At 37.6% G+C, this 60,948-nt stretch overlaps 2 protein-coding genes across 2 annotated transcripts; both read left to right on the forward strand.

The window, feature by feature from the left end:
• The first annotated feature begins 21,718 nt into the window (after nt 1–21,718).
• On the forward strand, nt 21,719–35,634 carry itga2b (integrin, alpha 2b). Its single transcript, XM_056751817.1, has 30 exons — nt 21,719–21,920; nt 22,610–22,740; nt 22,832–22,929; nt 23,187–23,346; nt 23,529–23,578; nt 23,748–23,793; nt 23,972–24,094; nt 24,174–24,218; nt 24,327–24,370; nt 24,931–24,993; nt 25,168–25,220; nt 25,314–25,525; nt 26,573–26,758; nt 27,622–27,667; nt 28,306–28,413; nt 29,162–29,217; nt 29,576–29,724; nt 30,059–30,163; nt 30,604–30,671; nt 30,750–30,897; nt 31,245–31,337; nt 31,443–31,522; nt 31,667–31,747; nt 32,585–32,690; nt 32,923–33,075; nt 33,371–33,484; nt 34,107–34,223; nt 34,514–34,615; nt 34,697–34,819; nt 34,947–35,634. Exons 1-30 carry the CDS (start codon nt 21,745–21,747, stop codon nt 35,034–35,036), a joined length of 3,126 nt encoding a protein of 1,041 aa, XP_056607795.1. The 5' UTR covers nt 21,719–21,744; the 3' UTR covers nt 35,037–35,634.
• A 146-nt stretch (nt 35,635–35,780) lies between these two features.
• Nucleotides 35,781–60,632, forward strand: fam171a2a (family with sequence similarity 171 member A2a). Its single transcript, XM_056751818.1, has 8 exons — nt 35,781–36,463; nt 44,070–44,297; nt 47,666–47,758; nt 52,719–52,877; nt 53,009–53,188; nt 56,705–56,818; nt 56,931–57,057; nt 57,948–60,632. The coding sequence occupies exons 1-8, from the start codon at nt 36,364–36,366 to the stop codon at nt 59,440–59,442; spliced, it is 2,496 nt and encodes an 831-aa protein (XP_056607796.1). The 5' UTR covers nt 35,781–36,363; the 3' UTR covers nt 59,443–60,632.
• The last annotated feature ends 316 nt before the right edge of the window (nt 60,633–60,948 follow it).

A 60,948-nucleotide genomic window follows, 5' to 3' on the forward strand; every position in this document is an offset into this window, starting at 1 on the left:
ATAAGAACACATTTGATGATCAATTTATGAAGAAATCCAAGTAAGCCCAAAGGGTTCACATACTTTTTCTTTCAACTGTAAGTTTCACTTGCCGGAAGTAGCTTTCTCGAATGAATACCTCATCGAGATTCTGACATTTCAGTTAAAATGTACATTTATTTATCTTAAAACATATCATCATTTTACTTTCATTCTTACCTTAAAACGAAACAGTTGCTTAAACCTTGATGAGTTATGTTGTTGACAAATGCGACCTTCAGAAGACACACACGAAATCCTGTCCAGGACATGTCCAGGAAAGATGACACACATGGTCACCGTAACTTTAACATTTATTTCATGTAACGTACAGTAAAGGAAAATTTGGCCTTAGAAACAAGAGCTACATTTAACTGAGTTTGCATTTTCACTCTTTTAATCTCTGACATACTATTCCTTCAAAATGCAATCCAAAGGATAGCACTGCTTAAAATGATATGCTGTATGGAGTGATTTTCATGAATCATACTCCTCTGACAGGAGGCTTTATTTGGCACAGCTAAGCAAAACAAGTTTGAAGCAGGTGTTTGAATGCATTGATTCTCGAGAGCCACGTCATCCTTGCTGAACACTCACACACGAACTCTGTAGTAAAGAATTATGGATCCACTTCATAACCATCACTACCTTTGACATACTGTTTGACTTACAGAAAAATATCTACTTTAACTATAATTGAATGAGTATCATATTTATTTTGAAAAGCACCTTTGAGCCCTTACGCTCTGTGTATCACCTCCGAAGAGACGAGGGCATACTATGGCACTCAGCTATAAATAAATAGATAGTGGAATGCAAAGAATTGAAAAAAGCCCTATAGCTGCCCTCTGGTGTGCTATACCACTATAGGTACACGACAGTAACCGTGCTTAATTTAGCATCTCTGCATAGGGTCATTGCTAAACATTAAATGGTTCGTGAAAGTCATAACCAATGCTAATACATGTAAATATGTGATAATTATGTGTGCAGTTATGCTAACATGCCCATTAGGCTATGAAAAGGAGAGTCTTATACCCACAGCACATTCATGCTCATGACATGGTGGATTTTTTCGTTTAGCATGTATTGCATAAACTAATCATTTCGAAGCAACTCTGCTTGCATTTTCTTCTGAGCTTTGAAGAGAAGTGAGGAACAGCTATGCACATTATAGTTAAACCCACAGGGCTTCTCAGGATCGCAGTGATGGTTGGGTATAAACAGTGCTTGAAGTGGGGGAATAAAGGTTCCGGTACTCTCTTGTGCACGTTGCCATATGCAAATTACTACTTCAATTGAAATTTCTAGAAGGAAAACAATATTTGGACACTGCTGGCATTATTTACTTAAGGAACCATTTGCCAAGTAACTGATTTAATAATGTTAAAATAGTCATTTTATTACCTGTGACAATAGTTCTGCAGTCTTCTGTTTATTAAATCCATCATATAGACAGTCATATTTCATGCCTTATTTGCTAGAAACTTATATTTGATGTTTTTAGGCATGTCAAACACACATTAGATTATGGAACAAATGTAAGATTTCGTTTAAAACAGCAGAATTCGCGAAAGATAAGTAGTTTGTATGTCTGAAATCTAACCATTTATCATTTTTATTGTCAATAAAAATTGGCTTTGTCATGTTTGCCTTCTCACATCTCACTACACAGTCACAGTCATTAGCGCTCGCATGCAGACTGTCTTCTTCACTTTGACTGGCTGAATGTTCTGTCTTCCTAAATTTTATTGGCTGAACTGTTGCGTGACCTCTTTAATTTGATTTGCTGTAATTCCATAAACTCAGATTGGTCAATCTCTTGAAATAGGCAGCTCCACGACAAAGACAATAGATGGAAAGCCTGCAATCTTTAACCAAAAAAGCGTAACGGGTTATGCTTACGCCGTGGCTCTAGCGAATCACCCATACAATGATGCTTTGACTTGGAGTAGCAATGTGAGAAGTTTTATAAGTTTTATTATGATTTGACTTTGCTCCTGTGACCTTAACGTTTAGGGGCGGGGTTAAGGTCTCTCTTTTGTTGCTTTTTTTATGAACACACACAAAAGTATATATTTCATTTTTGACGTTTTCAAATGATATGACGTTTTCTGAACTTTATCCACAGTTAGTTTTAAATGTCTTATATCAAATTGTTCGTCTTCAGGATAAATCCGTCATAGCAAACAGCAAATCTCAATAATGTGCTCACGTTGAGTGTGTATAGTTGTCAACGAAAATCTGTGAAATTGGTTATGAATGGAGATGAACATTGTTAAATATCTGGACACTAACCAAGTAATACAGACAGCTCTAAAATACATTTACATTAGTATTGTGTAGCAGGCGGGATTAGTCACTGGCTTTTCTAATGCTACATTATTTAATGTTGATGGCGCATTTTGTTGGATTTCTCCACATAGCATCTAATTGAATTTAAAATACTCATCAATCATATATAAACGGGTAGGCTAAGACATCAACATCATTTTAAACTAAAGGGTCTACTTTTATTAGTGTTCCCCTCGTAATAACTACAAAACTGTGCTAAGAAAGGTTAAGTTACAGAGCTGTAGATGCTTCCTCAGCTTCAGCATTGAAGCCTTTGATGTTTTGCACTGGACTGTTATAGTTCCGCTCTTATCAGATTTCTGTATGAAAGTATGTTTTAAATTGCAGTGGAATGCATTTTATCGCTCACCAGGCGGCTGGCAACTTCCAGCAGCAGGACTGATGTGATTGGCAGACGTGGCGCGCTGCAAATTCAAACTAGATCTAATCAAACGCATCAGAATAGCAACGCTTGGGACTAGGAGGCGTACAGAAAATATTCAGATGTAATGATTAACATTTTCGTAAATGACTGTAATTACTTATTTTTCACAGTAACTGTAACAAATTACAGTTACTTTTATTTTGTAAATAAAATACGTTACGCTGTTACATGTAACTAGTTACTCTAAACTGATACCAATCATATAGTGCCTCACTCTGTGTTTACCTCATTCTGTACAGTTGCCGAGACTTCTGCGCTGCCTTTAGTTTTAGTCTGAGGGAAACGGTTTAAAATATTTTCACAGTAGCATTTTCTTAGACAGACATGCAATCACTTCAAGTGTGAAAACATTGTTGCACAACTGAATTTTTTGTGTTGATAAAAGAAAACCAATACAATAATAAAAGACGAATTTATTGAGGTATTGGATCGAAACGCTTTGATGCATGATCATATTTTACAGTTTTAAGCATCTATTACAGTTATTTCCAAAAAATCTGAATTTTGATGATAATTCCCACACGACTGCGGTTAATTTAATCTGTAAATCTGTACGTAGACTAGTCATGTTGGCTAATGTTTGTCATTTTCAAGCTAAATTAGAATAATATCTGGGATACAGTAAAAGCTTTTGTGAAATAGGTTAATGGCTATTCTGCATCAGTAGCTCAGGGTTTAACATGTATTTTTCTGGTATGTGCTGTAATTGCAGCAGGTTGTGCAATGACAAAGTCTATAATTGTCTATAAAAATCTATAAAGATTATAATAGCGGAAAGCTGTTAGTGGAGATACAACAAATTACCTCTTTTGTATTTAATGACATCATTTGAAGCACCATGTCTATTAAAAGACCAGTAGTGAAGGTCTTTGTGGAATGTCTAGCATATTCCTGTGCTTCTGATTGGGTGTTATTGTGCCATGTTGTACAGCATTTTTGCTTTTAGCGTTGAAGACAAATTGTGCCGGAAATATACCACACTTCAACTTCCAGAGTATTGTAAAGGCATGTTAACACTGTCCACAAATTTTAAACAACTTTGAAACTATTTTTAGGTACATTTCTGCTTATGCATTTACATGAAAAGAGGGGAAATGTTTGAGTAACAATAACAAGCTACTTTTATTACTAACATTTAGTAATGTAAAGTGTGTTATGATACATTATAAACTTGACGCATAACAAACTGATTCTGACAGGGAAGTGACGGAAAACAAAACGTCAGCCTATTTGAGTCACTTACTCCTGGATTCATTTTTTTTCAGGGCACGCGGTGCATATTTGATCAATATGAGGTATGAAATGCACCGCCATTAACTATAATGATGGGGGCAAAGTGACCCCTCGTACGCAGCACTTTCTAATTGCCTGTAATTCTCTTCCCTATTAATGTCTGTACATTAACAGCCTATCATTTACAGCCCGGACATTTTAGCTGAAAGGTCATCCGCCAGTCCCGGCAAGTGACGTGCATCTTTAGAGGACAAACGTATGTGGCCTTCTTTATAAATGATGAATTAAACTCATGGCTTTCTGATAAACATCGTGCTACTTCCAGGTTTTTTTAGGTCGCTGCCATTGGAAATTAATTTGTTTTATAATAGATATCAAGATCTTACATTATGTTGACAAAATGTTTAAATGCCCTCCTGCTTGTAAATCGCTTTGGATTAATGCCTCTGCCAAATGAATAAATGTAAAGGTAAGAAAGTGTACCAACTGTATTTCGATACTTTCGATAATTTAAGAGCCATCTTACACTCACCCTCATTGTGCCTCACCGTCACTCTTAACGTCTTTCTTTTTGTGAAACACAAAAGTTGAGGTTTAGCTGAATCTTATAATCAAATAAAGTGAAAGTGAACAGGGGCTGTCAAGGTCTAATACATGCAATAAAGACATAAAAGTCTTTAAAGTATTCAGAATTTACATTTCAGTCTGTTTTTCACACAGTGTTATTGTATGATTTCATACAGATCATTTTTATGTTATTTTTATGATTTCATGATTCAATATTTTGATCCTTAAAGTCGAAGTCCTCATTTATTTCATAGAAGAGCTCTCGGTATATTCAATATAGATATACAGCATATGTTATACTTTTGAAAGAGCCAACCGCCAGATACATCAGTGTAGGTAAGAAACGAGGGAGGAAAACCCCATGAGAACCGCATGCAAATCAAAACAAGATGAGCTGAAAGGAAAGTAGGGCATTAAATAATAACAGCGGCTTCACAGAAGGACTTATGTGGTGTAAATAGTGTCAGCCAAAGAATGGCGCTGAACCACCTCAGTTGTGGCTCCTGTAAGCATTCGACTATTCATTTATATCCAACCAAAAAACACTGAATTTTCATAGTATGTTAACTTTACCTTAAATGAATGATAGGTGAAGGTTACAGGCCTGACACTTACTGGCTGCAGTATACTGACCTGTCAACAGTAGGACTGTGCTATCAATGGCCTCTGAATGACCGATCGCTGGAGGGAATCTGACTCAAAAATTTCTTCAGTGACAATAACAATGCAGTCGTGTATTCTGTTGAGATTCAGAGGAAACTGCATGCTTCATGCAAACATAATGATTCAGTGTATTAAATATACTCAATCCTTACATATATCTCATATACATGTTTGTAACATTGAAGAGGTTCACAAACCACCACAAGCAAGAAGACCAACAAAGAGACTGTAATTACTAAAAGTACATTTTGATTTTATGTAAAATATTGTTTTATCTGCTATCTAAAACAAGACAAGATACACAACCTATTTAATTCAATTATATAACATTAAAGGGACAGTTCACCCAAAATATAAAAATTCAGTCATCATTCACTTACCCTCAAGTTGTTCCAAATCTGTAACCATAAAGGGTCAGTTCTTGGCCACCATTGACTACCATAAATTGCATTTGTGGTCAATAGTGCTCCAGAACTGTTTTCCTACATTCTTTAAAATAAATCTTCTTTTGTGTCAACAGAACAAATTATTTTTTCCTACTATGGTAGTCAATCGTGGCCAAGAATTGTTTGGTTACAATCATTCTTCCAAATATCTTTCATCAGAACAGATTTAGACAGATTTGGAACAACTCAAGGGTGAGTAAATGAAGACTGAATTTTCATTTTGGTCTGAACTGTTCCTTTAAGAACTAAGAATAAGACCTAAAATAACTTCATAAAGTGCAAGTGCACACCTGTGCAAACAGCATAAGACAGTGACGAAAGGTATCATAAGGTTAAAATCCTTCAAAATTAAATTACCATTTAGGAACAGATTTCAACCTTTTACCTTATTAATTCCTAGAACTAATGGACATTTGAATTCTCATATAATGGATTAAATTTACCAGCTGCTGACCTGAATTCACCTGCTAAATCTGAATTCAGTTACAGCACCTTTGTACTGAAGTTCAGGCAGATTAGTGAGGGAGATGCTTATAGTCAGAGCTTTTAAAAGATGCCATAATCTGTCATGGAAAAGACAGCGGGGGTGGAAGTGAACGTGCGTAAGCGAGAGAGCAGATGAGACCCTCAAATATGATTTCACTGTTGGGTGATGCAGCGTGTGAATTTGGATCGTGTAGGTGTGTGAGAGTGAATGAGCCAGAGCAGGTTGTGTGCCGTTGTATCGCTGTACGCCTCTGCGATCTGCCATTGAATTTATTTCAGTGGGATAAAGTATATAATGTATATGTCTAGATCTAGATCGATTACACAACTTTAAGGGTGACCTGTGTCATATCTGTCACCACATAACAAATTGTGAAAAATCATACACAATATTTGTATGCCTCACACGTTTAAAGGGGTACTTCACCCAAAAAAGAAAATTCTGTCATCATTTACTCAAACGTGTATAAATGTATTTGTTTTGATGAACACAGAAAGATATTTGGAAGAATTTTCAGTTCCGGGACATCATCCACTACAATAGAAGGAAAATAATTTTGTTTTATGTTTTATTTAACGCAATATGAGATATTTAAAGAATTTTTGAAAAAAAATGTTTTGGGGCAACCATTTAGTTTTTTCAACTATGGTGGCCAATGATGTCCGGGAACTGAAAATTACAAAACTTCTTCCAAATATCTTTGTGTTTATCAGAACAAAACAATTTATACAGGAATGAAATTAGATGAGGGCGAGTAAATGATAAAAGAATTTTCATTTTTAGGTGAACTATCCCTTTGACACTTTTTAGGTACATTTTTAGGCGACTAGACACGACACACAGCTTGTTCGAATGGGATTGTCGAATTAGTAATTATAATGGGTTCTAATGCGTTTTATTGTCTTTTGTCGCATTGCACCTGTTGTCTAGTTGTTTTCCATCTCTATTTGGGGACACTAATAGTCCACAAATCACACATTTGATTTCTGCAGTCTGTTTTCTCCAAAACAAAGTATTCCAACTTTTTCTCATTAAAACTTTATTGAACGAAGGAAAATTACATCCAGAAATGTTATGTTTTGTATGTTTTTGGTAATTCATGTCAGTTTTATATTTAAGCGTTCCACCAGGAATCCCAACCGAGTATAAAGCATCTGCCTTCCACGTTGTTTATCTTCTGCAATAAATCGATCTCTAAACCGAGTTCAAGGTCTGTACACAGATAAAAAACACATGCCTGTGATATATTACTCCTTGGGTTACCCTCAGTAAATCAGAAGGGGTTTTGAATGTGTCCAAAAACGTGGTAGTACATACAGTACTGTGATTAAATAATCATCATTGATTTACATAAGTTGTATATCTTATTTTTCACTTACAAATCTTGAAAAATGTGAAACTGACACGTAAATCTTTTTAACGCTAGTGCAGTTGTTTTACCTCAGCCATTAACCTTTTTCACCATGTGTGAAAGTCAATGTTTTAATCTTGTTTTGCAGTAATACCAGTGTGGATCTTTCTTAAACGTGAAATGTAAACACCAGAAGCAAACATACCTGCTGCTTTAAGCCGGGTTCCAAATGCAATAAATGGATTTGAAACAGGATTCCTCCTTGGGTAGGAGGCAACAGTGTTTCTCATCATGCCTACTCTTCTCCTGTAAAAGTATTTCAAAGGCTTTGGCTTAACCTGGAGGTATGCAGATTTGTGAACTTACTTACACAACATGTGCTTTCAACATCAGAGTCTCCTTTCCAACTAGCATTATCTTTCCTGTTCCTGTGGAGAGTTCTGGCAAGCAATATAGGAGATGCAACACAATACAAATCTACAGTTAAATAAATTTTAATGAAAATAAAAGGAATCTAAATGTCAAAATTAAAGCTATAAAAAACTTCTAATTGTCATCAAAAATAAGTTTGTTGTCCAATCAGTCCTTCTCCAACCTTCATTGGCAGCCTCTCTCTCCTCCAGCAGACACTATAGGCCTATAACACACACAAGGCATCCCATTGTTGTTGCTGTACTGGATGCTCCCGTCACCAAAACAATATCCTTGTATGTGCAAACATACTTGGCAATAAAGCTCTTTCTTTCTGATTTTACCTTGCCATTTTTGTAAACTGTATGTCACCATAAATTATTTGGAATTAGATAGATCTTTTTGGAGAGTACAACTGTTTGAAATCGTTCTGTTTCTAGCTGTTATCCATTTCTTTAGAAATATTTAAAATCAAATTTTATTGACATTTATATCAAATCGATATAATCTTTTTTTAATGCATTATTGTTAGGAAACTGCTCAAATCGATATAATCTAACAGGTTCATTTATTTACGCTTATTGCAGATGCTTTTATCCAAAGCGACTTTGCATTGTATTACACATTTGTTTCTGGCTATGTGTAATCCCCTGGCATCAAAACCATGACCTTGGCATTGTTAGTGCTATGCTCTAACCACTGAACCACAGGAAAGCAATTATTATTATTATGGTCTATCATTTATTTAAATGATTTCATTATGTTTTTATTTATAATGTTTCATTAAATGATATAATATTGCATCATGAGTATCAGTGGTGATATCATCACATTACGGTGGGTCAGTATTAACTGACCTCTAGTTAAGCATCAAGGCTTCGCCTACTAGTTAGCCTGCCTTGGACCAGGCTAGTCTCCCAATATAAGTTGCCATAGTAACTGTGTTCAAACTATTTTAAGTTTGCTTTATGAAACCAAATCGACCGACAATAAGTCTGATTTACCAAATCAAGCCTGGTTTTTTTCGTAATCTGGTTTTATGGAACAGCCCTCTGGTCGTTGTTTAGGTATGTTAAACCTTGTTTAGCATTTCAAAAAGAAGTCCGTCTCGGCTCATCCCAACCGCAGATTCTGATTTATAAACCACTTTATTCTCAGTCAATACTCGAATACTTCATAAACATCAACTTTTGCTACATAATAAAAACACCTTTCATGGTTTGATCCTTTTGAAAGTCATAAACGATGCAAAACACAGGTATTTTGAGATTGTTATAGTGAATTCTTATTGGGAATATCACTTGCTGCCCCCTATCAGCACTTCGCGCAGTGCCGTGACGTCATGGGAAAAAACAACCTGTACTTATTGATTTACCATCAGATAGAGTATTATTTAGGGGCCTACCTTGACATACTGAGTGTGATTAGTTAAAAAAGAAAATAGCTTCATACGCCAAATTTATCACGCACACATGGTGGTCTTGAATGTGATGTTTGTGTTAAATGTTTTTTCTGTAATATACGTAGACTCCTGACAAATTACACATTTTATTTTTTGTGCAGTGTCTCAGAAAATAATAACATTTTAGATATGTATATGATTAATAGGGCATGAAAACTAGTGACTCATGAGATGCGTCTCATGTCAACCTGTTCTACCTTCAGACTGTCAGTAAGTCTCTATCTTCTCTGATTAGGGGGATATTTCCCTCTAATCTATCACGGCATTTATTAAATTGTCTCACCAGAGATACCAAAAGGGGTAATGCGCATCACATCTTCTGAAATATAAGCAATTACATATATTTTCAGTGTATTATGAAATAAGAAACCTCTCAAAGGAAAAATGCTGAGCTCTAAACAGAGCTTTAGTTCTGATCTTTAGTTAATTTTTTACATCTTACAGCATAAATCATTGTTCACTATAATACCACAGCCTGTGACCGGAATTTTTATCGTCTGTTATGCGTGCAATGTGCAGAAACCATATAGACAGTGTCCTCAGAAATAATTTTCGCCACGCACGCTGAGCTATTTTTGAAATATTTGGACTAATTTGATTATGCTGCAAGGTACCAATAAGTGTGATGTACCCTCGGCTCACATTTTGCCAAATTTAAATCTGTTACATGGAGTTGAAAAGATCTTCCCTTGCAATATGTTTAGAAAATGTGAAAATTAACATATCAATGTTTCTTTGAATCAATAATGTACATAATTTTTCTGATTTTAGGGAATTTCATTGTTTGCTTGTTTATTAATTTACAATTTATTTATACCCATATATAATATTTATTTATATAAAATGTATACTATTTTGTTTAACTAACAAACTAACAAAGTTGTTTTTTTACTTAAAGGTGCTGTGTGTCATTTTTTGGAGGATCTATTGACAGAAACTCAATATAATATACATAACTTTGTCTTCAGAGGTGTTTAAAGACCTTACATAATGAAGCGTTATGTTTTATGACCTTAGAATGAGCTATTTATATCTGTATACACCGCGGGTTCCATTGCATGCAATTCGCCATGTTGTTTCTACAGTAGCCTTAAACAGACAAATTTCTACACAGAGTGCGCTTCAGAAATACATTACCTTCTTCAGGAAAAATGTGAAAAGTGGAGTGAGCCGTTGGTTGCAATTCATGACCTCACAGCTAGATGCCGGTAAATTTCAATCACCTATAACACTGAGGTTGCTCAATCAAAGCACAGAAAAAACGTTGTGTTGAGAGACTGTTGACAGACTGGGGTTTGATCTTGAGAAGCTGTCATCTCTGAGAGGAATTTAAAAACGACAATGAACCTGGCGAATGGCACTCAAACGTATAGGCTGCGTGTCGGATGCGTAGCGCAGCCTTTTTGCTGCTTGTTGATTTTCCTTTGTTAACAGATTAAAAAGCAGCCACACTGGACACGGCGTCCGTCAAAAATAGACTAGGCACCCATCTTTAGCGAAGTGTCTCGGTGAACCACTTCTGGTACACTGTTGTAACGTGCCACGACGCGTCTGGTGTAAAACATAGACTAGAATGACGTTAAATCGTTCATCGTTAAGTGAGGAAGACTGGCATCTCTCAGGGGCTTGGACAGGGCCATAGAAAGGCCCTGTAGGACCACATTAAGGTCTCAAGAGGATATGGTGTGTGGTCGAGGTGGATTCTTCCTCCTCGCGCCAGTGAGGAATCTGGTGACCAGGTTGTGTTGCTTTGGAGAAAAACCCTCCACGAGATTGTCATGAGCGGCAATAGCGGCTAGATACACTTTCAAAGTGAACGGGTAGAGGCTGCTCTCGAGTCTTTCTCAGGAAGGACAACATTAATCCAATCCGGTATCTCTGTGGGTCTTCACCTCGGGAAGACCACCAGGACGAGAGGAGCCACCTGCACGCGTCTTAAGTCCAGCAGTGTAGTATTTTTCTCGAAGAGAATAGTTGCCTGAGATCCATTCACGCAGGTTCCGAAGAACAAAAAGATGAATGAATGGGCGCCGACATCACCTTTTATACCCGTAGGCAGGGGATGGAGACTGGCGTGCACGTGCCATTCGCCAAGTTCATTGGCGTTTTTAAATTCATCTTGGAGATGATAGGTTCTCAAGATCAAACCCCAGTCTGTCTCTCATCACAACAAAAATAATTTATAGTGAGGGTTTAAAGCGGATTAGCTAAAACTCGAAGCAAAGCATGATGGATAGTCTGAACGCGGAAATGATCACAGGAAAAATGAGTTTCCTTGGTGAACCACTTGGTGAATTTACGTTTCTAAAGAATCAGGTCATAGCAGAAAATTAGCAGATTATCAGATATCTCTGAAGCATCCCTCATAGTTTTTTGTGCTGTTTTAGGAGATTTTTGGACATCTGGAAGGGAAGGGAACTTTTTCAACTTTTATGCTAATGAATTTCACAGTGGAATGACACGGTTTGTTTAAACTCTACATTTCCTTGTTATAAATGGACTGTCAAATTGTCCAACTTCCGAGTTCTTTGGTTCAGCATTGTCAGGTGCTGCATATAAAACTGAGATGAAATCTCAACATATTTTTCAACATCAAAGATGTGAATTATCTGTGCCGTTGACAGAATTGCTGACTGCATGAATCAGAGAGGCAAACCTTTAAAAGATTGCAGGAATTGTGGTAAAGCAGAAACTGTACAATCATCATTTCAGTGGCATGTGCTTCACCAAAAAAACACTCTAAAAAAAGGTACAAAATCTGTAATTGGGATGGTACCCTTTGAAAAGGTCCTAATACCACTCAGGTACAGATATGTGTACATTTGGTGCATGCCAATATGTTCCTTTGAGTAACTAATATGCACTCTTTAGTTGCAAAAACCTTCAGTGACAGCTAGGGATGCAGCGATTACTGAATTTTACAGTTAGCCGCGCTTAAAAACAATTAATCATATATTCTGATTCCATCAGATATTCACCTCAAAAGATTACAAGGTCCTGCAAAACTTACATTAGCTCCTGCCTATACCCAACACACCAAAACCTTCTTCATCCACAATCACCTATTTTAATACTACGTATTATACATGCAGTATGAAAATCAATATGCAAAATTATTTAAATTACAATCAAGTAGGTTTCATTCATTTGGGTTAGAGCTAAGTTCTGTAGTGAGTTTTGAGGGGACAGGAATGGACATCTATGACATGGACAGAATCCCTAACTCACAAAGTTGCTGCATGTCAACTCAGATCCTTGAGAGTTTTGTTGTGTGACTAATAAAGCACAGCTGAACATCATTGTGTTGGATTAGGATTGGAGCTAGATTATGTGGGACACCTGCCCTCCAGGAGCAGAGCTGAATAGCCTTATTATATGTATTGGCCAAAGCATTTTCAGGTTTTCCATTAAATATCAAATATTCTTCATGACTCAAAGCACAGGAGCCTGTCACATTGCATGTGACATAAAACAGTTAAGAGGCCTTTAGAGTGCTGTTTATTTTATATCTTAACTTGGAATACTGAGTCATTCCATTAGGTCAGCAAGTAATGCAATGTGTTGTGGCTTGTTTGTGTGTGCGTGTGTGTGTGTGTGTGTGTGCTTGTGTGTGTGTGTCTGTCTGTCTGTGTGTGTGCATGTGTGTAGGTGCATGTGCATGTGCGTGTGTGCATGTGTGTAGGTCATGTGCGTGTGTGTGTCTGTGTTTGTGCAAGCGTGCATGTGTGCGTTTGTGTGTGTGTGTCTGATTCTTTGGCAAAAAGATGATATGGTCAGTCAGGAAGTGCAATCTCTTGTTTTTATTTTTCATTTTGGACTGTGGCCCAGGGGAAGTCACTGACGAGAAGGGCAAATCCGCTGCACCACGTCGTAAGATTCCAGCAATTTGTAGAGCAGACATCATCAGATGAACAAAAGATGAAAAAATGCAGCAGCATCTTCCTTTTATACCCGGATGTCCGGGGCGGAGACCGGCATTGAAAATTTCATTCGCCAATTTAATTTGCCTTCTCAAAGTCAGTCAGAGATGGTAGGTACTCAAGTCAAACACCATTCCGTCTACGCAACTTCGAGAGACCGACAGAAAGGGAACTGAATGTTTCACATAAGATGAAGAACATATAATGTTTATGTATTAAAGACAGTAAGTACCAGTAACAAAAGGGTAATGCTAAAAAAAAACTAAAATTTTCATAATTTGCGCTGTGCGTAATGGAATTAAACGAAACACTTTAGAAACACAGGTGGTAAATGACATTCTTTCAAATCAAACCATTTAATACATTGTATTATTATTGCATCACATCTCACTGTTTTTAATATAGACATTTTTCCCACAGCGCCATATGGGATCGGATGAAAAATACTTTGGGACCTCCCGTGTGACAAGTCTGCTGAAATAAGTGTCCAGTATAAACCCACTCTCTCTTCACCGCACACCACATAACAACACATTCTTCAGCACCGACACAAGCTCCTTGTTGACGGATCGAAGATTCTGATGAATTTTGTGGATATAGGGGTGACTAAAACAAATGCACATAAATTTGAAGGGAAGGCATAGCAGGGCATCTTTACACATAGCTCACATAACATAAATAATCAAATCCATATTGATGTTTGAACAAAGTATTCTTTAACTGTGTGTGTTTCTTACATTACTTTTTCTGTTCTCTTTAAAGCACAGAATGAATATTATGTAACTAATTCAACATAAATCACTATGTTTCTGGTGACATTTTCATGGAATTCATTTAGAAAAGCCTGTAAAACAGTTTCAGTTCTGAATTTGTCATAAATTTATTCATGTGAAGACAGATATATCTCACATACCACAATCCTTACAAGAAGCCATCCAAGGGATACAATTTTAACATTTGTTATCATTACTATAATTACAAGTCATTTTTTATCATACATAATAATATAAGCTGTAAATCTACAATTTAGTTGTCCTTACGTCTTTTTCCAATGTATATTTTAAGAAAGTTGGAGTTCATTTATTCATTTTTGTTTATTTATTTTAAATAATGTTGTGCAGCAGTATCACACAGCATATGGAACGTAACAGAAGGCGAGACAGATACGGGTGTGATTCAGTGACGGTCCCGTTCTCTGCGTGTGGCATTTTTGTTTAGCGTTTGCACTAAAAGGCTGATGAATCCTATGTTAGCACAGGCTGGCTATTTTCTGCTCTCAGCAAAAACTCTTAACGAAATAAGTCATTTTCAGCTCTTATCATCATACCCAAACAAGGGCAGGTGCTTGGCAATCTGCTAGAGAAATAACATAGAATACTGTGTCATTATTCAAAAGCAGTCACTGTTAAATTGCCACATAGCACTGACCACAGGGTCTTGGTTTGTGAGCTAGGGTCAGTACAGTGCTGTTCATGCCTGACAGATACTCACGACTGGCGCACTGGATGCTCGGCCACTGGAAAACACTCAGCTTGTAAGAAGTGTCAAAATCTGTATGATATCCATCGCCGGTTAGCCTTCCCATGACTAGCGCGTGTGTTGCTTTAACCTCAAGGCTGTTTTTGGCCAAAAGAAAATGGATGGGCGTTTGGGAGGTTTTAACGTTGGCATACATTTATCCCTTAAGGTAATGTTATTTTAGGGTGGTAAAAAATCTCAACCTTCAAAACTCTGTAGTTGTAATTTGTTATGAATCACTAATTTAAAGGCTTTACTATGAGAGCCTATACCTAATAGTCCCTATTTCTTGGGATAAAATGACACAACAGAATCTCACACTGTATCATAGCAACTGGCAAGAAGATATGCAAAGAATACTTTGAATCCTTATGCATTCCAAAGTCACACAGGGTGGTGGTCATTGCAGACTGTGATGTCCCTGTTGAAGAAAACAACTCTGAAACCTTGGAAAACCTGGAAATTCAACAGAAACCTTCACAGAAATTAAAATGTTTTCTATTTAAAAAAACTTTATTATACAGGTATATTAGCTTTCTCCATAAAAACATTTCAAAAGTCACAGTTATTGTCAATGTGATACCATTTTATTTACAGGTCAAGTGACAATCAAAAGTAAAATCAAACTAAGTGAAAACCAAGAAATGTAAGAAATATCCTCTTATCTGTCTAACTTTGCCAGAATAACAACTTTGTTGTTGTTTGTTTACAAGTCAAACTTTATAAAAGTTACAATATGTTATGAAAATAAGCGGGGGGGAAACGTGATCTGATGTTGGCAAAAAGCTCCCCGGCAAAGTGTAGACTAAATAAGAGTGTGGAATGGGAGTGAGTGAGAAGTGTTGCAGTGTGAGGTACCCGCTTTAGTTCTGTCCTTTTAAATGAACATCATTCTGTTTGTGCCATTCCCAAATATATTAAATGAAGATTTTAAAAGCAGATGTTATCTTGGTTGTTTTGGTAAAGATATGCAGCTTTGCTAGCATTCATGTGTGTTAAATTGTGGTTCTTAAACTGGGGGCTCCAATAGGGATCCAAGGGGGCACATATCATTTGTGGCATTTTATGAAATATAGAAATGTATCTTAGTGTTTGAAAATCAAACATCAAAAATGTAAGACCATCAACCAAAAGAATGGATTTTCCAGATTTGCATAACTGAATATGTTTTAGGATTAATTAAAATTCTGAATTTAAGATTATAAATCTTTATTTTGGGGGGCACAAAGCGATGCGCTCTACACCAGTGCTCCGGCCCTCCAGGGTAAGATTTGAGGAACCCTGCTCTACACAAAGGGGGCCATGAAAAAGTTTGAGAACCATGGTATTAAATTAAATGATGGTTTGTAACTATTAAATCTGAGTGATTACTGTGTGTTACATGCTAATGTTGCCATCTAGTGGTTGGTGTAAATGCACAGTGACGCATATTCAATGTCATTTGTATGACCGCAGTATACTGTGGAAAGTGTCTTTGTTGATGTTTTAATCTATTTTAAATCAATCGTTTTTTTTCTTCGTCTCCTTTTCTGCTTGTCTACTGAATAGTGTAAAAAGTATAATGCACTAAACATTAATTGCTCAAAGTTAAATCGATCCCTTGCTAGAAGTGATGCCAAAGTTAGAAACTCCACTTAACATATTTTCGTAAACCACTTGGAGTTTACTGATGTTGAAACTTTATACATTTCTTATTTGTTTGGAAGATGTTTTAACATGATAATGTAAAATTCCTTGGTCGTTATGGAAGTTGGTGTGGCTTGTGACACAAATGAACAAACAAACAAAACTAAATTTAAAAAATCAGTTAACTGTTTGTGTGTATGTGTGTGTTCCCTTGCCTTGGTCTTCACTGTCTGCCATTTTAGGTTTGAATGAATCTATTTTTGGTTCAAATGAAAAGCCATCACAGCTGCAGCCGATGAAGCAACAAAGACTTGTTTGAAGTTGAAATGTCACTGGCAGGGTGTTAAAATGACTCAAGGTCAACTAGCAGTCAAAGTCTCGCTCTGCTGAGAAGCAGGCTGGAGGACAAGGCGTGAAAATGGATGTGTCATCGCATGTGACTTTGAGGAGCTAAGCGTGGGGGAAGATCCTTCTTCAGTGTTACTCGACTTCTGAAGGTGCTGATGATGAACGAAACTCTCGTGTGAAGGACAGGTCATGTGTAGGTTGTGCAGTCTTTGAGTGTGCTGGTTATTCAAGTGGTCATTTTAACAATTGTATATTTTGTAATTGGTTACACAGCATGCATTATGCCATATAACAATGGCCATGATACTTTATATCTGAAAATTAAGGATTTTGGGGTGTGCTCTTGGAGTCTAAACTGTGTAGTCATTAGTTGTCTGCATGCTTGGCATTTGTTGTGTTGCAATGAAAATGTAGGACTGGGTTACTGACCGTGTTGCTTCCATTGTTACCTTCCATTGTTGTTATGTCTTGAACAAATAATTAATCCTGTTTTTTCTCTCATGTTTATTAGTTCGTTTGTGTGTTGAACTGTTGTGTAAAGTAAAGATATGGCCGTATATCAGCACCTGCAGCCCAATCATGCTATATATGACCATAATGACACTATTGCTCATTTAAACATTTTTATGCATTCAGCATTATGATTTTATCCAAAGTGATTTACGATGCATTTAGAGTCTACATTATATCAGTTCACAGTTTGTGTTGACCCTGGCTTTGTTAGTGCCATGTTCCACCAAGAACAAATTAAGTTTACACACACGTGCATGTATATATTTAAGAAATATACTATATATGCATTTACATATACATTTTATATTTATATAGAATTTACATTATATATATAAATATTTAATCTATATATTTCTTCTTAAAATGATGCATGCATGTGTGTGTATTTACATATAATTGTTATACACAGTACACACCTGTGTATAATGTGTAACTGTTCAGTTCATTTCAGTTCATTTAACTAGTCCTTGCTGAAAGGGTGTTCTCACAACTTCTGAAACCTGAGGACTTTATCAAAAACTTCACTTTTTTTATTCTTATCAGACATGTCATTAATAATACATACAGAAGTTTCAGGCAGTTTTATTGAAAGTTATTTGCAGTCAAACCTGGCTGGGGGTAGTCCCAATTGCCACAATTGCCTGAAACCTTAAACTCTCTAAAAGTCTGATTTGACTTTTTGTATAAATTGAATAGCAACACTTGACGCGATAGACCTGAAATGTGAATCGTTTGATTTTTCCTCCCAGAGAAATGTCACTTTAGTAAAAAGCTGGTGGAAAGCAATGAAAAAAATCCACAAGTGACAATTTTTTTTTTCTAACCCTTTTCCATTTCTTATTTGAAATCCCTCTTGCTGGTGTGGTGACCACATTTTATCTTCAAATGCAGGAGGGGTGACAGATTGGATTCAATACATAGTTCTGAAGCCCTGTAGAGGCTCAGAAAATGAATTGGAGATTTCAGCATGACCACAGGTTGAGCTGAGCAACATGAACATAAATCTGAGACCCGGCTTAAATCAGAGACTCTGGTCATATAATAAGACACAATCAACTCACTGAAATGGGAATGCTCAACAGAAATTAATATTTTCTAAAGTTTGTTACTGGTTTACTTATTTTTCTATTTTAAAAACAAAAAAAAATGCATTATGCTAAATGCTTTGCAGTGCGTGTTAAAAAATAAAATAATGCTTTTTGTTTTCACAGAAATGTAAGGATCTTTTTAGTGCAAGGAAATGAATAAAGCAGGTTGACTTTTGTCACTGTATTTTTACTGAATTTTAATCTTCTATTTGTACTGTCACATTTTTTTATAATGTTTGTAATTTTAGCAAGTTTGTTGCTGACCTCTTTGCCATGAGATGAACGAGGCACACGGACAGGCGGATGACAGCAGGGGCCATGGGGTTACATGTTGATTTGTGATGAGTGGCAGTCTGAACACACAGCACTAGCTGGAATGTAGAAGTCATATCCACTAACAGAGCCTGAATGATACACCCCAGAGCCCACCTGAAGGAGGGGAAGAGCAGTTTTATCTGTTATTGCTGGACACTATCTGTCTTTTCAGACTGCCACTATTTCCTTTTCTCATTCACTCCAATTACCTGGCAAACCACGTTCTCTTTCTCTCTCTTGCTCTCTATCTCCTCCAATCCATCAATTCCCTTTTTACTTTTGCTTCACTTTCTCTGACAAAAACCTGTTTACTTAGCTATCCCTAAGACTTTGCTGGTTTTTATAGAGCTGAGTTTGATTAATCTATAAACTATTCCTAATGAGAAACCTTTTTGCTTTGAATTAAAAGATGAAACATGTTTATGTTTTTTTTATGCATAAAATGTCCTTCTAAGTAGATCTATGTTAGATCTAACCCAAAAATCTGCCAATAGGGTAAGAAAAAAAAACTTGAATTTAGTTTTACATTTTTCTTAAGTACCATATTCAAGTTTATGTTTCTAACCTCATTCGCAGATTTTTTTGCTTGTTTTAAACCTCTTATATCTTCCTCCATAAAACTGGATTACACATCTTAGGTCACTTTTCTTAGGTAAATGTATTTAAAATGTAAGGATGTGCACTGTAATGTCATACCGTACAGATGAGGAAAACAATATCATGCTGTTTTTACAGTTTGTTAATTATCACCTATTAATCAAAATTAACATCAAAATTAGCTAGAATTGAAGTATAACCTTGCATTTCAGGATGAAATTAAGAACAATTTGCAAGAGATCATTAGATTAGATAGTGGAATGAAAAAGCTTTAACTGCCTGGCAATTATCCTGTGTTAACTTAATGAAGAATTAAAACCTTGGTTGTATTGAGCAAGTACATTCGTTATGGTGTAGAATGAATTTGAATAATTGAAAATAGTCTGTTTTGGATGAGATTTTCATCAGAAGTAATATAATCAACCCATTATATGATCTTAAACAGCTCTCGAGGGATGTATTCAGTTTACTATGTTGCTTGTAAAGGCTATTGATTAAACTATATTTGTCAAGCATCCTATAAAGTGGGACTTAGTAATTGGATCATGATACAGAAATAATAAGAAAAATATAAATTATTCAGAAAAAACATTTTACATTTATGGAAACCTGTATTTCCCGGGACTCTGACAAGCACTAAAACTTATTTTGCATTTATTTCTCAGACCATTACAAACAATCTTGTAAAATCGCTTCAAACTAGGGCCTCCCCTTCCTTATTTATAGCTAGCCATCATCTCGGCATGCCTGTGATGTCATCAGGATGTCATTACAACTCTTGCTCCGTCTTCTTGTTTCCAATTGTCAGATCTTTCCAAGGCTTCAAAGTTTGGGTGCTAGTGTTGGCTCGTAGACACAGATTCTCTCAGTATGCTACATGTGCTTCATGTCTCCCCTTTTCAAAACCCAGCAATCCCCAGCATTGGATTTCACCTGCCTGACAGCTACGCTTGAGGGTCGGTCTGGATTTCGTTTCTTTATCAAAAAGACTCTCATGTGTTACCCTGAAATCAGAGACTGAGGGAGATTAAGATGTGTCAAATTTCAAACGTTTCACTAAGTACCCAGCAAGTGCTAAGATCTCTGCAGGATCATAGAGGAGGCAAGATTTTTAGTCTGATGGCATATTTAGAAGAGACATGCTCTAGAGTACTGTTCAACTTCATTGTCAAAGTGCAAAGATAATTTAGGGAATTCGCAGGATTTGCATTTGAAGGACATTTGAAGGCCTGAAGGAAAGGATCCTTTATGGTGTGATGGTAAGTTTTGTGTAGAGTATGTTACAGATATGTGAAAGAAACTATACTGTAAAAGAAACCAGAAATTTTCTGGCAGCTGGAGCACCAGATGCATACCATAAAATAATGCGAGTTTTTGACTGTAATTCAAAAATACAGAAAATACGTAAGCACGTAATCATTATCTTTTAACCGTCCTTCGTTGTCGTCAGGAGCGGACTGGCCATCTGGCGTACCGAGCATTTTCCCAGTGGGCAGCTAATGTATGGGGCCGGAATGGATGCTTTGGACGCTCAAACGGACATATTATAAAAGCGAATGCAAAAATCACATCTGCATGCGATCCCCTCCTGGTCAACAGGCTTAGCCATGCACCATGCGCACACCCTAAGATTTGTTGTTAGATGTAAGATGCGTTATATGTTCTGTTTTAAATCTACGGCACTTTGGTGCAACTCTCTTATATATTAAAATGTGCTATAGAAATAAGTGATTTGACTTGAAGTGACTACAGTACAGCCAAATTTTGTGATTTCGTTCTAGCAGTAAAAATAATAGTTATTGGAAGACATGTCAAATAGCAAGTCATTGTCGAGTGGGAAGATGGTTCAGGACAGTTCTTTAAAAACAGCATTGAAAATGTGATCAGTTCAGGTGAGACATCCGGAGCCGGACCTCTGCTTACACAAGTCTGACACTTTCATTGTTATCTTCTCAACAAATTGTCTTATTATCTTGATTTTGTGGTAAACTAAAATAATTAGCTGTTCCAGATGAAAAGTGTTATTTCAAAAGCACGTCTGATTGTTTGCCTGAAACGTATCAACATAAATTGTATTTATATAAAACAGCACACAACTGAACCTTCGATTTGCATTTTTTGTATAGTGTGCTTTGCTTAAAAAAGAATTATACTGTCATGTTCGGCTGATAGTATAGGCTCTCTAGTACACATACAAATCTACAACAAGTCTGTTAGTTGATGCCACAAAAATGACTGGGCATTAAGGAAACCGGTGACATGTTTCATCTTATCTAAAGGAAACAAACAGTCACCCACATATGTCAAAAGAACACAAGAAACCACAGACAAGTGTTGTAAATGCTGTATTGTACAGAGAGAACTGTATTGAACAGACTCAAACCAGCAGTCTACTAGAGAAGATGGAGGAGAGGTTGAAAGTAAGCCTGCTGATTTTCTCTGTGCTGTTGTCGGTTCTCATTTATCCACATTACATCAGTGGATTTAACCTGGACCTGAAGAACTACACCGTGTTCTCTGGCCCAGAAGACAGTTACTTTGGTTTCTCTGTGGATTTTTATCAGTCAAGCAACAAAAGGTGAGTGCAACTGACCTCTATAATGCAAATTCTGCATTGATTTTGCAATACTTGACTGTGTATGTGTATTGTAAAACATACGTATTCGAGTCCCACAAAGATAGTAATAGTAGAAATGTTGGCCTTTGTGGCATACCAGGAGAAAAGCGTAATATAGGAAAACCTCAAATATATTTTTTACTAAGGGTTAGAGAATAGAATATACAGATATAAGAGCCATTATGTCAATGGAAAGTTCCTATAAACCATAAAACACTGCAGGGAGGGGTCAACTCAACCATATTTTGGGGACAAATTTCTAGCCAAAAGTGAGAAATACCTGATAAATCTGAACAAACCTTCTTTGAGTCCTGATTTGTAAAAACAAATTTTCTGTATAGTATACAGAAATATAGAGAGTATAGGTAGTATAAAAAACAAGAGAAGTCTGTGGAATGTGTCCATATAGATAGATATGCACAAAAAATATTTATTATGCCATTGCATTTTTTGGATGGAGTCCAAAAACAAAAAAAATCATCTTTGGCTAGGTTTGAATTGGATTTTACTCTTCTGTGATATTCTAGACAAAGATAACATCTCAGAACATATTTCCTACTAAATGCACGTTTTTACCATTGTTGTATGAGTCTTAGTTACATTTTAAACCTTTGTATTACCAACTACAGAAAGTTTATTTTTGCTTGTAGTAAAAGTGTGGTGATCGGAGCACCCAGAGCAAACACGAGTCAGCCTGGGGTCTCTCGTGGTGGCTCTGTGTTTCTTTGTCCTTGGATGTCAACTGGAAAATCATCTCAGACATTAAACTTTGACCAGAAAGGTCAGTAGCATACTGTATATAATAAAATAATGTTATGCATAATATGCAAACAATGTAACCTGTGGTTTAAATGCTGAATTCTGATACAAAGGTGATGAAAAGATCACAAGTGATAACAAAATTCTGATGGCTCATAAGTCGAACCAGTGGCTGGGTGCTTCAGTTCGGACCTACAAAGACTACATCTTGGTGAGTTACTCACACTGCAGTTTACAAAAAATCTTCCCAGATATCTTACACCCGTAAAAACCCAAAAGGTGTTTTTATAAGAGTATTCTAATGACGTGAATGGGGACTGGGGTTGCCAAGCTAAAGACATGAAAACATAATGATGGCAAAATCTCACTATAAATGTAAATCCATGGTCAAATAAAGGCTGATGGACACATAACCACTGGAGACGCACTGTAAATTGCTAATAAAAATAAATTGTTCATGTGAGGCAGGCCTGTGCTCCCATGTTCCACTGGAATGTGATAAAGGATGAAGAGGAAGCAATGAACACGCCTGTTGGGAACTGCCAGCTTCTGAACATGCAAACAGGACAGGTGGTGAATTACTCCCCCTGCAGGGAGCTTCATGTGGATGCAGTTTATATGAGAGGCTGTAAGGACCTAAATCTACTGCAATATTCAATGATGTAAACTATAATACAAACTCTTATTATTTCAAGCACGGCTTATGATGAATGCTGTTGCGTAGTACGTATTTTGTAGACTGCAGAGATCATAAATGAGCCATTGAATAGTTTTCTGACTATAAATGATTCAGTGAATCTGTATGTGCAGATCCTGACAGACGTTACTGTGAAGCTGGATTCACTGCGGACATCACCAAGGTTTCTTCTATGTTCTCTAATGGCAGTAGAAAAAAAAAAAACTTGTGTTTAGATAATTATTCATCTACTTAGTAATCTGAGCACTTTAATTGAGCCAAGTATCATGCAAATATCTTTCACTTTTATTTTCTCTTGCTTTTATGTTTGTACTGATAATGTTGTGAGACAGGATGGCAGAGTGGTACTTGGTGCACCTGGAGGTTATTACTTCCAAGGTGAAGTATTCTCTCTTTCACCACTTACAGTATAGAATACAGAAAGGCTGTTGTCACTCAACTGTGTTTCGTTTAATATAATAAATTTGAATTTGTGCTATCAGTAGCTTATAAGTGACATGAGGTTTGCTATGCTTGTATTACTATTGTAACACTTGGTCATGGCTATGAACCTCAGGTCAGATCATCACTGCACCTCTTCCAAACATCATGAGCAGCCATTCCACCTTCTCTTCAATCCACTTTGTAAGTGGAGAGATCATAACGCCACAAAGACGTGACTACTACGACCTTTACTTGGGTATGATGTGTTGTCGGACATTGGTGTATGTGTGTCTATGTGTACCTTGTTTCATCATACTCATAATGTATTGTTATAGGCTACTCTGTTGCTGCTGGACAATTCGATGAAGACAGTATTACAGGTGATAAGATAAATGGTCAATAGTTCCTTGTGTGTTTTATTGTATTCAATGCCTGGTTTTAAACTCATACGAATATCTTTTTGTATATACTTTTCTGTGCGATTCCAGATTATGTTGTCGGTGTCCCAAATGATCTGCACAACGCCGGCTCTGTAAGATACATGCAATATATGACCCTGGACTACAAAACCAATCACAAGGGCCGACTTTTTATTTTATTTAGATTTATACATCATAATTAAATAAGATTTGCATTTATGTATGGGTTGTTAGGATGGCACAATATTGGCCAAGAGACAACTATTTGAAAAGGCCGTTGTGGAAAGTAGTTGAACTTCTGAAATCCTAAGCTTTACATAGATTCCAAACTAGTTTTTTTTTCAGACCTCAAATACTGCAAAGAAAACATGTTTATATTCACTTTTAAGCAATACAACAATATTTGTACATGTATTTACATAGACACCAAACTTGAGTTCCCAAAGAGCATGAAACAGCAAGCAAAGTCTGTATCCGTGTTTCTGCCGATTTTTGTTTGCACTTTTGCTGCATCCACTCACAAAAAATAAAGTTTTAATATTAACGGTAGGAAATTTACTAAATTGGACTGGTTTTCTGGCCCATGGTCAACTATAACACAGATGATTTAACACTTCAGGTTTGCCCTTGTGTGATTTACGAATGAATATGGAGTGATTGTATGTATTTACAGGTCAAAATAATAAACGGTGCAACAAATCCCATGCAAATCATGAAGAGTCTTGCTGGAACCCAGGTAAACTGTTATCGTGGATAATGTGATGGAAATTCTTTCTTTCTTTCATCTATTAACTTTTGTGTTTAAGCATGTGCAGTGGGGAAAGCGAAATAATCTATAATGCAAAATTTGTTAGCTCTTATGTTGTTGATCTTAAATTCAATCAATCTAACTTTTGTATTTTTTTGGTAGATAGCATCTTACTTTGGCCATTCAGTAACAGTGACAGACATCAACAAAGATGGGCAAGTGACCAATGCAAAGACCAATTTCCCTTCTAATAGTTCATGAGTATTCCATATTGAGATCAAAATGTATGTCCTCTCCCCGATCTTCAGGTGGGATGACATCCTGATTGGAGCTCCACTCTTCATGGAGCGACTGTCCACCCAGAAGTTTCGAGAAGTGGGACAGGTGTATGTTTATCTGCAAGGAGAGGGCTTCTTATTCTCCTCCAAACCCAACCAGGTTTTGACGGGAACATGGTCCTATGGGCGTTTTGGCAGTGCCATAGCAGCTTTAGGTGACATCGATTATGATGGCTTTAATGGTGAGAACTGTGATGGACAGAAAATAACATTGCATTTGATATTTTCAAAAAGCATTTATGCATCACACACAGAAATATAAATGTCCTCTGTATGGATTATTACAGATGATAATGGGTTTTAAATGAGGAACTGGCTGTTGTACATAATCTCATTTTTCCACAAACAAATGAATCTCATGAGTCACTTGATGACAGCAGGTGCTCAAATTTTTCTGAATTTGTCATCCATTTGTCAGGGGAGAATGCCGTTTGTTGTTTCATATTTACTGCAGTGTGCTTTTAAACTATTATGTTGTCATTAAAAAATTACAAAACACCACAAAATCATCTTGAAACAGTATAAAGATAAACAGTTTGAAAGATAAATAACAACATTGCTTGTCCAAGAAATAATTTAATGGGGTATATGCAGAGAGGCGATGACGTACTTACACTAAAATCTGAGCCAGCTAAACCACGTCCGCTCTCATGGGGCTAGGTAACTTTCCACCAAGAATTTCACTGAACCGACAGCACTACAGCTGAGCATGGTGTGTACCACTGCCTCTGTGATCATACCTGTGATCAAGAGCAAAAGTTCACTCAGCTTCTTTTCATATTTGTGGATATGGCTTGAACGGATAGCCTGAAGTGCTTCTCCTTTTTGGTTGTCGATGTATGAAGAGGTGTTTGGATAATTTAATTCATGTTGTTGACGTAATCCTACTGTACATGCATCTTGAAGCGAAAAATGCCATTGTACCCTATGGAGGCTACATGCGCAGGATGCAACCGAGCTTTCTGAGATTTTAATGGAAATACGTGCGCACGTACCCCATTGAATTGTAAATCTTGTGACAACTTGCCCGAACCACCGCTTTGATCTGAGAACACATTTCCAAACCATTCCATTAAAACCTTCATTTCTTCCTTATCTGAATGTATGCTAGTGTCATTTTATTGTACACCTACAACAAAAAATGTATTATTTGAACTTTATTTAGGAGGACATAATTCAGAATCACTGTCTAAAATAAGGTCGGACCGTGTCTTCTTCTTTATTTTTAGATGTGGCTGTGGGGGCACCTGGCGCTGGTGAAGGGGGTAAAGTGTTAATTTTCCTGGGTCGGAGTGACGGTTTGGCCACCCCTTACGCTCAGGTCCTTGAAAGTCCCTTTCAGACCCTCAAAGACCCACCAATGTTTGGCTTCAGCATAAGAGGGGAAACCGATATTGACGATAATGGATACCCAGGTTTGTGATATATTGCACAAATCAAGCAACGCAGTTTTAACTTTGAGTAAATAATGACAGAATTTCTTGATTTTTGCTTTTCTCAATATAATCAGAGTAAAATGGTTATACAACTCTCCGTTGATGACTCCATGTCCCTCCAGTAATCATCTTTTAGTGCTAGACCCTCTGATCATATCGATGAATTAAATTATCCTTAGTCACTTCCCAACAACCTAAAAGAGCCATCAGTCCTACAAAACACAGAAATAAGAGTGTAGTGCAGCCAACCAAAGTCTAAGAGATCTCTCTTAAAGTTCAGAACAATCTCCTTTAACAGGCTTTCCCTTCAATCCCTTGAGAAGATTGAAGAGTTGTCTGGGTATTACAGAAGTGTCACCAGCTGAAGAGAACGCTTTAGTCAGTCTCCCGTCTCTCTTAGTGAAGTTATAAATGGAGGGATCAGACTCTGGGGTTCAGTGTGGACATGGCAAAGCTTTCTGAGACACAACACCTCCAGCTCTTGAGAGAGACTCTTGTTGCTCTTTATCTCAATGCCTCTGTCTATGGTGAAAAGATCTCCTAGGTCATTTCTCAGAGAGACATAGACACACGGTGTACTGTTTTTTCAGGGCAAAGTCAGTTTTTCAAGCCTGGCTCTATTTGATGCTTAAATAAATAGTCATAAAAAGTAGTTCGATGGAGTTATAAAAGCAACACTGTTTGTCCCTTAATTCTCTATTCCTTTAGTGCTGCTTTACTCACATTTTGGGATTTAAGATTTCAATGTTATAATCTTCTTAGTTGGAATTGGTTTTGAAGCCGATCTTCATATTATCGAAAATCAACTTTTTTCTTATCATGATGATTTTATTTCTTTTTAGATCTTATTGTTGGTGCTTGGGGTGTGAGCAAGGTGGCAACCTACAGGTAGAAGTTAAAAATCTACTACTGCAAACAGCCTTAAATGCTCATCTTTTTTCCTTTAATCTTTCCCTTTTCTATACAATATTTAGGTAGAAAACCAGGGGTTATTGATTATTTTTTATCACTTTCAACTTACATGGCATAAACTGTATGTGTTTAGGTTAAATCGTTATTTTTGTTTCTTTCTGTGAACTACTTACAAGATTTCTCCCAAATTTGACATAGAAACAGTGTTTCTATTTGAATTTATTTGCAGAAAATGAAACTGGAGAAACAGGTCAAAATAGTATTAAAGATGCTCTGTATTTTTTCAGACCTCAAATACTGCAAAGATTTATTATCCGCTTTTAAGTATTTAGGAAAAGTTAAAAAAAATCGACATTTATCACAGTTGTCATATGTCATGTCATGTTGTCAGTCTTTCGCAATGTTGTTGGATGTCTTTATGTCACTCCTGAGGTTTAATTTTGTTGAAATGCATTTAGCATTGTTTCGCCCTGTTGTTGGGTCTCAGCACATCAATAAAGAACCCTTGTTGTAAAACTAAGATTCATCATGCTTGATAAAAAACAAACTTAGGTGTTCTGCATAATTGTGTGTCTATTTCTATATACATATACAACCTGTCTTTGTTTGGCCAGGGCACAAGCTGTGGTGAGGACGCAAGCACGACTTTCTTTCTTCCCTGATCTCCTGAACTCTGAAGACAAATTTTGTCAGCTCCCCCAGAGCAGCACCTTCGTTACTTGGTAATGCTTCTGAACTTATTAAAGACACGGCTTTTGTATATCATCGAGATTCAAGTAGCCGGCATTTAAAATGCTCCTTTAGTCAGCTGTTAAAAACTTTTTAAGAATGCTCGTATACACGTATACAATGCAGATTCAGAGGCATTTTGACTTCATTGACAAAATCATCACTTATGTGCATACAATTAATTTTATTACTTACTTTCATTTGTCCCACTAGTGTTTTTTCATAAAATTGCCAATTTTTATCCGTTTACATCATTTCATGGCCCCCAGAATATTTTTTTCCATGAACATACATCACTCTACCCCACCGTTTTTTAGCATTCGTAGCTGACACAGGAGCACGATTTTGTCACGTTTTCGCTTCATGCGGAAGGAGATAACGTATTTACGAAACACACTCTTGTAGAGCAGTCTGTCTGTTTAGGGCTACTGTAGAAACAACATGGCGACATACATTTAAGGGGACCCGCGGTATATGTAAATAGAAATAACACATTCTAAGGTTACTAAAACACAACGCTTCATTAAGTAAGTTCTTTATACACCTCTGAACACATCATTTATATTATATTGCATTTATGTCAATAGATCCTCCAAAAAAATTGACACTGGACCTTTAAGTCTTTAGTGTGCTATAAACTGTTGTGTTATAAATGACAGAAAATCTTAAAAGAGTAAAAGCAAAAATAATAGCATCTATTAATTCTTCATTAAAAACCTATATTTTCTTTTTGTATTACAGCTTTATAATTATGGCATGCATTAGAGTATCTGGCCACAGAATTCCGGAGGAGATTGGTAAGTGATCCATACACTATTAATTAAAAGCGAAAAAAATGAAAAAGATGTAATATTTCAAAAAAATACTCAAAACGTACACTTATCTTGAGAAAATACATGACAATATTAAGAATAACTTTGAATAAAAAATGTCATGAGATTGTGTTGTACAAACATGGTATACCTCATAAGACTGGATTTAAAAGCATCCAATAGGGGAAATGGAGTCGGTATAGATATCCATTAAAAATATATGTTTAATTTCAACATTCACATTGGCCAAACAAACATAAACAATAAGCTACAGGTTATAGGTTAGCTCAATTAGATGCAGGATTTTCAACAGCTGTTTATAAATGTATATAACTCCCTCTAGTGCTGAACACCGAGCTGCAGTTGGACAAGATGAAACAGAGTATGGCCAGACGAAGCCTCCTGCTGCAGTCCAACCAGCCGTTCGCTCTTTTACAGCTCTCTGCAGCGAGAAACTCAGAAGTCTGCACGAATTTTACTGCCTATCTACTGGTGTGCTTTCTCATAACTTACAGATTTTATTGATATGCAGCAAAATAGGGCAATTTAAGGCCTTCATGTTTCTGAACATCACTGAATGCTTCTGAGAGGACTATTAAAAAACCTTGCACTTTGCGTAAATGACTAGTTATTTTCCTATATTGACAAGCGGCACAACAGCTCTTTGCTGGACCTTCTGTTCAGTATGTTTTAAAAGCTAGAAGACTTCAGCTGCTCACTATTAGTGTAATGTATTTGAGTCATTACATGCTTTTTTGTCAAGTCATACCAAAATATATTCGATATTTGAGTAAAAATTTATCTTGTATCTGTTCTTTTCTTTCAGCCTGAGTTCAGGGACAAGCTTAGTCCAATATACATCTCATTCAACTACAGCTTGGCCGACTCCCAAGATGCAGTGCTGCACGGACATAGTGTCGCTGTCGGACAGGTGAAGACATACAGTACAGTTCACATATGTGACCCATGGATCACAAAACCAGTCTTAAGTCGCACGGGGACATTTTGAGTAAAAGACAAAAACACATTGAATTGGTCAAAATTATCTACTTTTCTTTTATTTCTTTTAAAAAGTCATTAGAATATTAAGTGAAGATGGTGTTCCATGAAGATATTTTCTTAATTTCCTACCATAAATATATAAAAACTTTATTTTTGTGAGTGGATGGCCAGCCACAGTGCCTATGATTAACAACTTCAAAGGCAATTTTCTCAATATTTGGATTTTTTGCACTCTCAGATTCCTGAGTTTAAAACGGTTTGAATCTCAGCCAAATATTGTCCTATTCTAACAACTTTTTGTTGTCCAGGGTCACATACGGTTTTGTCTCTATAACGGCATATATTCATGTTACCTTTTTATGGATCTAGACACGTATAATACTAGACTGTGGTCCTGATAACATCTGTATCCCGGATCTGAGGTTGATGGCGAGGGCGTAAGTGTCTTTATTATCCATGACCATGACTGATCTAAATGCTGCTGATCTAAATCTTAGCAAGTGTGTTCTTCACAGGTCAACAGATCCAATCCTGATTGGAGATGAGAATCCGGCGCTGCTGATTGTGGAGGCAGAGAATCGAGGGGAGGGAGCTTACGAGACCGAGCTTTATATCACCCTGCCGCCACACACACACTATCAGGGTGTTGTGAGCAACCGGGAGGTGAGGGTTTAGTCATTTCCTGTTTGTTTCAGACAGACAGGCGAGCTAAAGAACATCAAGCTCGTCCGTTCTGTTGTGTGAAAGTCCTCACCCTGTGGAAATCGATGTCAATTTGATTGAAAACACTAAAGGCGACAGTGTTTATTGGCTGAAATCGAAAAAGACAGACAAACAAGCTCTCCAAAAGGATCACGGTTTGGATAAATTATCATGCATTGGCCAGACAACTTGTTCGAGTCAAACAAATGTTATCTGACTGTTCTCTTTATGTCGCTATGTTTGTTTATGGTTTTCGGAATAGCAGCATCTCTGCCAGGTTGTGTCACACAATGTAAAATGTGTCACAGGACTTCGGTCACTTGGTGTGCAGTCAGAGAAAACAGAACGGGTCAGTGGTCGTGGTGTGCGATTTGGGCAACCCCATGGAGGCTGGACATCAGGTCAGAATAACAATCAACATAATGACCCATTATAGACAATCTCCCTTGGTTTCGACCTTCGTGTTCAGCCCATTGTATAAAATGATCTTGTGTTCTCTCGTTTAGCTGAAAGCTGGTCTTTACTTCAGCATGGGTGGACTGGAACAGGTGGAGAACCACATTACGTTCCAAATGCAAATAAAAAGGTAACCCATTTAAGAAAGGCTTTAGAAATGTCTATTTTGCTGGCATGTGGGCATTATAATAATCTGTAACTGTTTTGGTGTTTTGCAATATCACAATGATCATTATTATTATCTCTGTCTCATGATCTTCCCTGTTATTTGCAGTAAGAACAGCCAGAACCCAGACAGTTACCTGTTCCAATTGCATGTTAATGTAAAAGCTGCAGCTTCCCTGGAGATGCGTGGGTTGGTGCCGCTGTCATCTTCTCTCATCATTTTTATTTCCAACCTGAATGAAGCTGAAAGCTGAAACATATTTGTTTTGTCAAATACAGTGTAGAATACGAATGCACCAATGAGAAAGAATCAGAGATGAAAGACTTTAGCCTTGGGTTTTGCTCGAACATAGTTACAGTATATTTCTGCTAAATGAGTTCTAGTCTGCTACGGTCATATCTCTTTAACTGGACAAGAATAAGTCGTCAGTATTTTAGGGGGAATTTTAAGACTGTGCGTTTTAAATGTGTATATCTTTTAAAGTAAGAATAAACCAAATTGATTAGCATTTACCCAAGCATAGATACCAACAAATCTTTCATTTCGTTCTTAATTTTCAATTGTTTTGTGGTGTTAAAGGAATAGTTCCCCCAAAAATGGTTTTGACACCCAAATTCTGTCATTATTTATTGTTCCAAATCTGTAAAAATGTCTTTGTTCTGATGAAAACAGACAAATATATTTGGTAAAATGTTTGTAACCAAATGTGCCTTGGCCACCACTGACTACCAAAGAAGGAAAAATTTCAGTGGTAATCAAAAAGTGTCCCATAACTCTTTGCTTACCTACATTCTTCAAAATATCTTCTTTTGTGTTCTACAATAGAAATGTATGAAGCGATTTCCCCTACTATAGTAGTCAATGGTGGTCAAGAGCTGTTTGGTTACAAAAAATTTCTCCGGGTTCATAAGAACAAAGAAATGTATACATATTCCCAACAACATCAGGGTAAGTTAATCATGACAGAATCTGTATTTTGGGAAAAACTGTTTCTTTAACACTGAATCTAATATTATTCATAAACAGAGTATCTTCTCCCATTGACTGTGTCCTGCCCATTGCTAAATGGGAGGAAAAAGATTATCCAGAAGACTTGGATGAAGTCGGGCCGCTTGTAGAGCATGTATATGAGGTAATACACAGAACTGATGATCAACTTTTTCTCTACATTATACATAAAAAATCATTGCAGGACCTCTGACCCATTCACAGATACAATGTATGTATCTTTCGAGGCTAACCTTTTTTTCATGATGAAAAAATGAATCCAATCACTCTAGGGTTTGTAAACTCCTGTTAAAGTAAGTTCAGTGTCACGTCAAGTTTTTGGAAAACTTGAGCACGTGTTCTTTCTCTTGCTTCAGTTAAGGAATATGGGTCCTAGTTCTGTCAACGTTAATCTTAAACTGGAGTTTCCAGTTGTACAAAACGGCTCCTATCTGCTGTATGTGTTTGCTAATGCCTCTGAAGATCTCCTCTCCTGTCAAACAGACTACACCAACGTCGACCCACGTGGGGTAAGAGCATCCCCTGCTGATCAATGCTAAAACTACACCTTAAATACCATTTTATATTTTTTTATATTATAAATACCCCTTGTACTATTGAATTTTCCACAGCAACATTTTCAAAAGTTAATTTCTGTGCAAAAATATGTGATACCATGATGGTACAAGATGGGAACAGCATGCTGTATATTATGATATTAAATAATTGACATTTTAATTATATTCTATTGTACATGTTTATATGTGCTTTTTTCTCATCTATCGCAATAAGATTACCCTGTTCTTTATTGAATTCCGTCCACAGTTAGTAAAGAAGGAGTCCAACAACCTCACTGTAGCCCAAGTTCATCATTTCAACAAACGTGACCTGTCACAAAAACCAGAACATGAACAGCTGTGGCAACAAACTGTCCATGTGGTAAAGAATTTTCACTTCTATCTGTGTGATGGCAGTAAGTTTTGGTGTGGCCCTTTTTAAAAAACATTATCACCATATCGACCAAACCTTGAGTTGTTATTTTTTGTAATAAGTTTCACCAAAAGAGGGGGATGTTGCTTAACATACAGGACCAACACACCAACTCCTATTATAAAGGCTTTTAAAGGTCCAGTGTGTAGCTTTTGGATGGTCTATCGGCAGAAATGCAATATAATACAAATAACTATGACGTTTAAAGGTGATAAAAGGACCTTGCATAAGGAAGTGTTTTGTTTTTATCACCTTAGAATTAGCTATTTCTATCTACTCTACAAACACCATGGGATCCCTTGCATGAAATCCAGCGTGTCGTTTCTAAAGTAGATGTAAATTCTCAAACTTCTCCACAGACACGATCCGTAAAAACGTAATCTCCTTTGGCAAATAAGTGAAAACCTAACGACATCCGTGTCAGCCACCGAAAGGGAGGGGGAGCGGTGGAATGAGCCGTTGGTTGCAATTCGCAACTTCGCCACTAGATGCCGCTTAAAACATCCACATTGCTCCTTTAAGTATATATAATTTTTTTAAATAATATTTATATTTTTCTCACACTCTGCAGAACTGCTCGAATGCTGACGAGTGTCTTCTGTTCGATTGCAAGACTGTCGGACTGCAGAGAGATGAAAGAGCTATAATAAGAGTGATGAGCAGACTATGGGTGCAGACCTTTCTACAAGTAAGCTAAAGTAAACTTCATTTTAATCTTAAAAAATAATAATAAAAAGAAACATTCAATTTTATATTTAGACACATATTGAATTTGACGAAAAAAATTATCGTATTTCCTAATTCCTAATAAATAATAAATCCACATTTAGTTAAATTACTGGGTGCTCACACTATAACTTTAATTTGATGCGCCTTAAATGTTGTAGACACATATTAGAAAAAGCGTTACAGAAATAAAACCTAATTGAAAGTTCACTTATTTTCTCTCCCTGTTTCTTGCTTCCTGTGTCTGCTCAGAGACCGTACGTAAACTACGTTCTTCACTCTATTGCTCACTTTGAGGTGGTAGATGTGCCCTCAAAGATCCAACCTGCTCTGCTGCCCAAAGGAAACGCAGAGGTGAGGTTTCATTAGTTTGTGGTTGTAGTATTCACCATATGCAACTCTTAAGAAACACTGAGGTGTGTGCTGCCGTTCTAGACACATACAAATATAGTGTGGAGACGACCAGATGGACAAGAGGAGGTGCCTGTGTGGTGGATTGTGGTGTCAATCATTGCTGGACTGCTTCTTCTGGCTGCATTGAACATCATTTTCTGGAAGGTATTTCCTGTCTTCAGCAACAGAGGGCGATGTGTCCCTTTAAAAGTCATTTGGGACGAAGAGCAGTACATGCTCAGCATGTAAATCTCCATTTATGTTAACATGCATCACTGCACTGTGTTTTAAGGTGGGGTTTTTCAAGCGAAACCGTCCTCCTTCTGATGAAGATGGTGCTGACACGCAGCCGCTGAGTGGAGAGCAGACTGAAACAACTTGAGTTTTATAATGCTTTGAAGCTCTAAGTAGTTTTGGGCTTTTTAGTGTTGACCTTGGGTCATCACATAAGCCTTATAATTGCCAGTTATTGTTTTTTATCTATGAATTCATACACACAATCTCTAATAAAGCTCATACTTTTGCCTTGTGCAACATAAAAATCAAATATAATTATTGATGAGTGCCATTATTGCAAAATGACACCGTGTACTCTGTAGTTGAAATAAACATATATGCATTGGGTGACCTGCCTATCAGAAGATGTGGGTCGTATAGGTTTACATACTGTATACAGAAATAGAATTCAGTGGAAAACTGATGCACTACTCATTGATCTCACATTTAAATGTAATGAACAGCAATGTCGATAAATCCTAAGGGCATTCCCTCATTAACCTTCGTACAAATGGGGAAGAATCATTGAATTGTAGAAATATCAGTTCACTTGTACATGAAACATGAGCAGAATAGACATCTGTGTATCATTCTAAATAACCAATAGCATTTAATTCTGTGTTACAATTTACAAAAGCACAAATTTATAAGCGATATGCATGCATGTTTTATGTATGAGGTAAATAAATAAATATATTAATAAAGATGTTTTATTACATGTTCAATTATGAAATCTTTTAGATGTGTTAAAAGTGTAATCACATAGGAATTGTTTATAAAATATGAGCAATACAAACTTCAATGTAAATCTTGATTAAATTGTATGTTATTGAATAGCAACAATTTGTGTTCGACCCCCATTGACTTCCATTGTGGACCAAAACCACTAAGACTTTTCTTCTTTTGTGTTTGACAGAAGAAAGGGTCAAATACACGTTTTGAACACCATAAGGATGACTACGAGAATAAATGTTTTTGTGGTTTTGGTCCACAATGGAAGTCAATGGGGGACAAACACAAATTGACTATATGAAGACTATTTGGTTCCAAAATGAGATCCTGTTTTATATTATGTTATCATGTTTATAACGGGTTTTATTGTGTTAGTTAGCTGTATTATTTGAATTTATTATGCTGCAGTTTGACTGATAATAATTGGGATGCACAATAAAAAACATGTTTTTTTTCATCTGTGAACTATGCCTTTAAATGTAAAATGTAAACACGCGTTTAAGTGCAGAGTAGCCACTGTCACCAGAGGGCGCAAAGGAGCATTACACCCCAAGCTCACCCCCTCCCATCCGGGCCAGCAGGACAGAGAAGCGGCGCACTGCTCTTTCTGAAGGGACCCGGGAGCAGCGAGACTCGTCCATCCCGCGACCGAACATGGATGAACTGCTACTGAGGGAGGATCAGACGATGTAGCTGTAAGAATGCGTCCACCGCGCGCATCCCGCTCTTTTCTCCTGTTTCTGTTCCTCTGTGACGCATGGAGGACACTGGCAAAATCACTGCCGACCCAAACAGCAGTCGGTGAGTTTGTCGATTCTCTTGACTTGAGATTGTAGCATCCGCGTTTGGCTGTGATGTTTCTCTGGAGCGCGCCGCTATACGCGCCATCGATTCACGGCTTTATTATGTAATGCCTTTTGCTTTTTCGCGCTTTGCTACAATGTGTCACACAGCGTTGGATTTACCGCACTAACTTTAAAGCCTTATGGGAGTTTCAGTTTGAAAACAAAGGATATTAAACTCTTAAGTTGACCCCGGTGCGTATCTGTTAAGAAGTTCGTTTGACGGGCCCTGGACGTCATAATCACGGGCGTATGTCGTACTTACTATAGTTTTAGTCGTACTATAGTATTTTCCTATATTTAGTCTATAGTTTAGCTAAGTACTGCCACTGAAGCATATGACGTTTTGTATTATAAAGACCACCCACACGTTGGCAAGATGCGTACTAATCATTTTAACGAGCGCCAAGTTGAAGTCAACAATTGTTACCTCACTCACATCTCGTTTGTATGAATATGTACTTAAGTAATAATTTAATGTTATTTGTCTGAAACAAAATAAAAAAACTGTTTTTGTTTAGAAATAGCATGACAGCAAAACATGTAAATAACAAATCATCAGATTTTTGGCCAACATAGTCTCAGACCAGCAAATGTAGTGATATCTTGCCCTAAATTTTGTCTTATTGGTTGACATAGTTTGTCACCATAAGACCAAGCGGATCTTGTTTATGCAAACTCTTTTGTGAACACGCTTTTCTTCCTCTGCAACTTCCGATGAATATTAATGTGGATTTATTTGTTTCTCAGTCAGTGCTCATGTGCTCCATTCGTGTTTGCTCTGAGCAGCATACAAACTCTAAAAACTCAGCCACTGACTTTAAGGATGATATTTTCTCCCTTAAGTTTGGTGAGTCAGAAAAAGTTATACAAAGTTACAAACTACAACGGAAAGAGTTTCTTTGAGGTTAGTTATTTGTTTCTTTAAAAGCCATTGTGCCTCACTAAGCATGTCTCGCTGTTGTGGTGAAAGAAATTTCTGTCAGAACGTTCAAGGTCCTCCAATGTTATCAACATAAGAATTACTTAAATAAGCAAGGAAGGAGTCAAGACACATACACTAGATGTTATTACCATACTGTCAAGTTTGATACACAGTCTCTTTATGCACTTATTAAACACGTCATACATATTAATGTGTTTTTGAAAATTAATTTAGGAAAATAAGGCTGTAAGATTTTCCTTGGTTGTGAGATATAATGTTATTCACCACATTGGTTTATATGTGAACTTACATTTGACGATAGTTTTGTTTGCCTTGCAGCCTTCACTGTAAGAAAATCTCTTTTGGGATTTAAGGATTGTTCTCAGGTTTCAGAGATGTTATGGTGAATGTCATGATTCTGGAAGTAATAATTGATTTTATCTGACATTTAACATTCACTGAAAAAGAGTCAATTGCATTTTGTTAAACTTGCAGATGGACTTTGTCTTTAATACATTTCTCCCAGACTTTCGAGACCGTGTTTAAAGTATTTGTGCAGATCTTGCATAATTATTGAAATAGTCCGTGCCAGTGTTGTTAGTCAACCGTGGTCAAGTCTCTTAACACAATAGCAGGATGGCTGGGTAGCTTCCTGACACTTTTCCGCTTTAGTTGTTATGTTCCATGAAACGTGGTGATGCTGATTTTGCAATACGTATTTAGCTGAATTTTGGGGGTAAATTTATATCTGGTGTGCTTTCCGTATTCTTATTACAGATATCCATAAGGGACTGGTTTTATGAATGCTCCTTCATATTTTTAGGCTGCTTCACTTTACAGTGGTGGCGAACTAAAGGATCGATGCTCGGTTGTCTGAATCACATTGATGCATCAGATGTTCTTAGCGAAGCATCAACTAAAGCATAACATTTGGTAATCCTCATGAGTTTGTGTTGTGGCACAGCATGCACATCACCATTCAAATCAAGCTGACAACGAAAGCCTCAACCTCTGATTCAGGACAAAGGCCTGGCGAGGACAAACCAACCAAGATACTAATTCACACTGACTGCTGGAGATTTTAGTGAATCTGTCTGTGCCTCCAGGCAGGTGTTGACCCTACCCATTTCACACGGTTCTAAAAACAGCTGTACAGTTTCTTGTCAGATGGTTTTGGGCAGAGAGATTCATAAAGGCTGATTTCAGAACAGTTTGAGAGCTAAAGGTTTTGTAGGGAAGGTTTTATTGAAAACCAGGTGTCTGTTTTGCTCTAGTCTTTTGTGTTGTGTTGACAGAGCTGCAGAATACTTTCCAGGTGCCACCTATTGAGTCATTGTGTTGTCAACTTATAGTGGATTTCATGAGGTTCAGTATTAAATCCTCCTCATGCAAAGACAAGTGTTTCTATGGTAGCGCTTGTTTGAGTGCTGTCCCTGCTTGCGGCTGTGTGCTTTTATTTCCGAAACAATCACTGCATTGTACTGCATGTTGCTTTGATCGGATGTCATTGAAATTCAGAACCTGTCTGACTCGGTGGAGTTAAAGTGATATCAAATCGGCCATGTGTAGATATAAATGATAAGTTGTTTAAAATAAATGTAATCGTGCTGAGGATTGAAGATGAAGTGTTTTTCGGTGTGTAAGAATACACACAATGAGGGATGACAATAAGATAAAATCGCAATATTTAGACCAACATAAATAGCAAAAATAAATGTACATTTTCAGATAAATTAAAAAAGTTAAGAACTAGGAAAGCGTAATCTTAACAGTCCACCCAAAATTGAAAATTCTGTCATCATTTACTCACCCTCAAGTTCATCCAAATCTGTATAAATGTCTTTGTTCTGATGAACACAGGGAAAGATTTATTTGTTTTGTTGACGACAAAAGAAGATATTTTGAAGAAAAGCAAAAATGTTCTGGGGTATTTTTGACCGCCGATGTTATTTTTCTGTTTCGTTACAAGATTTGGAACAACAGGATGGTCAAGGGTCAGTAAATGACGACAGAATTTTTATTTTTGGGTGAACTCTTCCTTTAAAAGAAAACTAAAAGCACAACTTTTATGCAATATAAATGCAATATGTTGACCCAGATGACTTGTTGAAGGTTCAACCAATAGGATTAACAACAAGAATATGAAATGAATTGAGTTGTGTTTCTAGTCTGAATCGGAGCAGCAGTTTGTGCTTCTGTGAGTCATTGAATGTTCTTTCTAAGATGTAGATGATGTCATCTGCTTTGACATGTCTTATATTTATAGCTTTTTATAACTTTTTTTGGTCGGAAGGGTACAGAAAGGAATTTCTGGTCACACGGCCGTCACATCTTTAGGGAGTGCGCGTCTGGGCACCGGCCCACCTCGAACTCCCCGGGCAGCTGTTCAAAGATAGGAATTTCTTTGTTGACACCAGACACCCTAACACTCAGAGGAAACGGCAGATTTATCATCGACAAAACCCCTGTAAACCCGACCTCTGCAGAGATCCTGCTTTACATCATCATGGTGTGCCTGTCTTTAGATTTCTGATTGGTGGGTGTAAAAAAAGCTTTAGGAGAAACTCATGGAAATTTGGAGATTACATCATCGACATTTAAACTAATCCTCGGTTTTGTAAAAAGGCCAAGTGCTTGTAAAACACAATCCAGCAGGATGTCTTGTAGTGTGGTATGACAAATACTGTGTGTTTAATAAGAGTTTAGTTTTAAAAACTGTAATCTGGATTAGACTTCAGAGAGGTTCCTTGTAATCCTTTTACAATCCTTATACAGTTTTCTTTTTATTAGGGAAAAAGCAGAGTTTGGCAGATGTTTTTATTTACACACGATTTACGACACATTTATTTACAGTGTTTGTTAACAGTGATGCATAAATAGAGGGAAAGACCTTTTAATCTGACTACAAATTTTTCATAAAGGAGTTTTATACTGAATACTAAATTATCTAAATCTCTTCCTCTCTTTTTTAGAGAGGCAGTCCGTCACTTACATGCAGCACACGATGAACAAATAGAAGTGATAATCTTGTGGATATTAGGCTAGGCATTTCAGACATTTCCTCTCATCAGGCCTTGCAGAAACTCTTCCCTGAGCAACAATGGCTTCATTAGCGCTGACTCCACAGATTTTTGCTGCGCTCTTCCTCTCTAGGGATGCTTTAACACCTTCAGAGCCTTTAGTAGATATTTGTCCCCCTCCAGCAAAATCTTACGCTCTGCTTGACTGGGTTGTTTGTGCGGATCTTAAAATCTGATCCTGCTTTTCTCTGCCCTTAGCAACGTTCTTCCCACACTTGTTTTTATCTCATGCAGCATTATGTGTCTTAATATGCAGTGCAGAAGAACTAATAACGTCTAGTAAAAAACAAACAAAAGGATGTTGTTCATACACCCTTTATGAAAATGAATAGGCATTTTAAAATGCATTTAGCATTTGTGAATATTGCTTGATTTTCAAAATCAAGGCATATGCGATGGCGTCCTTCCGCTAAAATCTCTCCTGAGCTCTGTTACATCCGGCGCCATAGGGAACAATGCACATAGGATTACAATCAACAAAGTGTGTCTAATTATTCAAACACTTAGACAAGCATAAAGGAGAAGGACTTCAGGCTATCCTTTTTAAGGTACATCAATAAATATGAAAAAAGCAATGTTAACTTAAGGCACAGAGGCACTTAACAATGCTGTCGGTTCGCCGAAATTCAAACGTTTTCTCACTAAACACATCGTCATCACTTGGTGATAAAGTCATCGTCTCATGTGGATATACCCTGTATATCGCTTACTCCCATTTTTAACATGAGCAGATTTTTTTGATATTATTAGCACAGGAATAAATAGGAGTAGTTTTCTATTAAACATTTTCTTTGTTAAGCTTTAGGGACGGATCACCCAAAAATAAAAATTCTGCCGTCATTTACTCATACTCGAGTTGCTCCAAATCTGTATACATGTTTTGTTCTGATGAACGTAGAGAAAGACATTTGAAAGAATCCTTGTAACCAAACAGTTCTTGGACACCATCGACTGCCAAAGTAGGAAAAATGACAATGGTAGTCAAAAGTGGCCAATAACTGTTGTCGAGGGTGAGTAAATTAAGATAGAATTTTCATTTTTGGATGACCTTTTCCAGTAAGGTACTAAGGTTTATGTTTCCTCAATAAAATGATTGGCTTGCAGGCGAGTACCGAGAGCATTTGGCACAGTCAGTGTTTATCTTGGACCACGTATACATTTATCTCTGTGATTTAGCTCTGAAATGTGTTGGGTTTATTCAGCCCTCACAGTTTCACTATTGCTAATCTTCCATTATGTCACAGACGTTAGGTATCCCAGAGAAACACTGTGGTTTGGGCAAATGGGATTCCAGACCGGCAGACACTCCTGCAGGCCTGTTAACACTTCAGACGCCCGTCTGAAAAAACAACAGGGTGGTCCATCGGTGACAACTGTCAAAGAGAGAAAAGAATTCATAACACCTCTGGGCCTAGTAGAAACCACATATAATGCCACTCTTAAACATCTATGCCTGTAGTTGTTGAATTGATGACCATCTGTATGTAGTTTAACATTGATATAAAGAAAATGATCATATCTGGACTTAAACATGCTGATCTTGAGACCGGCGGCCCAGATAATATTCTAGATGTTTAGGTGACTGCTATGTGGACACTTCTGACTCTGAGCTATAAGTGAGACAGAAGACCAATACGATTTCAACAGGCTTGGAAGTGTTTGTTTTTCTCTAAAGTGTTTGTTATCATAAAACAAGACTTTGTTGGTTGATATCCTCAGCACTTGACTAGAAGTGCTTTGGACTGTCACTGGATGCAATCTCATCGGTTGCTTATAACAAACCATAAGAGACATGGCCTGCGGGGACAAGGTAATTGTTACAGCCTCTGTGTTCTTCAGAAGAGTGAGAGGAAGAGATTTACCTCCGTAACGTAAGCGAATAATGAGGTGTCATTTGTTTTAAAGAGACTGTCTTGGTGGACAGAAATAATCGGTGCTATGATCTGAGAGGTTGGGATTCATTGTCACCATTCTCACATGCAGACCAATAGTTTTGTTTGGAGACTATATTTGTCTTTAGTCTAAATTAGACTTATTTTTTTATTTTAATTAACATTGAAATACAGAGAACTTTTAACGTTGGGGAAATGATTCCTGTATGATTTGAGAGATTCGCTTGCGCTCAAACAATAGACAGGAAGTGGAATTGTATACAGGAAACCTAGCCTGTTGAGTGGAAGCAAGCGATTGTTTGAAAAAGGTACCGTGTTTTTATTGACTTACTATCAAGACAATCTACATTTTAGATATTTTTTATTATTATTCTTTGTTGGTTTGTTTGTAATTTTAACTGCAGTAATTGAAGTGCAAGTATTTTCTCATTTGGTCCTCTTCAGGTGCGTGGTGTTCTGAAATATCTAAATATTTATCCAAAAGCACATGATCATTTCTGTTCATGCAGCGGGTGGATTATGGTTTTATGCTCCTTAACACAGATTGTTTGAATTTTATCAATGGTGTGAGATCCGGAGTGCTTGACTGAGTCTGAACGAAACTTGTGTCCCCTCGCCAAGAAATGCAGGGACCCTTTTTTTCCCACAGTTAGCCTGCTGACATCTTGTAACCATGGTAACATGCATCAATTGACCCATTTAGAATCAAGGGAAGGAGAGGTTCTGAAGAACTTGAGGTGTGAGAGCATGGACTCGATATTGAGGGAATGGAGCAGGTAGAGGTTTTGAAAAGATGAGCTTAAACGGATAGTTTACTTAAAATAGTTACTTAGTTTACTTATATCTGATTGGAACACCATGAAGATGAATCATTTACAGAGTTTTTATTTTTTGATGAACTTGTCTCTTTAAATGTTCCTAAACAACAGTTGAATAACTAAAAGCATACTTGCAGTATTAGAAGGTGTTTACAAGGAAATGTAAAGAGCTTATTGATACATATCTCACGTATACAGACCCCTAAAACCAGCTATTTAATGTCTCCGACCGTGCCCTTGCAAAAGTTGTGTGGTGATAAATCAGGTCGTCCATTACAAACAGTGAGCAGATGTCCAGGATCTAAACCAGACAGTTTGACCGCATCTGCCTAGCGACAATCGAACATGATGGCAGACAGACCGGCTCAATAGCACTCAATGCGTTCTGGTCTTCATTGTAAACAAACCAAAGTAAGTTGGAGCAGGATCTAAATATTTCGATCTATCGGTTAAATGTAGACCGCTAGGCTAGTTGACTAACGTAAACCATCAAAGCAAAGATGGGTTTTAGACTAGAACTAAATAGTTGCTTGTTACATGAATTTAGCCTTGGAACACAAAGTCTGGTCCACTTGCCAGTTCTTCAGGCCTTAAAGAAACAGTTCACCAAAAAAATGAAAATTCTGTCATAATTTACTCACCCTCATGTCATCCCCAAACCTGTATGATTTTCTTCTGTAGAACACAAAAGAAGATATTTTGAAGAATGTCGGTAGCGCAACAACATTGGCCCCCATTGACTTCCTTTATATCCACACAAAACCACTGACACAAAATATCTTTTCTGTGTTCCACAGACGAAAGATTCACATACACTTTATCGTTAACATTGTTTTTTTTGTGTCGACAGAGGTGCTGGTTAGAGTGCAGGTCTTCGACAACAGTGACCTGTCACCGTTAAAAGACACCACAGTTCAGGTGTATGGAAACCAGACAATCTTAGCATCGAGCCTGGCAGGAGAGGATGGCATCGTCACACTTAACTTCCTGTATCGACCAGGAACGTGGGTCATCGTCACGGCAACAAAGCATGGATTTGTCACAAACTCCGCACCCTGGCATGCCAGTCGCATTCCCTGTAAGTATGTCCTCGGTTTTTCAGTTTACTACTGAACTTTTTTCAAACAGCAACAAGTAAACTCTGCTGTAAAGCATACGGTATTCTATTCAATTCTGAAATGATTGTGAATCTTTCGCCATGACTTCCTGTTTTAACCGCTGCTGAAAGACAGCAGTTGGTGTTTAAGGGCTTTATTTTGTGGGGTTTTACTGGAAGCATGTTGGTCTCTAATTGAAAATGTGGGGTGTAGCTTAGCGATTGAATGCTGATTTAAAGGGATTGTTCGCCCAAAATTCAAATTTAATTTCAAATCTGTATGAATTTCCATCTTCCACAGAACACAAAAGAAAATATTTTTAAGAATGTTGGTATGCAAACAACAGCGGTGAATGGGTACCTCCATTGTTCGGTTACCAACATTTCTTTAAAAAAAAAAGAAATATTTTGTGTTCTGCGGAAGAAAGAAAGTCAGACATGTTTGAAATGACAAGTGGGTGAGTAATTCTAGTTCCACCATTGAATTTGCTGCTTTAGATTCATTTACTTTCCAAAATGAATACAAAACACATTTCTATGCTTTATTAACCTCTCTTATCATCTCTTGTTAGACAAACAATCAACTAGTTGAATTGTTGACACTGTAAACCGCCTCCTTGAACTTTCTAGTCCCACCGTCGATTTGCGATCTGTTCGCTACATTCTTTAATTTAGATGTCAGGTCGACCAGTCAGATCTGTACTCCAGATGGAGCTTTGCACACAAACGGACTGGAATGTTAAACAACACTCGCCGGGGTGTGGAGCACGCCGGCCTGCGCGGTGATACCCGGCAGCTGTTCGCACAAACCCCAGATTGCCATGTCCTCTTCTGACTCTCTAGCTGTCTGATTGGTGTAGTTCTGTTTGTACAACACCGAGTTCCCTGACACCCCTCTCCACCCAAACCACACCCGGTTATGCGGTCAGACCTCTGGGGAGGGGGTCAGTAGAATCATGATTATAAAACTGTCTGCAGTAGCAGCTGGAAGCCACTTAACCAGTGGGGTTACGGATATGAAGGCAGCCGGCAAATGGGATATCGTGCCGTGCAGGTCCAGCCTGGCTGGTACAAGAAGGCATGTTTAGTATGACATGAGACTCTTGGGAGGGCATTACACATTCCCACAAAGTCACACCAAATTGGGAGATGCTATGTGTTTGGAATGTGGTCGAGGAAATCGAGGAAAAAGGAAGTAAAGGAATGGATTGGGCTTTTATCTAATATAGTCACTGTGCCAAATGATCTTATAAAGGCAACAGTTATAATAAAAATAAATTGTTCTGCATTAAATGTTAATAACAAGAGTTGTAAAATGGCTGTAATTTTAATGCACTTTTTCTTGGCATCTGCATGATGTCCGTATGCCCATAATGCAAAGCCAGCATGGACCAGATTGGATCGGCATGGAAATGCATTCTGGTCTAAGATAGTCTCCATAGAGTGACTCAGCTTTTTGAAGAACAGCATTTTCTAGTCTCATCTGTTTTGTACCACAGCCATCTGCCCTGTCTCGCTGTCTCCTAGCCATGCTTAAAGAGAGTTTCTAAAAAAAAATACTGTGAGGAGTTTTAACTGTCCCCGCAGCGCTTTAATAATCTGAGCGAGTCACACGAACCCATGGAGTGAGTCATTTTCAAGGAGTGATGAGGCTGTTGCTTGCGGCTCTGAAGAAATCATTGAAGGTCAGAAGCATTTGTTCTTTCCTCCTTTAGCTTATCTCACTTACTCTGTTACGGTTTAGCTGAATCATTCTGTTTTCCTTCTTTTAAAGTCGCCATGAAATCACCATAACTGTTATCTTTCGGCAGGGATCAATGCATTTAAAAACTATTGGTTTAAAAATATAAAGAATGGACTAATCTTTGGATAGGTTCTGAACCAACGTTTTATGAAATAAATGTCAGTTCCGCAAAGAAAACTGTGATGTTTCTTGATCTCTTTGAACTTTTACTAATATTTGTAACATAGTTCCTTACTCACAATTTGTCTTCTGCAATGTCATCTTTTTGCTTTGAAACCTTATGCATTTCTTCTGTTTATATTTACATTTATTGTCAGGTGTATTGTGTTGGCACACTGCTTCAAAAAGGTTACATGTTATGTAAAATGAAACCACAAAATGTTGAAGTACCTTCCCATTCTTCATACACTCTTTCCGTAGAGCTTCTATTTAGGGCAGTATTGCTTGTATCTTTATTTTCTGTGCATACCTACCATGCAGAATATTTAAGTCTAGCAGGTATGCTGGCTGTCCTCCTGTTCAGCGCATCTGTGCTGTCTGAGAATGGCATGAGTGTGAATGTCTGCGAAATGCCTGTGTCACGTCTCCTACAATCCGTTCATAGGCACAAGCGGTCAGGGGTGATGGAAGCTGAACGCACAATGCTCCTGATGTCATCAAGACCTCTGCAATAACTTCATGAATGTAAATTAAAGAATTGTGTATCATGAAATTTATATTTTGAAAGGAATTATGTGAAATTCAATTAATCCGATGACGATTATTGTCCTGAATAATAAGATTCATGAAATAAACAGAGTGGTGCTGTAATGCCGAGGAATGGTTGGTGGGAAGCAGATTGGAAGTGAACGCATAGGATTTCTGCTCCCAGCATGCAACAGTCTTCTAAAGCATTGCCAACGCATTCCCTCCTGTCCATAAAGAAACACTCAGGAGTGATGTACCTCAACTGACAGAGATAAATGTTCTTCGCCTAGGTGTCTTTGTTAAAGCAAATGTTAAAAATAAGGTGAAATGTAATGTTAAAGAAACGTTTTAAATGTGTAAAGTATCTGACTCAGTGGAAACTGAATTGGCCATATGTCTTTGTGTTCACAGAAATGAACCTTGTAATATTTGTCCAGAAGCTTTTAACAGCTTGTAACTGCAGGCATTTGGTTGTTTCCTTGGGTTTCTTTGGATTTGAAAGAGGCTCTTTTGTAGCGAGTTTTGAGATTGATGGTGGTCATCCTGCTGTGAAACCATGAAGATTTAGATGCTGCGTCATGTCTCTCAGCTGTGAGCTAGAGTTTAGTGATCTGCTTTAAATTGCCAATGAAAAATACAACTGCTCTCCATTTTAAGTGATCCTTGAAATTGAGTTTGGAGAGTGTTGAAGACCAATACAAATATTTCAGACATGAGGTGTAAATTCGATCCACTTATAAAAGTTTTGTTATGTAATGCGATTATAAACTGACATAAATGTGTTGCATATTCCTCCTCTGTACATAATATGCATAAAATCTTACTTTGTTGATAATATGAATTCTAAAACATTTACTGTTATAGTATCCCACTCTTTACATATGTTCTTGATTTCTCTCTCATTCTCTCTGTGTTTCAGTATATGCCTCCATAAGTCTGTACCTACTGCCTCAGAGACCGGCCACTCTCCTACTATATGATGATGTGGTGCAGTTACTGCTGGGTTCTCCAGGTGAGTCATTTTTTTTAGGCGCTGTTGAGCTACATTAGTTTCGCACCAGGTAGTTATAGGAACCGGGAGAATTTCCGAGGCCATTTTCTCGATGGAATGGATACAGAGTGTTGATTAATGAAATGTGATTCAAAGAGAATCCTGAAACCAAATTTAGTTTTTAATTACAATTTTTGCACGCCAGAATACTAGCGTCTCTTGCACATTCACACCACACCTCAAGCATTACGGCTGGCAGATTTTGTTTTTATTAGATTGTAGCCAGTTTCTGGTACTCTTCCCTCCGTGGTGGCACAGCCCGTCTGTGTTCCACATGGTTAGTTTAGATTTCCAAATCTGAAAGGCGCTCAATTGTTTCACACACATCTTGTGGCGTTTACATGTGTAGCGTGTGGAGCAGTTGGTCTTCAGGTTCAATAATCAAGGTAATACTACAGACTCGTATCTCAAGTGCTGCCAATAGATATTGAGTGTGAGTCCAGCAAGCTTTTCCAAATCCTTCACTCATTGAATGTTTTCTGGAATTTACACACATCATCAAATGACATGTTCACTTTGGCAGGTGTCCGTTTCACACAGTGTAAAAGATTTATAGAAACTGAGGATTGTGTTGTTGGGGTGGCACATGGGTTGAACAGTTCCTGTCATCCGTTTAATGTTATGGCTTGAATTATGAGTGCACTGCAAAAGAAAACGGGATGCATTTACTTGGCAAGCAAAATGTGTGTATGGTTAGACATTTAAATGAAATTATTGTAACTTAATTGTATGAAGTACAAACCTCGGTAGCTCTGCCTAAAACAGGCGAAATTAAGTAAAAAGTAGTATGCAGTATGTGGGATAGTGCCGGTGTGGTAACTGCTCTCTGAGAAGGAAGTGATTTTACACAATGAACTAACTATAATGTAATGTGCTTTATGAAAGTGTGTGTGTGTTCATGTGTGGATGCACAGTTCCCTGACGCAGCTCTTTTTATCCGAGCCTTATCAACTTAATGAGCCTGATGCTTCTTTGCATGTAGGGGTCCAATAATTGTGTTTGGGGGTCTTTGATGTTCACAATAATTAAATGCACTCTGATAGAGCAGTATCCACCCATCCTCACTTCAGCTGAAAGCCAACAGCTTGCTCTCTTTACACTCTCTCGCCCTACAATATCATCACTGTCCTCAAGCTGTTCCACAGATGAATGGATAGCACAAGAAAAGACCTCATCAACAGATTCAGACATTTCAACTGGGGTGTAAAATATGTTTGTGTTTACCAGTGTTGGGTAAATTACTCTGAAAAAGTAATTCATTATTAGTTACTTATTACATATTCAATTGTGTAATAAGATTACTTCAAATTACTCTCTCCAAAAAGTATTTAATTACTTATCACTTATTACTTTCTATATCCTATCTCAACCTTGATTAGAATTTATTAAAAGCTTATTAAATTAATTACATAACTACATCAATTATTCTTAATAACTGACCAAAGGACACATTAAAGGCGGGGTGTCCAATTAACATATTACTCTTGTTTAGACAAAGTCGGGCTGAGTACCAAAACAACCTTGTAGCCAATCGGCAGTAAGGTGCCCAGTGCACAGGATGGACATTAGTCGAGCCGAGCGCTGACGAAAGATGGGGTAGGGGTGTGTCTGTTTTGGTGATTTGAGGTCAAATCGTTGCATTCCAAACTTATAAAAAGTTATAAAATGATAACTTGGTTAAACTATTTTGATCAGTTAAAGTAATGGAAAAACGTGTTAACATGACTTATTGAGCTCCTCGTTGTTACAGTATGGAGAACTAGTTGTCTGTAACGTGACATGTTACGCTGTCCGGCAAAGTTGTGGTGCAGAAATACTTTGTAGTATTATGCACAGACACCAATCAACGATTTTTTCACCTCTACGTTTTGTGTTTTGTCTGAATCTAATATCATTTTTAGGCTCTGTGGAATATTAATACTAGACAGCTTAACATTGAATCACTTACTATTGAAATGAATACAAGGTGCAATAAGAAAATAAAAGTTTGTTCGGGCATCCATTGCAGTAAACCCTTAATGAATGCCATGAGAGAGATCAGGACTAGCGCTATTTTTTTTTCATGCCTCAAAACCCATTACCATGGCAACTTTGGCAGTGATTTTAGAGCAAGTTATGAAAGAGGAGGGTTTATAATTCAAGTGTTGCAATTCTGCCTCTGTTGCGTGGGAAGAGCGTGCAGTGCAAAACCTGATCTGAGATCTGCTCTTCTATGTATTAGGCTTTGTTGTCTGTTGTTGTACTTACTAGATGACTATTTTCCATAGATTAAACTAACTGAATTTTGTACAATAAACATGGGATTTATTGTATTAATGAAACACGCGCATGAAGTGTTTTTTTTACAGAGTTACCTTGTGTTTGCCAGGAAATGCAAATTGTGTCACTAAAGAGACAGTAGCAGTCCTAAACGCAGAGCTGTAGTGTGGGTGGATGTTTTTGTTCTTTATGTGCCAGCCTGATAAAAGCAATTCAAAGCATTTGGCTTTTGGTTAGAAACATGCAAATGTTTTTTATCTGGATATCATGATATTTAACTTATATTTGGAAATATAAGTTGAAAATACAAAAAAAATTCTTTGTTATTTTAAAGATGTAGATTTAGTCCATAATTATTAGGTATTTTCGAATATTTCCTCTTCAATCTGCATAATAAAAATGGATGCCTCATTGATCCTCATTGCCTCACGTCTTGTGGTGCCACCCCAAAAAGGTTAAAAACCGCTGCCCTCTGCTACAAGGATCAGTTCTGACTTCTATCTCTTTTCTACTCTTTCCATAATGTTAGAATAAACTGGTGAGAATCGAGCAGGAATGTGAGATTAACATAGAGCTCTTGCTGAAATGAACAGCTTAAAGGCACAGGGCCCTTTAAGATATGGAATGCTATTGAATGATTTTGGTATTAATCAAAGCATTGACAAAATAGCTGTCTGCAAATGAAACTGATAGTATAAAAGGTAGTTTGTGATAAATAGCTACTCTCCCAACCAAAAAGATTTGAAGTGTATATTACGTGCTTGTTTGTGAACTGACTCATATTCGTCGCAAATACAGCAGACTCTGAATATTTAGAGAATAGAGCATACCATTGACTGGTTATAAATAGTTTCAGTTGATGAAAGACAATTTTTAGTGTTGGGGAGCAGATGGTATACGTAGATGATACACATACACAAACCTCTTACCCCATACCGACCACACCCACACATAAAGATTCAATCATCATTAACTACATAGCATTCAAACAGCCAAGTGTACAAAAGACCTGCTGATGCCACTAACATCTATGGCTTTGTCATGGAAATGGTGATAATTTGTGTGGTGTGTTTAAGTGAAATGCACTTTAGTATTTTATTGTGAGTGGTGTGTTTGGGTGATGGGCTCGTTCCCTCAGGAGTTGAAATCTCTGACCAACATTAAAACGATGGATTCACTATGACGTCTGAATGTTTACTCTAAATTCAGATTTTTTATAAATATTAATTGCTGTTATGATTAAAGTGGTCATAAGGTGTTTTTCTGTGTCTTTGGTGTGTTATAATTTGCCCATCCTTGTATTAGACACGTAAAATTGCAAAAATGTAAGTGTCGGAACAAAAGATGCATTCAATCAATTATAATGACATTTGAGTGTAATAGTGGTGTCCCATTTCTTAGGGGAATGTTTTTGCCCGTCCCCTTGCCACTCTGTTTTAAGGGGTAGGCGAAGGGGTATAAAATTGATTTTGGATTGGCACATATTTTGATGGCTCACCCCTAATGAGCAGCCCAAAGGTGACCGTGACAAACAATGAAAAACAAACATGACATTTACGCTGGGGTTTTTTCTCTGCATGCAGCTGATGTTCACTATTTTTGACACTACACAGTCCCATTAGAGAAGACAAGCCACATCATTTCAAATGAATTGGATCCTTTGTGGCGATTGAGAATGGCCAAGCTCCTTAGGAGGCTTGCCAATTGGCCGTGCACCATCCAAATAGACCGCTCTGTTCTTTTACAGCATAATCATAGTTTTCAGTTTCAGGTTTACTGGGATCAACCCATCTGCAGCCCAATCCTTGTGCAATCCCAGAGGAATTGGAAGCTTGTTTTTGGCCAGACACTTGTCATCGTGCAGAATGCAAATTGCTGCCAGTGGTACGAAATGCAATTAAACCAAAGAGTCAAAGACCTAAAGATAGCCTAATTGAATCTGATCGCACTTGTCTGAATTGGCTGCCGTACGTGTTTGTTTTTGTTGCTCCCAAGAGCGATGGGTAGACAAATGGTATCGGGTTTAATTTTAGAGACTTGCAGATAGTCTGTACTGCTTTTTAATCTCCTCTCACGTGCATGCAGAGAACACGGTTTATGGAGATGGATATGATAAGTAAATGAATAAATAGCTGTGACTGTGAGATGCCTGAGCCCCGAGCACTGCTACACTGTCCTGGATGTCTTGGTGGATCAGTGACCAGCTATTCTAGGTTTAATCTGAGTAGACAGCCTGCGGTGAGAGATACACGGTTGTATTCTTAAACTTTCACTACTTGCCTCTCACACACGAAGAAAGTCAAGTGGAGGAGGGGATTGTTGCACTGGGTGGATTATGGGATCTCGTAGATGTTACAATAAAATGGAGAACATTTCCACAGTTCCTTGATTTTGGGAAACATTTTCAAGATCTTTTCTAAAAGTCCTGCTCTGTAGATATACTTTGTATAGAGAGAAAAGTATAATCACTTATCACAGCAAGAATGCTTACAGGAAGCGGTTCTTCTCATAAAACTGCATTCAGAAGTGAATCACTTAACGACAAACCCACACAGCTGTTTGTTATTTGGGAAGAAATCTTGAGGACTTTTTAGGGAAACCGAATGCTGAAAGTAAAAATTTGCTACTCATTTAAAATGGTTTATAAATCAATGTTGTTTAGGTTCTCGGAGACAGCCGTGGGTACAGCTTCAGAGGAAAGCCATCCGGCCAACCCTAAATACCTCCCAAATCGCCCTCACTGCCCTGCTCACAGCATCCCGTAGTCAGTATGAGCTCGGGGGCTTCCCCTACCCCCTCGCTTTAGAGACCAACTCAACGGGTGAGTTCAAAACATGTTTTCTCTTGTAGGTATGGCATCTTTCTCTCTTCAAACAGTAACTACATAGAATATGTAAATTGTGGCATGGTGAGGGTAAATCTGTTTTGTTGTTATGGTCTGTCTTGATTTAGGGTCCAACAGTAGCTGGGTGGAGTTGACAGCTATAGTGGCGATGTGTGCACAGCTCACCGGCCCCAATGACACTGAGGTTCATGTGTCTGACCACATTCACATCTCTATCCCACTCCCCTCTGATTCTCCTCTGAAAACTGCCACCAGCGTCCCCGTCTGGAGGTTTGATGACAGGACAGGTAAATCACTGAGAATATTTGTTAATTGTACATAACAGCAAAGCTTATAGGACTCAACCAGCAAGCAGCTCTGTATTTAAAGGAAAAGTTCACCCAAAAATGAAAAGTGTTCATTTACTCTCTGTTAGCTCTAATGGGAAATGATTTTAATCCAAGCGGCTTAGTCTATGGCCGCCTAATCCCAGCTAACATTAACCCAGTAAGTAAATTAATGATTGGTCAGGGGAGCTATCAAGACCCCCACAGTCAACGCTGTTTGGGTAACATTTCAACAGATGCATATTGAAAGGCATTCAAAATTGTTGTGTTTGTTTTTCAATGCATTGTTGTCGAAGGCAGAATCTAATAAAGTATTAAAAGAAAATTAATAGATATATGTAGATGCAGAAATATACTACACTTGTGTTCTGTGTACTCCTCATTCCCGCTCATGCAGTCTGTATATGTTTAGATTTCTTCTGCACTTTGCATTAAACTGGCATTTGAAAGAAAATGTATAAAAACACCCCACATTGCATGCAAGTCATAATCCGTAATAACTGTCTGTAAATCAGTTGTTCGGAAAAAACATCCATTGACATATTTGACCCTTGCTCCGATTTAAGATGGTTTGACCAGTTTGTTTAAAAGATGTTCTTTTATCATAATATCGCCCCCTAAAGGACATGAATTTGTTATTGATATGGTAAATATATAGTAAGAGGTTTAGCATATCTCTCAATTCAATCCTGAAGTCAGTCAGCACATTTGTATATAATGCATTTTTGATCTTATTTTACATAAATTTATATTTTTTTACTCTTATAAGTGTTTGTTCAAGCTAAATGACACTGTAAATGAACAGGAAAAAGCCCATTTTCAGAACTGGGTTTCAAATAAGAGATCATGTAAAAGCAGAACAGAGGTCTGTAGTCTTGCGAGGTGGGAAGTTGTGAACTTGTGTTGTGTTTTGTCCATGTGATGGTCAGATGTACTAATGTGGTCTAAAACTACAAAAGACTCTATTGTCAATGGCTGTGCTCTGTATAATGTGGAAAAGTGAATGCTGGGAATAAGAGGAAATCACCCCGAGTTATGTTTCATTCAAGTTATACAACACAAATACAGTAGGGCTGCAACAACGAATCGATAAAATCGATAAAAATCGATTAGTAAAAAAGTTGTCAACGAATTTCATTATCGATTCGTTGTGTCGCGCGACGCGGAGACGTTTGGTTATTAAAAAAAAAACTTTATTTGAGCGCGGAGCGAAGTGAACACACTCGGTCTCTCTCGCGCACTGATGCTAGCAGAGTTTGGCTCGTCATATACAGGGCGGAGCAAAAATAAAAAAACGAGCGGAGGAAAGATACATGACGGAGGCAGAGAAATCAGCGCGACCCAAGTCATCATAGGTGCGGGAGCATTTCACACTACATAAACAGAAAAACTGTTAACTACAAAATATGCAAAAGCGACATGGCACGGGAGCACCACGGCAATGATCCAGCACCTGAAACTCAAACATGTTTGAGTCTGTGATGAGGAGGAAGGGAGTTCAACAGCAGGTTAAGTCACTACAGAATCATACTTTTGTTCCGTTTCGAAGTGAAGAACGTAATGTCCCGGGTGCTGGTGTTTACTCGTTATCCAGCTTGACAAGCATCACAAGTTAGCATTAGCTGGTTAATAACAGTATAATCAGGGGTGGTATAGTTACTTTGCGCTTTGCATTGTAAGACTAAAGACACGTTTTTATTCACTCGCCTTTTTTGGACCATTCATTTATCAATCTGTTGTCATGTATAGCTACACTGCAAAACTTCCTTAGTAATTTTGTCTAATTTCCAGTCCAAATATCTAAAAAATCTTAAATCAAGATTACTAGACAAGAAAATTAATTGATGCTTAAAACTTCTGTTTGAAATTATATCTCATTAAGATTATTTTTGTACCCCATTGGCAGATAATTTTTCTTGCTTTAAGCAAACAATCACTTCATTTGAGGTTGTTTTTCAGAAAACAAGACATAATTTCTTATGCTTTTTCATGTGTCTAGTACATGTTTCTTGATATAAGATTTTTTTTAAATTTGGACTGACAACAGGACAAAACTACTAAGTTAGAAAAGCAATTTTTGCAGTGTATATTCTGTGCTTTCTCCCATATAGGTTATTATTGACAAATATATTTGTGTGTGTTGTACTTTTTAATTTAATTTTAAAGTTCTTTTATAGCTCTTGGTTATCTTAAGCTTTGTTAAAATGTGGTGTATAAATGAAGCTTGCACTTACTACAATGATGGTAGTAATTGAATGAATAAGCTTCAAGTGAATTTGAGAGAGAGAGTGTGTGTGTGTGTGTCAGTGTTTGTCAGTGTGTGCGTCTGCGAGTGTGTGCATCTGCGAGTGTCTGTCTGCAGTGTAGTGTAGAGAACAAGTTCTTACATTCAAACCTAATCCTGTTAAGTTTTCTGATTTGTATTGTTCTTTAGTTTTTATAAATTATTTATTGTTCTGGCAGCTCAGGTGGCACTTTTATTAAAAAAAAGTCTATATATTTGGCAGATGTAAAGCATACATGTGTATGTTTTTTGTGTTAGTCCATTTTTATTTGATTTTATTATTTTTATAACAGCTCAGGGATGTTCAAGGAGCAACATGTTTGTGCACTTTCTAAAGATTTTAGTTCTGTTTTTGAAATGAATGCTTTTCTTGGTTTTTGTTTTTATCCGATTCATCGATTAATCGGAAAAATTACTTACAGATTAATCGATTATTAAAATAATCGTTAGTTGCAGCCCTAAAATACAGTTTCGTCCACTTCGCCTACACTTTATCTAAAACGATCCCGATTATGATTTTTTTAGCCATGTGGTTCTTGGAGGGATTATTGTTGGAAAGCCCCCTATTTTGAAGCACAGGCCTCCCTGCTGAGCTAAGCACATAGCGCCTCCTAGTGTGCATAGGTAGACATTGCATACTGCGATGCTTTGTTTTTGTGTGTAGAGCATTGCTGAAGACATTAGAAGTATTAGACATTTATTTCAGAATAAAAAAGATCTAGTAAATGTTTGTTTACATTATGATTATATTTTAGAAAATGTTTTTTTGGTCTTAATACAGTCACACATCAACACAATTTCACATCATATGCTCCAGTTGTGAAAGGGAGAGCTGTGCGGGGAGACCTTTGTTATCGTATTTGTCAGAGTTTACCCTGTCAGGACACATTAACTCTCTGTCTGTCCTAAGGGGCTTTCTCAAAAATCGTGCCACACATTGCCTTACCCCTGTGCTCCATATTCCATTACTCCCATGGAATAATACTGAATGGTTACTTAGACCAATCTCAGATCTTAAATGACTTTTAAATGGAGAAAATCTACTGACTGTGTAATTTGGCAAGGTTGGGGTTTAATCTGTCCCTGGCACGCTGCCCAATCACATTTAATCACATTTTGTATAAACTGAAGCAAGATCTCATTGTATTTATCCATGTCTGTTAATTTTGTAATAAAGACCCAGTTTGTTGCAGGTCTATGGGTTCGAAGCAGTGCTGGCTACATCAAAAAAGAGGGCACTCAGATGACATGGAGTTTCGTGGCTCCAAGTTTAGGGTACTGGCTTGCAGCATTTCCATCAACGTCAGGTGAGATCAGATGTAGTCACATGGTATTTTATATTGTATAGTAATTGATTTGTGGTCTTTTTAGGCATTTCTCATTTGCCTGGTTTAAAGAGACCTGAATTTTTTGTTAAAGGGACTGGTATGAATTCCTCTGGTTTAAGAGACATCACAACTTACCACACCATCTTCTTGCTTGCAATTTTGGGTGCCATGGCCCTGTTAGTGCTCATCCTGCTGTGTTTGCTACTGTACTACTGCAGGTATGTGCTCAATGTGTGTGTTTGAGTGACAAAGTGACTCTTGGGTGAGAGAAAAGATCACTCTTTTAGGCTTGGCCTGATTAAGCCATGTCAAGATATTTGTATGAACAGAAACACCAAGATGAAGAAGAAGCATTTCTCTGCATTTTCATCTAATACATTTTCGCCAGTAATGTTTTTATTAATCTATAAAAAATATTATGAATATACAGCTGCGGCAAAAACTTTTTTTATTTGTGTATTTACTATTTACTGTATAGGTATGTATTTAGGTAAATTTATCATTTTTGTTTCATTCTGTGAACAACACAATATTGTTTCTAATTGCATTTATTTGCAGAAAATGAAAACTAGGGAAACCTGTCAAAATAACAGAAAAGATACTCAGTATTTTTCAGACCTCTAATACTGCAATGAAAACAATTTCATTCATATTCACTCTCAAGCTAGTTATGCATTTGGGAGATGCTTTTATCCAAAGCTACTTACATTGTTTTTGTTATACATTTGTTTCTGACTATGTGCAATCCCCTGGGGTCGAACTTATGACCTTGGCATTGCTAGTGCTATGCTCTAACCATTGAGCCACAGAAAAACTTTGTACATGTATTAAGGAAAACTATCAAAACTATTTTTATGTGATAACCTCCATCTTTATAATAATTTAATATATTTTTAACATGCTGTTAGTCTTTCACATTGCTTTTGGATGACTTTGTCACTCCTGAGATTTGATTTTGTTGAAATTCAACAGACACTGGACGGTAATGATTGCAATGCAACTAGCAATGCTGATTCAATTAAAATGTTTGTCTCTTAATTTTTTTCCTAGCTTTATAATATTTATTAATTATTGAATCGTCAATAGTAAAATTGTAACTTTTTTTCAGAAGGAGATGTCTGAAACCTCGACAGCACCGTCGAAAAGTGCATCTCTCTTCCACTCTGGAAAGCTCAAAGAGAGACCAGGGCACATCCACCTCCCACCTCAATCTCATCAGCAGCGGACACATGGAGACAACATCTTCCGCCGCCGACCCTGAAGGCATCAAATCCGTCCTTTCCTCTGATCGTGATGTGCACAGCTCAAGAGAAGACTTCTTCAGATACAGCCTCGCCCAGAAACAGAGCGACATCAAGAAAGGCGAAAGCTTCCATATGAAGGCTACTCGATCTACTCACACAGGAACCCGAGACCCGCTCTTACAAGACGACTACAGCAGAAGTTACAGCTCTGCTGAAGACTCTGAAGAACGCAGATACCATAATGCTAAAGACAACCAAGGTTATTCATCAGACCCACCTTCACCACCTCCTCTTTTTCCACCTTTCGTCGGCCACTATCAAGATCACAGTCGAGACAGCAATCCTCCGGAGTATTACATATCCCAGACAGGCGATCACCTTAGTCGGCCGAGTTCTGTGAACACGCAGCCTGGCCAGCTGATCTTCTGTCACTCCATGGAACAGATGAAGGAGAGCATGTACCATAGCATGGTGCCCACATTGGTCATCCCGGCTCATTACATGCATATGTCCTCAGACCTGTCAGCTGTGGAGCAAGCAATGGAAAGGCAGCAACAGCTGCAGCACGATATGGAGGGCATCCAGGTTAGCATGACACTACCACAGCAACAGAGTCAACACCAGAAGCAACAGCAGCAACAACAGGCCAAGCAAGAGAAGGCGACGGAAGAGTCAAACCAGCAGGCCGCGGGGCCGCCAGACCAGAACTGGGAAAGCGAGCAATCGGCTTCTCCAGTCCGCATCCCCGTTTTATTCAACGATTCTACAATCGCGCAAATGAATGGAGAGCTGCAGACTATAACTGAGAAGAAACTACTGGAGCTTGGGGTAAAGCCATCCCCCCGTGCCTGGTTCGTTTCCCTCGACGGACGTGCAAACTCTCTAGTTAGACACTCCTACATAGAGCTGGGAAATGAATCTTTGCGTGCACCTGCGTCCACCAGCAGTCTACCCCAGGAGCACCGTGCAGAAAGTTTTGGAAAATCAACTAAGCGGAAAGTAAAAGAGGAGAGCAGAGCAGGTGAAAGAAAGGCTCACAGTAAGATTTATTCCAAGCTTCCGGTTATAGACATGCCAGACTCGAGCAGCGAGAGCCATTCTGCCACATACTCGCCTGAGGAGAACTCCACAGCCCCACTGCTCGACGAGACCTCTCAGACAAGAGGCGGGACCTTTCCCCGTAAAGGACGCAGTCGTGACAACAGCACCCGCAGTAGCGCCAGCGAGGTCCAGAAAGATTCTGTCACCAGCCCGGACGACGACAATGAAGCGGACGACATGGATGATGACGGAGAGAACAAAAAGAGCCCCTGGCAAAAGCGAGAAGAGAGACCCCTCATAGTGTTCAACGTCAAGTAAATCGCTCATCACTATCCAGATCTGTATCATCCTGACCTTGAGACGAGTCCTCACTAAAGATGAGTTTAAACGATTCAGAACAAGCACAAGAAAGGACATGGCAATTACCTGAGGGATTAGGTTCCAAGCATCCAGACTAGGCACTACGAAGAAGCACCAAAAGATGCTTGTTAAGAAGAAACGGATGAATTCTGACTACTCAGATGTCCTTCAGATAGATTAGACTCTTGCTATGTAGAAAATGATATCTGTTGTTGTTCTGGTACCGGTTCCTCAGACCAGGGAACCAGTGATTGCAAGATCAAGATGCTTTGTAAATCTCCTTTAGTGATGCCCACTTTTTGTAAGAATGACCATGAGCCATTTTAAGACAGACTTTGGTGAGCAATCCACAAGCCTTAAAAAGCTTTTTTTCTTCAGTGAAAGAGATATTGATGAAAAAGTTTCCCATGAATGGCAAAAGGGTGTTTTGAGTTTTTATAGATTTTCAATATAGTTTAGTTTTATTGTAGTGATGGATTTTACTTAATTTTTATTTGTTCGTGGCTATTTACTAGAGCTGAACCACTAAGATGTGTGGGTAAACTACACTTCACAACTGGGAGAGAAATGGTTTCTGAACAAATCAGTTTACTCCAAATGTGACTTATCAGAACTTAGCGTTTGACACAGAATTACACTGTATTTTGTACCGTTGGTAAAAGATGCCCTTTTGTATTGATCTGAAAGCAGTGTTGCTGTTTCTTTTATGGTAAAGGATAGCTAGGAAAGCTGTTCTTACAGGTTCTTCTTCAAGGCAGAAGACATTTTGTACTTTGAATATGCATTTCCTATTGGGTCAGTGCAGCAATAGGACTTGTATTGTGTTAAAATCAAAGTTCTTACCTTTGTTACCTGTGACAATGTGTTCGTACTATTATTTGCTGCAGTGAGTATCAACCTTTGCCATAAATTAGAACCACTGCAACTGTCAACTGTGGTTGTAAACTTGTATCTTCTTTCTTTTATGGACTTTTTCTGTGGTGTGACTGAAGATACAGATTGTGCTTGAAATGGATGTGCATGGATACATTTACAAAAAAATATTGTACCACCTATTTTTTTAAAACGCGAGTACTGCTTAAGCGCTCTTACTAAACTCTGTGAACCACTTATTTGTAAATAACACCTTAGTAAATTTACACTCTCAATATGGTCTTGTGCTTTTTATTTTTCACATTCGACTACCATCATATAAACTACGACTTGCTTTTTTTCATATGCAGTTGCCGATTTATTGTCATTGCAGCCCTCATAACTTGAAGGACATTTCAAAAACACTGTACATCTCACCAATTCCATGTGGCATATTCATTCATAACCTCAACTTAGTTTGTGGGAGGTGTATATTGTTGTCTCTATTAATATTATATGATATATTATATTATGGCCCGGTTTCACAGACAAGCTTAGCTTAAACCAGGACTATGCTTTAGTTAAATTAGGAAATTTGAAGTCGCTTTTAAT

The sequence above is a fragment of the Triplophysa dalaica genome, chromosome 7 (genome assembly GCF_015846415.1).
Source record: "Triplophysa dalaica isolate WHDGS20190420 chromosome 7, ASM1584641v1, whole genome shotgun sequence".
NCBI lineage: Eukaryota > Metazoa > Chordata > Actinopteri > Cypriniformes > Nemacheilidae > Triplophysa > Triplophysa dalaica.

What these genes read in the sequence shown, in the direction of transcription:
- fam171a2a (XM_056751818.1), top strand. Translation starts at nt 36,364, where the DNA reads ATGCGTCCACCGCGCGCATCCCGCTCTTTTCTCCTGTTTCTGTTCCTC. An exon ending in GCCGACCCAAACAGCAGTCG is followed by an intron (nt 36,464 to 44,069) that starts GTGAGTTTGTCG and finishes TTGTGTCGACAG; the next exon opens with AGGTGCTGGTTAGAGTGCAG. An exon ending in GTTACTGCTGGGTTCTCCAG is followed by an intron (nt 47,759 to 52,718) that starts GTGAGTCATTTT and finishes AATGTTGTTTAG; the next exon opens with GTTCTCGGAGACAGCCGTGG.
- itga2b (XM_056751817.1), top strand. Translation starts at nt 21,745, where the DNA reads ATGGAGGAGAGGTTGAAAGTAAGCCTGCTGATTTTCTCTGTGCTGTTG. An exon ending in AGAGTCTTGCTGGAACCCAG is followed by an intron (nt 24,994 to 25,167) that starts GTAAACTGTTAT and finishes TTTTTTTGGTAG; the next exon opens with ATAGCATCTTACTTTGGCCA. An exon ending in TTCCAAATGCAAATAAAAAG is followed by an intron (nt 31,523 to 31,666) that starts GTAACCCATTTA and finishes TGTTATTTGCAG; the next exon opens with TAAGAACAGCCAGAACCCAG.